General features: G+C 36.5%; 4 protein-coding genes across 4 annotated transcripts; all 4 read left to right on the top strand.

Annotated features, from left to right (window-relative positions):
- Positions 1 to 28,499: 28,499 nt before the first annotated feature.
- On the top strand, positions 28,500 to 30,543 carry LOC116179443. Its single transcript, XM_031499234.1, has 6 exons — positions 28,500 to 28,532; positions 28,706 to 29,000; positions 29,051 to 29,589; positions 29,634 to 30,025; positions 30,073 to 30,309; positions 30,354 to 30,543. The coding sequence occupies exons 1-6, from the start codon at positions 28,500 to 28,502 to the stop codon at positions 30,541 to 30,543; spliced, it is 1,686 nt and encodes a 561-aa protein (XP_031355094.1).
- Positions 30,544 to 33,755: 3,212 nt separating this feature from the next.
- On the top strand, positions 33,756 to 34,958 carry LOC116178970. The gene is made up of 2 exons (XM_031498639.1): positions 33,756 to 33,816; positions 33,864 to 34,958. Exon 2 carries the CDS (start codon positions 33,881 to 33,883, stop codon positions 34,901 to 34,903), a length of 1,023 nt encoding a protein of 340 aa, XP_031354499.1. The 5' UTR covers positions 33,756 to 33,816; positions 33,864 to 33,880; the 3' UTR covers positions 34,904 to 34,958.
- A 7,728-nt stretch (positions 34,959 to 42,686) lies between these two features.
- Positions 42,687 to 46,299, top strand: LOC116178309 (early endosome antigen 1-like). Its single transcript, XM_031497774.1, has 2 exons — positions 42,687 to 42,894; positions 42,945 to 46,299. The coding sequence occupies exon 2, from the start codon at positions 42,950 to 42,952 to the stop codon at positions 46,211 to 46,213; it is 3,264 nt and encodes a 1,087-aa protein (XP_031353634.1). The 5' UTR covers positions 42,687 to 42,894; positions 42,945 to 42,949; the 3' UTR covers positions 46,214 to 46,299.
- Positions 46,299 to 53,693, top strand: LOC116178310. The gene is made up of 6 exons (XM_031497775.1): positions 46,299 to 46,843; positions 46,890 to 46,934; positions 46,980 to 47,039; positions 47,085 to 47,306; positions 53,178 to 53,339; positions 53,387 to 53,693. Exons 1-6 carry the CDS (start codon positions 46,454 to 46,456, stop codon positions 53,660 to 53,662), a joined length of 1,155 nt encoding a protein of 384 aa, XP_031353635.1. The 5' UTR covers positions 46,299 to 46,453; the 3' UTR covers positions 53,663 to 53,693.
- Positions 53,694 to 72,089: the final 18,396 nt, after the last annotated feature.

Here is a 72,089-nt window from a genome sequence, read left to right as displayed (position 1 = left end):
TTGCAATAGCCGAGGCTGGACATCTAGCGGGAGATCGAAATTACGTCCTAAGTATTTGAAGCAGGCGAGGCGAGGCGGCGCAGTCGGCGAAACCGAAGCTATATTCCAAATTTTTACAGTGACGATAACAGTTACATCACAACGGAAAATACATTAAGAAAGACATACGAATACACGGTTTAGCGATAAGTGCAAATTTGAGGCGAGAGGGACATTCTTAACGATGAAAAGTCACCGAGTATCTCCTTTGCGTTTTGAGAAATGAGGCAATGTGCCTTTGAGGGGCTTTTGGAGGACCACGAGAGAGTTTAGGAGACCTTAGTAAACTATTACAAGGATACAAGTCCGAGAAAATGAGTCATTCCCTGACGTTTCCCTACACAGTCAGATTTTTCGACTTCTTCAAACTGGGGCGAGAACCAAATGGGCCACAGACTGTCTGACACGAAAAAAACTGTTACTGCAATAGTGGAGCAGCCTTGGGCAGCGGATCCCAATCCCGTTTTACTTCGCCCAATCTGCGCGACAAAAAATTCCTAACTAAAATGAAGACTTTAAATAAATAATTATCTCATCTGTCGCACATGCATACATTATCCCCCTTTTTTAGCGGGCTGAGGGAACATAAATTAAAAAACAATCTTATCAAAACTCGTTAGAATGTCATGTACATATTAAAATAGGGAGATTAATTTCGGTAATTACAATTTCCATGTGGAAATTCCTCTAACAAACGTCGCTTGTTCCGCCGTATAATTAGGACACATTACAAACGAGAGAATTGTTTAGCATTTAAATTAGATTCATCTTAATATAACAGAAAATTGGAATCTATAATGGAAGATAAAAGACGGTACGCGAGGGGGGGGGGGAACCGCCGCACACATTTCTCGCGTTTAAGGCGAAGAGGCACTTGGAGGCTCTCATCTCGGCCTCGTTGACTTAGAAAAATTGCGCCCGAGAATTTTTCGCTTTGACGCGAATTTTTAAGACAAAGGGAACTTACCTTGTGATGACGTAATCGATGCGAGAAGAATCACCAGACTGACCGGCCCGAATTGGGGCGACATCTTTTGTAACGGAGAGCACTTATGAGTTTGAATCTGGAACAAAAGGACACTTAAGTGGCTTGCACTTTTAAAATTATCCTCGAACGAAGACGACGACGGTGGCGAAATTTATCGCGCTGTTTTCGGTTCGCGTTCAGACTTTTCCTGAAAGGTATTGCCTTGCTCATACGATTTACCTCAACAGGGATTATATAAATCGCATTTTCTACCTTTAAACTCACTTTCCATACATTCGGGGCGCCGCCGTTTGGCTTTTTCCTGTCTTCTCTCAACCCCTAAATCTCGACACGCGTATACTAGACGCTAAATTGTACGTTTTCGGGGGATGATACATTCGCAAACATAAATTGTCTTTAACGAGATTGATGGGTTTAAGCATAGTGAAAGTGACGGGGCGACGTTCGGTTTATGAGAAACGGATCTATCAATTTGGGAGGAAGAATAAGCCACCCCCTCCCATACAAGCCCTTATTTTAAGACAAAACAAGTTCAATTTCATTTTAACATTCATATCACATATAGCAGCTGAAATTCGAAAGACGAATTTTGACTATGACAAGACAAACATAACCTCAAAATTACACGACTGGTATGGTTCATAATCAAACGATTTCAATTTTACCTCGAAATCTGAATCCTGAATAAAAAATGTTTCAAATTTCTCTATGACGTACGTATACAAAACGAATTTTGCTTTTGCTATTGTAAAGTCATTCGAATTACTGATTTTTAATTACGGTTTTAGTTTACGATTGCCTCAGTGTCACACGTTAGAATAGCTTATGCAATATTTTATGTGCCGCGCTATTCACTACCCCTTATATTTGTTTTTGTTGTGTTGTTGCCTGTTACAGATTAGACTGAACGCGCCTTTTTGAGCTCACAAGGTTGCAACCTGAAATTCAAAGGTAAATCTTTATTTTTCGTCGACTCCTTGATATAACGTTTGATTATATACTGGTAAAAAGGTTCTTTTACTTTTCTAGCATGTTTGAAAAAGGCCTTTCATAGAAATTTTGAATAATTTGGGAAGCATTTCCAGAATATTTCAAATGTTCCAAATTGCTACATATATTCCGTAAAATTCCCTACGCATTTCCTCACTTTTGCAATATGTCAGTTTCAAAATATCATTTCTACAATATTTTTAAAATTACAAAATTCTGTAAGTATTCCTAAAAATTTTCAAATTTCTGAAATCTTGAAATTTTGAATCATTTGGGGTATGTTTAAAAAATGTCTTAAAACATTTTCAAAATGTACTATACATTTCTGAAATATTTCCAAAATTTCTTACACGTGTCCAAGGCTTGAGACACATTTCAAGCATTTCCCTCACATATCCATCACTTCTGCAATATTTTTCAATTTTTTGAAACATTTCCAAAATATCGTTCCTACAAAATTCCTAAAATTGTCTACACGTTTCCGAAACATTTAAAAAAATGTTTGAGCATTCCTAACACATTTTACAAATTTTTTCCCATCTTTTCCAAAACATCTGAATTAAACATTTTCAAAAATTTTTGATACATTTCCAAGATTGTGTATACATTTTTGAAATGTTTCCAAAATTGTCCGCATATTTCTCTAAATGTGTCTGAAACAAAAAGTCTTTAAGAATTCCTGAAACATTTTCAAATTTTCTACATGCTTCAGTGGAAATATATGTATACATTTCGTAATCATTTAATTGACATCGCCAAAATGTCTTAAACATTTTCAAAATTTTTTTTAAATCAAACGTGAAATGTGTATATAAATATTCTGATTACATGTTTTGAAAAAAAATACAAATTGCCTACACGTTTTGAAACGTACCAAAATTTTCCTTTCCACTGATTTCCATTTCTGAAAAATTTTCGAAGAAACCAAATTGATCAAAATCAAAGAAATCAAAACAAAAGGTAGAACGGATCGAAAATCGGCAAAGCTTAAATCAATAAAACCGCGTGCCACATGGCGATGGTCAAGGGCATTCATTTTTAAGGTTATCCATCGGTTAACGACCCCATTTTTGCTGTGCCACATTTTACTCCCAAGGTCATTGAGACCTTAACTATAGTTATTTTGTAATATATTTTATTTTCAAGGTCAACAGTGATTAATGGCCGCTTTTTTGTTGTGTCTTATATTATTTTCAAGGTTATCAGTGATCAACGACTACATTTTGTGGTGTCATATTTCATTTTCAAGGTTATCAAAGCTCAATACTCTCCATTTTTGCGATCTCACAGGTTAACGATGTGGCGATCTTTGAAATTAAGTCCGTGGAAAGTTCAATGGTTGCTTGCCGTTCAAAGTCCAAAGGTCGGTCGCCGTTCAAAGTCCAAAGGTTTCTGGCCGTACAGAGTCCAAAGGTTGGTCGCCGCGTGTAGTCCAAAGGTTGCTCGCCGTTCAAAATCCAAAGGTTGCTCGACGGTCAAGCGCCATTTTTTAATAGCCAGTTGCCACAGTTTCATGCAACTAGGCTTTCTAAAGCTAGAGAGATAATTCTGAAACATTTCCCCCACATTTCCATCACTTCTGTAATAGTTCTTAATTTGTGAAACATTTTTTACACTTTTCTGAAACATTTCCAAAATTCTTCAAGAATTCCTAAAGCATTTCTATAGTTTCCTACCGATTGTAAATAGTTTTTTGCAGCGGTTCCAAAATGTCTTAACCGTTTTCAAAATTGCTGTATATGTTTGACACCTTTCCAAAATTTTTCATATCCCTTCTGAAATATTTCTTAATTTTTTTGAACGTTTCCAAAATTTAAAAATGCTATCATTTCAGGTGCATCTTAAAATTTCTATAATATGGTAAAGATTTCCAATATTTCCGAAGCATTTCTGATATTCTGAAGCATTTTCAAAATTCTTTAAAAATTTTCCAGTATTTCTGAATCAACATTTTTACAGTTACAAATAATTTGAAACACATTTCCCAAGTGTCTTTCCTAAATTTCTTACATATTGTTGAAGCATTACAACATTTATTTACACACTTTCATAAGTGAAACATTTTCTGAAACCATTTCGCTCACATTTAAGTACATCAATATTTTTTAATGTTTCTAAACATTTCCACAAAATTCCTAAAATTTTCCGCACATTTTTGAAACACTTCCAATATTCATTGAAAATTTCTGATTTTTTCGAGACGCAACTCTGAAACATTTCCCTCATATCTCCATCACCATGCAATTTTTGTTAATTTTTTAACATTTCCAAAATATTTCTACAAAATTCCTACACGTTTCTGAAACATTTCCAAAATTCATTAAGAATCCTGAAACATTTTCAAATTTTCCTTTACTTTTCCTACATTTATTACAAATTTTGAATAATTTTGAGTTTCTCCGAAAAGACATTTCAAAAACATACTTCACATTTTTGAAAAGATTTCCAAAATACTTGAACTTTTTGAAACAATTTCACCTACACTTTTCCAACATTTATGCAAATTTATACTAAAATTTATACAATTTTTGGGAAGAGTATCCAAAATGTCTTAGACGTTTCCGAAATTTCTATAATATCGCACAAATTTCCAATGTTTTTTTATGAAACAATTCCAATATTTCCGAAGCATTTCTGATATTCTGAAACATTTTCAAAATTCTTTAAAGATTCCAGAGATATTTTCCAGTATTTCAACATTTTTATAGTTACTTACAAATAATTTGGAAAATATTTCCCAACTGTCTTTCCGAAATTTCTAATGCATTTCAAAAATTTCTTACACACTTTCATAACTGAAACATTTTCTGAAACAATTTCGCTCACATTTACATCAATATTTTTTAATTTTTCTAAACATTTCCACAACATTCCTAAAATTTTTCACACATTTCTGAAACACTTCCAATATTCATTGAAAGTTTTTGATTTTTTTTGCAACATTTCTGAAACATATCTATAACTTACAAACTTTTAATAATTTGAGATTCGTTTCCAAAATATTTTAAACATTTCTAAAACTCGAGACGCGATTCTGAAACATTTCCCTCACCATGCAATATTTGTTAATTTTTTAAACATTTCCAAAATATTTCTACAACATTCCTACACGTTTCTGAAACATTTCCAAAATTCATTAAGAATTCCTGAAACTTTTTCAAATTTTCTTTTACTTTTCATTACATTTTTTACATATTTTAAATAATTAGTTTCTCCAAAAAGACATTTCCAAAATATATTTCACATTTTTGAAAATATTTCCAAAATACCTACTTAAAAAACAATTTCACCTACACTTTTCCAACATTTATGCAAGTTTATAAGTAATAAAATTTATACAACTTTTGGCAAGCGTATCCAAAATGTCCTAGACATTTCCGAAATTTCTATAATATCGGACAAATTTTTAAAGTTTTTTTATGAAGTGATTCCAATATTTCCGAAAGATTTCTGAAACATTTTCTGACGTATTTTTAAAATTCTCTACAGAAAGATTTTCAAATCTTCTCTCACGATTTTTAAATGTTTTCAAGATTATCCACATTTTTTATATATTTCCAAAATTTCTTACACATTTTCTAAACCTTCCTAAAAAAAAGTTTCTTTAATACTTTGCATTTTTTCCAAACTTCTCCAAAATATAGTTTTTCTAAATTTTCGTTTATTAATAATTTGAGCAGCATTTCCAAAATGTCTTAGCCATTTTCAAAATTACTATAGGTGCAATTTGATACATTTCCAAAATTTGAGACACATTTCTGAAGCAATATTTTTTAATTTTCCAATGATTATGAAACGATTCCAATAAGTATTTTCGAAGCATTTTTGAAACATTATCAAATTTTCCAGCACTTTTCCAACATTTCTAAAATATCTTACAAAATTTCTAAACAAACATTTCTAAAATTCCAAACATTTTTAGCAAAATTTATGATTGATTCCGGTTCCGGTTGTTTTTACAAAAATTTCCAAACTTTCCACTGATTTACAGAATTTTTGAAAAATGTTCGCATTTTTTCAGTATTCTGAAACATTTGCAAAATTCTTTAAATGGCCCAGAGATATTTTTCAGTATTTCTGAATCATCATTTTTACAGTTACTTACAAATAATTTGGAAGACATTTCCCAAGTGTCTTTCCTAAATTTCTTACACATTTCTGAAGCATTTCAATAATTTCTTACACACTTTCATAACTGAAACATTTTCTGAAACCATTTCGCTCACATTTACATCAATATCTTTTAATTTTTCTAAACATTTTCAGGAAATCCCTATTTTCCACACATTTTTGAAACACTTCCAATATTTATTGAAAATTTCTGATTTTTTTGTCCACATTTCTGAAATATACTTCTTATAAACTTTTAATAATTTGAAAAGCGTTTCCAAAATATTTTAAACATTTCTAAAACTGTAGACGCGATTCTGAAACATTTTCCTCACATTTCCATCACCATGCAATGTTTGTTAATTCTTTTAAACATTTCCAAACTATTGCTACACAATTCCTACACGTTTCTAAAGCATTTCCAAAATTTATTAAGAATTCCTGAAACTTTTTCAAATTTTCTTTTACTTTTCATTACATTTTTTACATATTTTAAATAATTAGTTTCTCCAAAAAGACATTTCCAAAATATACTTCACATTTTTGAAAAGATTTCCAAAATACCTACTTAAAAAACAATTTCACCTACACTTTTCCAACATTTATGCAAATTTATAATAAAATTTATACAACTTTTGGGAAGCGTATCCAAAATACATTTCCGAAATTTCTATAATATCGCACAAATTTTCAACGATTTTTTATGAAGCGTTTTCAATATTTCCGAAGGCTTTCTGAAACATTTTCTGAAGTATTTTTAAAGTTCTTGAAGTGTTACAGAAAGATTTTCAAATGTTCGCTCAAGATTTTTAAACATTTCCAAGATTTCCCACATTTTTGATATACATATTTCCAAAATTTCTTACACATTTTCTAAACACTCCTAAAACGTTTAAAAAATTTCTTTACCATTTTGAATTTTTTCCAAACTTCTCCAATATATGGTTTTTCTATGTTTATTAATAAGTGGAGCAACGTTCGAAAATGTCTTGGTCATTTTCAAGATTATTATACAATTTGATACATTTCCAAACTTTGAGACACATTTCTGAAGCAATATTTCTATATTCTCCAATGTTTATGAAACGGTTCCTATAAGTATTTTCGAAGCATTTTTGAAACATTTTCAAATTTTCCAACATTTCTAAAATATCTTACAAAATTTCTAAACAAACATTTCCAAAATTCCAAAACAATTTTTAGCAAAATTTCTGCAATTTTTGAAACATTTCCACATTATCCACATGCTTCAGTTGAAATAGTTGTATGTATCCATTTTCGAATCATTTTTCTCAAAATTGACACATCCCCTACACGATTCCACTGTTCTTAAAATTAAACTTCAAATGTCTATATGATTCCGGTTACATGTTTTTAAAAAAATGTCCTAACTTTCCACTGATTTCCATTTCTACAAAATTTTTGAAAAATGTTCGCATTTTTTTTAGTATTCTGAAAGATTTTTAAACATTTCCAATATTTTTGATATATTTCCAAAATTTCTTACACATTTTATAAACATTTTGAATTTTTAATTCGTTTCATCCTCGGTTTCATGCCAACTGTTTAGGGGGGAAGGAGGGGCTCGTTTTGGTTACACATATCGGTAATGACGTCACGTTGCTGGAATGTTCTTTGCCAACTTTATGGACCTAGCGTCAGAGTGCTCAAAAGACTCGCAACAGTCTCAATGCCTTCAGTAATCTCAATTTCATTAAGTTCATTTAACTACCGGGTGACCCAATAAGACTGACCCTCGGCCATATCTCGAGAACCGTTCGTCATATGACTTCGGGGTGAAAAAAATTATTGGGTAAATCGGTCATGAAGAAACGCTGGAAATTGTTTTCAAGTTCTAAAATTGACCAACAGAGGGCGTAACTGCCATCTTAAATTTTAAAATTGCATTTTCTTTAAATTTCGCATAATAAACTAAACATTCTTTTTTCACATTTTTAAAGAGAACCAGTTTATCTATCATTTTCGTAAAAACAAAAACTCGGTTATTTCAAAAACAAAGATGGCGTGGGGCGTTCAATTGTTTTCGCAATAACCTGCTTTAACTTCTTGACCGTTTGACCGATTGTAAGAAATTTGGTATCGTTAAAAAGAGCATACCTTAGGCAACCAGAATCAACCAAAAATATAGTTAATTTAGTCCTTCTCCGCCAGGGGGCTAGTTTTGACACTATGACCCAAAATCCTAAAAAAATAAGAAAAATCAAATGGAATGATATGACTTTTTCTTTATGAAAAACTAGCCAAATAATATCCAAAGAAGCCAGTGAAAACCGTTTTTCAAAATCTCGTTCCCACCCTCAAATATTTGGAAAATGAGAATATTTTCCAGCGATTCTTCTTAACCGATTTACACAATAACTTTGTTATACGACGAACGGTTCCCGAGATATGGCCGAGGAACAGTCTTATTGGGTCACTCGGTACAATTCTCAAAAATCTCGTGTTACCTACTAGAAAAATCCAAGTTTGCATGACGACGTTTTCAAGAGGGAGTAAAAATTCCAACGTTAAGAAGATCGTGGGTAGATTCCTGCACTTTTTATTGCGAACTCTGAAAGTCTAGACCGGACACAACATCTCCCGAACATCCTCAAATCGAGTTCTCTTCAATTATAGTTCATAACGGGCTTCTTTTATTTTTCTCATTTGTTTCCGAAACGTACTCGAATTTTTTGACCCGTTCGCCTCGCGGGTCTCTTTTATTTGCGAGATTATTTTTGCACGAAAAAAAACCTTCTCTCGCTCATTTATAAAAGACAGATTTTGTTATTCAAATTACGAAGAGGATTATATGTGCTAAAACAAAAGCCGGGCAATCTAAATAAATTACTTTCTCGATTACGTCGGGATACTCCTTTTTTTTGTCGTCGGGGGGGAAAATGCGAAAATATCGAAATGTCACTCACTTCTTGGAGACTCGCATTCGATCGGAATTGAGAGGTGTCGCTTTGCGTTTTGATTTAGGTCGCGAGTTAATTTAAACAAATCCGCGAGAGGGTGCGGTGTGTGCGAATGAAAATTGGTTTATGTAAAAATAAAGTGGCCAAGAAAGGAACAAAGGAAAATCCGCCGTTCGAAACAACCGCTTTAACCCCTCTAAAATCCCGTAACGGTTATCAGAAGTTATCTTACCAACATACAAGCCCCGAATAATACCGGCGGAGTGTCTTTGGGGAGATTTGCGAAAAGTCATAGTCCGAACTGACCGAAAGATAAAAAAAAGGGGGGGCTTTCGTGACCGAAATCTAGCAATATTAGCCCGGCGGAAGGGAAACCCGCCCCGTTACAATATATCTACTACCCTTTCATTCCTCAACGATATGGGCGAGAGTGGCCGGTTTTCAATTCGCGTGCTTTTCGCCTGATCTCTATTTCGAAAGGGACGCGCCCGCCGATAGACTCGAAATCTGTATGTATTGGATTGTGCATGGAAAAGCTTGTGATGTTTGCTTTGGCCGACGAGTCCCCGGCACAGGTCGAAAAGGGTATATTGGAAAATTGATTGAGGCCTTCTGAATATTGCGGATGTTTTTGTTTACAAGTGAAATATGGTCTAATTTGAAATTCTATACGGAAATTCGAGGAAAATACGTCACATTCGCTCGTACCTTAAGATTTATATCTATTTTCGAATATATTTATTATATTCTCGTTGACGTTTATACAAGTAATTCCGATGACAGAAACGACCTTAATCCCGCATTTGTTTTCGCTCGAAGAGCACGCGTTATTTGATAATGAAAAAAGAATCACATCGGAAATCTAATCGATAAGGCATCCGGTATCCACATCAAAATTTCAGGAATTAACATAAGCCGCTTATTAAAGACAAACAATGTACGATCAACATTGTTTTAGATTGAAATTTAATTAATTTCCAATTATCCGAAACTTATCTCTGGCGTTATGTTATACAGCTAATTTAATTTTTTCTTTGGCGGCGAACGTGGGGCTGCTCACCTTTGGCGCCGAACGTGGGGCTGCTCACCTTTGGCGCCCGGATAGGGAACAAGCCTCAAGAATGATTGTTTAAAAATTTTTCAAAAGTGATGCTCGAAAGTTTCAAAAAATTGCAAGAAAATCAAAGAAGGCGGGAGTAACTATGACTCTCTTTGGAGATTTCGAGCTGTAACGTAAGGTAATTGAATCAGAGAACTAACGTGAAAGTCTCCTATCGAAGTGGTGCACGCGATTTGATTGGCACGAGTCATAGTTTCGAGCAGCTACCTCCACGTGGGTCCCGCTGGTAACCTTCCTCCCTGTGTGGAAGGGCCAAGTGCTGCGAAAGGACGTAGGTCCTAGGCAACAGGAAAGAGAAAGCTGTCCGAGGCGTTTCGATGAAATTTCAAATTTCAAGAAGAAAGTTTCACATAAATTTGCAAGGAATTTTCCAGGAATAATTCAAACAGAGATTAAGAGGATTTCAAAAGAGTCCAATTGTCTTAGTGTCTCAAAGAAAATTCAAGAAACTCTCCAAAAGAAAGCTTTAAGAAAATTAGCGTGCAGCTTCGAGAAAGTTTTAAAAAATTGTAAGAAACTTGAAGAAAATTTGAAGAATGTTTAGATAATATTAAAAGATACTCGGAAGTTAGTTTTCGTAAATTTGGAGAAATGTTTGAGCAAGCTTTCGATGAAGTTTTATAGAGGTGCCAAAGAAACTACAAGGAAGATTTAAGAAATTTTTGAAGAACTCACAAGATGCTTTAAGGGAAGGAGAAATTTTGAAAATATTTTATTATTATCAGGAAGCTTTAAGGAAATGTCCAAGTGGCATCACAGAAGATTCAAGAAGGCCAAAGTTACAAGGGCAAGTTTCATAAAATGTTCAAGAATTTATTGTTCGAGACAACGTTAAAAAAGTTTCAGGGATAACTTAAGAAAGTTTCAAGGCAGCGTAAAAAAAGTTGCCAGGAAATCTAAACGTTTCAAAGAAACTTCAAAAAATTTCACGAAAACCTGAAAGAAATGTCAAGGACACCTCGACGAAATTTCAAGATTAAAGAAAAAGCAAAGAAACCTTAAAGAAAGTTTACAGTAAGCCCGCAAAAGGTTTCGAGGAACATTTATTTCGCACAGTTTAGTTTGCAAGAATAATTTAAGGAAACTCTCAGGGTAGTTTCAAAAGTTTCAGAGAATCTTCAATGAAAATTTAAGGAAGCTTCAAAAAATTTCCCAGAAATCTTTAAAAATAGATTAAGAACATTTCAAAATAATTCTAAGGACACAAAAAACTTTTCAGAAAGAGGCAAGTACACTTAAAGAGCGTCTCAAAGAAAGAACAAAAACATTTTAGATGGTTGGAGATTGTTCAAAAAAGGGATTTCAAGATTTCAAATGGGTTTGTCAAAGAAGTATCACAAAGTTGCACGGAGTTTCAAAGAAAATTCATGGAAATCTCAAAGAAGAAAATTTACAAGGAGCTTCAAGAAAGTTTTAACGAAATTTTGAGGAAAATTCGAAGAATGTTTCCATAAAAATGTCTTAAGAAAGCTTCTAGGACGCTGGACAAAAGTTTTAAAAAAGTTTTCGTACATTTTCAAGAAAGATTCAAAAAGATCTGTGGAAGTTTCGAAACATTTGCGAGTGTTCGAGTACAGTTGAAGACTTCAAGAAAATTTTAAGAAAATTTCGAAGAGGCTCGAAGAGACTTTCAAAAAAGGTTTAAGGTTCAAGAAAGCTTCGTGTAAGAACTGCAAAAAAAATTCAAAAAAGTTTCAACAAAAGTAAACGCAGAAGAAGAAAGAAGAAACGTGAAAGAAGTTTCCAGACAGTTCTAAGAAAATCTCAAAGAAATTATGAGAAAGTTTCAAAAAATTTTCGGAAAAACTTCCTTCCAATTAAAATTTTTAAAGATTAAAGAAAGTATGACAACATTCAAGAAAATTGACAGGCAGTTACAGATAAGTTTGAAAGAAATATCGAAAGTTTCACGGAAGGGGCCATAAAAACTTTTAATCAAATTTTAAAGAAATGCAGTTCTTAGGATTCAAAACTTTTAGGAAGTCTCGCGAAATTTCCAAAAAAGCATTACCATAAAGTGTTAAAGAAATGTGCATCACGAAAACTCAGGGTAGTCTAGGTAGAAAAAGTATGACGAGAATCTATGAAGATTTGAAGGGCGTTTTAGATGGACATTTTCTGAAAGCTTCAGGGATATTTCAGAGTGGTAATATTTTCAAAAACTTTTCAAAAAAGCAGCCAGATAGTGCCAACAAGATTCAAATTCAAAGAAACTTGAAAGGAAGTGTAAGGACGTTTCGAAAAAATGCAGAGAAAGTTTCTATGAAAATTCCGGACGGTCGATACAAATGGCAAAGACGAGGAAGCTTCAAAGAGAAAATTTTTGAAGAAAGCTTCAAGAAATTTAGTGATGAAACTGCGGGCAACCTTGAAAGATGTTTTAGGGAGGTTTCGATGAATGTTCAACAAATTACAACAAAGTTTCATCAAACTATCAGACAAGTTTAAAGGAAACTTCCTAATAGCTTTAGAGACGCTTCAGGGAAGCTCTAGACAAAATTTGTGATAAACTTCGAGTAAATTTGAAGAATCTTTCAATAAAAATCGAAAGATAGTTTTAAAAAAGCTTCGAAGAAGCTGAAAAGATTTTTCAAAAAAATTTTTGGTAAATTTTCAAGAAAGATACGAGGGCTAAAAAAAATTTAAGGCAGTTTTGAAACATTTGCGAAAGTTCTCGAGTACTCGAGTTGAAGGTAATTTCAATAATTAGACTTTCAAAAAAGTGTTAAATAAGGTTCAAGCAGGGGTTCAAGAAAGTATAAATAAGTTTCAAAAAAGTTTCAATGGAAATTTGGAGAAATTTTTGAGCAAGCTTCTGAAGAAGTTTGATAGAGGTGCCAAAGAAACTAAAAGGAATCTTTAAGGAATTTTCACAAGACGCTTAAGGGGAGGAAAATTTTGAAACAAATTTCCAGGAATTTTTACGAAAGTCTAATGACGTTTCAAAAAGGTTATAAAGATTAAAGGGAATACCTATCACAAAATTCAGAAAAGAGTTTCCCGAAAGTTTCAAAAAAGGCATTATCAGAAAGTTTTAAGGAAATGTCCAAATGGCATCACAGAAGATTCAGGGAGATAAAAGTCCCAAGGGCAAGTTTCAAAAAATGTTCAAGAATTATTGGTCGAGACAACGTTAAAAAACTTTCATTCTAAAGTTTGAAAGTTTCAGGGATAACTTGAGAAAAGGAAATTTAAAGGTTTCAAAGAAACTTCAAAAAATCTGTCGAAACCCTGAAAGGAATGTCCAGTTTAAAGAAGGAGCAAGGAAGTATCAAGAAAATTTCAAGAGTGTGTTGAAGAATTTTCGAAGAGACCCGTAAGCAGTTCCCGATGAATTTTCAAAAAAATAAATTGAAAGTTGCAAATGAAGCATCATCTATTTATCAAAGAATCTTCCAGATCGGCACTGAAAATTCGCAAGAAAATTTTAACGAAATTTTCAATAATTTTTAATAAAAATCGAGTGAATTTTCAGGTATGATTCTATAAATATCGAAAAACAGAAACTTCGAGGAAGCTGGACAAAATTCGTAAATTTTCAAGAAAAATTCAAGGTTGTTTAAAAAAATCTGTGGAAAATTTCTAGGAAGTTTCTAAACATTTCCGAAAGTTGAAGGTAATTTCAAGAAAATTTTAAGGAAATTTCGAGCATACCCAAAGGCTATATTAACGAAGATTTTCTCACTTTCAAAAAAGTTTTAAATAAGGCTCAAGAAAGCTGCATGATAAAAATGTAAATTTTTTCAATGAAAGTATAAAGAAGAATTTTTGGAGCACGCTTTCAAGGAAATAGCAAAGAGCTGTCAAAGAAACTACAAAGAAGTTTAAAAGAACGTGCAAATTTAGGATAAGCTCAGAAAAAATATCGAGGAACATTTACGAATTTTGCCGAGTTTAGTTTTCAAGAAGGTTCGAGAATGATTTAAAGAAAGATTCAGAGAAGTTTCAAAAAAGCTTCAGCGAAAATTCAAAGAAATTCCAAACAAATTCCAGAAATCACTTAAAAATAAAGGAAGAGGATTTCAAAAGTGTCGTAAGAAGGTAACAAGGAACTATTGAGAAAGATTCGAGGAGACATAAGGGCGTATCAAAGAAGTAGTTAAACATTTTAGATCACTGGGTATTTCAAAAAAGTATCAAGAAGATTTCAAGGGTGTTTTGAAGAATTTTCGTGATTAATTGTAAGGAAGTTTCAAAAAAGATTCAAGAACTATTGATAAGAAATTTAGGGGCCGTTTTATGGAAGTACCAAAAACACTACACGGAAGCTTTGAGATATTTTTGAAGAAGCCGTAAAGAAACTTCAAAAGAATTTTTAAATAAGTTCGAAGAAAGGTTCGAAGAATTTTCGGAAAAGCATCTTTCGAGGACAGTACATATAATGTTAAGCAATGGCTGAGGAAGTAGACGTTTGGAGAAATTATGAAAAAAGCTTAAAAACATTCCAAGAACTTTTACGGAAGTTTCAAAAACTTCCAAAGAAGTCCAACGAAATTTCAAAAAGGTTTTAGTTGCAGAAAGATTTTACAGATTAAAGTATTACAAAATTCAGGCAAGTTCCCAAGAAGATTCAGGCAATTTTGAACGAAATTTCGAAAGAGTTTCCCGAAAGTTTCAAGCTTGAAAAAAGTTTCCAATCAAATTTTCCAGAAATGCCGTTTTATGGACGATTCAAAAGTTTCGCGAAATTTGCAAAGAAGGCATTATCAGAAAGTTTTAAATATGTGTCCAAGTGGCGGGAGATTAAGGGAGGTCAAAGTTCCAAAGGGAAAACCATTTTCAAAAATTATTGTTTCGAAACAACGCAAAAGAAATTTCAGAAATTTTCTAAAGCGAAAGTTTCAGGGATGACAGGTACGAAAGTTTCAAGGGAGTTTAAAAAAATTGCCAGGAAAGATATCAAAAAAACTTAAAAAAATTTCACGAAAACCCGAAAGAAATGTCAAGGACGCTTCGACGAAATTTCAAGTTTAAGAAGAAGCAAAAAAGCCTTAAAGAAAGTTTACAGTAAGCCCGGAAAGGGTTTCGAAAAACATTTACCAACTTCGCACAGTTTAATTTGCAAGAATAATTTAAGGAAAGTCTCATGGTAGTTTCAAAAGTTTCAGAGAATCTTCAATAAAAATTTAAAAAAGCTTTAAAAAAATTCCCAGAAATCATTAAAAATTGAAGAGAATTTCAAAAAAAGGACACAAGAAACTTTTCAGAAAGATTCGAGGAAACTTAGGGCGTCTCAAAGAAAGCGTAAAAATATTTTAGATAGGTAGTTGGAAAAAAAGGGATTTCAAGATTTCAAATCGGTTTGTCAAAAAAGCATCAAAAATGTGCACGGACTTTCAAAGAGAGTTCAAGGAAATATCAAAAAAGCTTCAAGAAAATTTACAAGATGTTTCAAAAATGTTTAACGAAATTTTGAAGAAAATTCGAGTAAATTTGAAGAAGGTGTCTACAAAAATCTAATGATAGCATTAAGGAAGCTTCCGAGGACGCTGGAAAAAAGTTTCAAAGAAGTTTTCGTAAATTTTCAAGAAAAATTCAAGATTGTTTCAAAAATATCTGTGGCAAATTTTAATAAAGTTTCGGACCCATATGCGAAACGTAATTTCCAGAAAAGTTTAAAGAAATCGAAAGATATGTAACCGATCAAACCTTGAAAAAAGTTTTTTAAATAAGGTTCAAGAAAGCTTAGCGAAGCATTGCAAGAAAGATTCAAAAAAGTTTAAAATTTTAGAACGAGCTTCCGAGAAAGTTTTATGGAAGTGTCAAAGAAATTGCAAAGAAGCTTTAAGGAATTTTTGAAGAACCTTAAAGAAACTTAAAAGAAGTTTCAAGAAAGTGCTAAGAAAATCTCAAGAAAGTTTCCAAGAATTTTCGGGAAAACTTCCTTCAATGGCGCTTAACGTTTAAATTTATGGTTTTTAAAGATTAAAGAAAGTATTAACAAATTCAAGAAAGTTGACAGGAACTTTTAGTTAATTTTGAAATAAATTTCGAAAATTTCGAAGAGACCATAAGAACGTGAACAAAATTTTAATCAAAGTTTAAAGAAATGCAGTTTTAGGGATGCAAAGCTTTTAGGAAGTCTCGCGAAATTTCCAAAAAAAATCATGACCATAAAGGAAATGCTCAGGGAGGTCTCAAGGGAGGAAAAGTATGACCAACATCTATGAAGATTTGAAGGGCGTTTTAGGTGAACATTTCAGGAAAGTTTCATGGTAATGTTTTCAAAAACTTTTCAAAAAAGCAGCAACGAAATAGTGCCAAGAAGACTCAAAAAAGCTAAAAAAATTCAAAGAAATTCGAGAAAGTTTCAATGAAAATTGCAGCCAGTCGATACAAACTGCAAAGACGAGGAAGCTTCAAAGAGAAAATGTTTGAAGGAAGCTTCAAGAATGTTCATCAGACAAGTTTAAAGGGAACTTCCTCGGAAACTTACAATTAGTTTTAAAGATGCTTCAGGGAAGCTCCAGAAAAGTTTCAAGGAAACAAAAAAGAAGCTTCAACGAAGAGATACTCAAGGACAAAAAGGTAGATGATGATAATGGCTGTAAAAAAAGAGGATCTTCAAATTTCTGTTTTACTGGGAAGTGTTGTGCATGGCTGGGGGAGGGGGGGGGGTATTTCATACCCTCCAAACGCCTGGAATTGCTCCCTATATACAACTTCCAGCCCTACGAACTCCCATTACATTGTTAAAAATCAAACAAAATCCGTTAAGGTGCGCCCGTTACAGTACCCCCTCTTTGTTTTCGAACCAATTAATTCTAATTATTTTGATAACTAATTAGTTTTAAAGGATATGCTCTCGTTAATTAGTTTGTTTTCAAAAATAATTAGGTTTAATCAGTTCGAAAACGTGAAAGGGGTACTTTAAATCCTTCTACCTAACAAATAGTGATGATTATTCTCGATACTTCGGGCCAACCGTTGGGCGACAATTGTCACTGAAGTTACACAAACAGGACTCCGACTCTCGAACATCTCATTTTAGTTACATTCTACTCCAAGTATTTTGAGCTTATCAGTTTTGAGATTAGCTTAAAAATTTGGAAATATAACATTTCTATTGAAATCTTGTACCTTGGGAATTCCTTTTGGAATAATTTACCGTATAAACAGTCGGGAATCGTGATAATTAAAGACATGTAAACGTTAAATTGAGAGGACTAAGTTAAATTGTCACTTAAAACTTTGAACGCAAATTAAAAAGTAGTTTTATAATTCCGGAAGTGTTCTCGGAACACGAGGTGCAAATTTTATTGTCGTTTGGAAATTTTATACGGGGATATGAGTTCGGGGGAGTCTAATGTAATTTCTATAACTGCTAGGGATCGGGCTGGCGTAGCTAAAATTCTAAACATTTAAAGTTTATCGGAAGAGGCAATAAAGAAAAAGTTTCGCGATTACGTTAAAATCGTTGGGATTAAATGATCCAAGGCGAGGGTGACGGCGGCGTCAAGGGGCCCCGACCGAGTTATAATAACAAATCAATTTTCCGATCCGTATATCCAGAGACATACGGTATAGTTTAAGCTCCGGTGCTCGATTAAACTCGAATCGATACGCGGACTTTATCGAACGAAACAGTAACGCGGTGCAGATGACGAGTGTAATTTTATTGTACGCCAGATTTGCGTACGTGCGGGAAGCCGTCGGCGATCCTTCATTTTTTTTTCCTCCTCGACAATAAAAGTTTTACTTTTCCCCGAAGCTTGGAGTGCGTCCAAAACATTTCGGGCTCGGGCGGGTTCCGCTTTAAAATTGCGAACGGCCACTGGTTTACGCAATAAATTTTTTTTCTTGCGCTCGCAGAATTTATGATGATAAAGTAAACTAATTCCCAAGCAACCTCATATTAGTAATGGTGATTAATCCCTCGTGCTGCATTAGGGGAACATTAATTATTTAGCGCTGTCCTTTTAAGACTGCCTTGTAAGAAACTAAATTATACGATATTTTTTTATTCAACATTTCTGTTTATTAGGCACCCAACTCGAGCAAGGATTGATTAGGTTTCTTCCTTTATTAAATATGAGGAGGACTTACTCTTACTTTTAATTTCACTCGTTCGTCTAAATTAAATTCCATTTGTCGTCGATGATAAATGGCGCCCAAACGTGGGGGGTTACATGCGTACTTGGCGCCCGAGCGTGGGACTGCGGTTTTTTTGCAAAGATTGTTAAACCGATAAAATGAAAGTTTAAATTGCCTTAATTTATGAAAAAGGAGCAAAAGTCGCCGTCCTCGCGACTATTGAAACTGCGATTTTTCTCATTAACACCCCCTAGTCGAGATTAAAAATTATGTTTCCTAATAAAACGGACCGAACGTGAATTTTCATCCTCGATCTCATGCAAATTTTGCACGTTCGCGTGCGTTAGTAAAATGTGCAATATATGATATGCGAGGGGAACGCATGAGTGCTTACATGTAGTCGGTTATGTAAGGAACGATATGGTGATTCGCATATCCACCCTCACATTTGTGTACACAGGCACGTGCCATCGTGGATGCGTCATTACACAGCAAATAAATCTACTGGATCTACATCTAACCAACTTAGCGTATTATCCCGTCGGTCCTGTTTTTCGCGTCGGGTCGAAGAGGGGAGAGAGAGAAAGTTGCCCGCTTAAATTAGGAATAACGCCATCGATCGACGCCGGCGACCTCGTATTAATTAAAAGATACGTTTTTTTTTCGACAAATCAATTTCGACCATGGAAATTGTCGTGTAGAGAAAAAAGAAGGCGAAGCATAAATATTGGAAAACTGGGGGAAAACCTCTAATTTTCCCCGGAAAAGTTGTAATTGTATATTCTTACACACGCCTCTACTTATTCATTTATTATTCACAACCTGAAATTATGTAAATTACCAAAGCGATCTTTGCCTTCAACTGATTTTTCTTTTTCGGGCACCTCCCCGTCAAAAGTTCAAAAGTGTCCCTTCGGTTAAAAGTTCGAAACTTGTGCAAATTCGAGATTTGAAACGTTGGCGTTTTGTCACACTCTGCTTAATTATGCCGTAATTAGGTTTGGCGAATTGTGGTAACTTGTATCAAACTTGTCAAAAACCTAACACAACAAGTCCGTAAAGTTAGCGACGACCATTTTCATCTTCGGCGGTGTGCGTATAACCAAAGCGGACCCCCCTAAAAAATGTTAGCTGCAAACGTTGATACGAAAAAAATAAGTGGATCACAGGCGATTGAAAACATTTTGTTTAAATAACCGTCTTGTATTTTGTTTTGTTTTATTGTAAAGTTAGACTACGTTTAAGAAAGATTAGGAACATCTGCAAATAAGTGCGTTAGGTATTTTTAAAGGTTTATCTCTTTTAAATCCGGTCTTGCGATAAGCAGTCTACTATCGCTCTGTAAAAACAGGGTTCTTTTGGTGAAGTTTCTTGGTTAGCTTTTCGGTGAAAGATAGTCTTGATTATTAAAAAGTTTTGGTAGAAGACAGTTTAGAGGGTAACGTTTCGTTCCCTCTCCCAACTTTCCTGAAACATTTTCGATACATTTCCAAAATATGCTTTCTGAAATAAGTAATTCCTAATTTCAAAAATTTGCAATTTTCCGATATTTTCGAAGCATTTTTTTTTCAAAATTCTGTAAATATTCCAGTCACATTTTCAAATTTTCTTTCCTCTACTGGACCGGTTTGGGGATACTCGCGGACTCGCGAATGTCACACTGACAGCGTACGAGCGTATTAGGTCAGTGAACACCCTGTATATCTTAATACATTTCGCCAAATTGCAGTGTGACACAATATACAGAGGGTTCGCACCAATGCCAACTTTTAGAATTAACTACCAGGAAACCACCCAGTATATCTCATTGTCATTTCAACTGAAGAGCCATTTGGAAATGGCACCTCGAACTTGACCAGCCTGTATATCTCAATGTATTTTTATTCCAAACTTCATTGCGTGAACTTTCCACTAAATTGAAGCACTGTTGATGTATGACACAGTTGAGTATACAGGGTGTTCTTGTGCAATTTTTGTAGACATTGCGACATGTTGGAATCACGAATACATTTTAATCCAAATTTCATTTCACTAACGTTTTATTGAAGGTATTTTATTATGATGTAGTATACAGGGTGTTTGGTACAATGTTCATTTGGAAGTAAGATCGTCTTATAATGCCCTTTGTGTATTTTTTTCCGCATTTGATTTCAACTGAAAGAAATTGATGTATACAGGGAGTTATTGTACAATCTCCGTGTGGAAATACTGTATCTTTTGTTTCACCAATTTGAGTTATATTTAGTTATTATACAGGGTGTACTAAAATTTCAATTTCAAAATTAAAATCCCCACTCTGAATCAACCGACGATGTTTTACAAGCCCCCCTCCGCCAAAATTATAAAAATGGACCCACTTTCAATTGGCTTAGTTATTAATCTCAATTTTGGATCTATTGAGGATTTTTTAAAGCCCCTCTCCCTCCTGCTGCCGAATTTGTAAATATCAATGTTTGATTTCTCGATAAAAACAATGATCTAACTTCAATGAGAATTTTTAAGCACCCTCGTACCCCCCCCCCCCCCACCTCAATGTTTCCAACACAAATTTTTCAAATTTTGATATTTTTTCTAGTCAAATAGTTGATCCTCTGGATCTACTGAGTATTTTTTGACCCCCCCCCTCCCCCCGTTGACAAATTTCTAAATATCAAATTTTGATCTTGATTCACCTTTACTGACTAGGCAACAACAGCCCCACTCGAGACCTACTGAGAATTTTGAATCTCCCCCCCTCCCTGCTTCCAGTTGCCAAATTGATAACTCAATGTAAATCTCCATTTCCCGCTCCCCCCTTGAGTTGTCAAACGTGTAACTCTATCAATTTTTTGATCATTTTAGTAAAAAATTTGATCTACCTTCAATCTTTTCACATTTGAATCTTTTTAGTATCCACTGAGAAAAATTTTAATGTACCCCCCCCCCCCCCCCATTCCCCTTAATGTTATCAAAGCTATAAATATCAAATTGGTGAAAAGTTCATCTACGTTTAATGAGTAGGTATCAGTTATCTTCACTGGTTTTAGTGGGACCCCCACCCCCTCCTCTTGCAGTTGACAAATTACAAATCAAACTTATCTTTTTAATAAATAATTTCATCCAGCTCAGTTATTAAAATTCTCTTATACATTCGCTCTTAATTTTTGTTATTTTGAGTTAAAAAAATTGATCCACATTCAACAAATTCAGTTAAAATTACTCTGGAGCTACCTATTGCCCCCCCCCCCAAATTGCCAATAAATCAATCTGTCAAATTTTAATCTTTGAGTACAACATGTGATAAGCGAGTTTACTTAATCCCTACTGCATACAAATCCCTCAATAATTACTCCCCCCCTCCCTCCTTGTCAATTTTATAACTATCAATTTCTGGTCTTTTTAGTAAAACGTTTGATCGTTTCAATGAGTTTAGTTATTAAAATCTCCATTAGAGTTATTGCGAATTTCATGAGCCCCCCCCCCCCTCCTATTGCAGATTATCAAATTTGGACTTTTTTAATACAAAATTTGATTACCTTCATTGCAGCTACTTATCCCGCCTGAATTACTGTACACTTTTTGCCCCCTCGCTTTCGGGTTGCCATATTTAAAATTTGATGAATTTTGTGAAACTCAAATTTCAAAATTTTTTTTAAATGAAATTTTAAAAAATTTACTTATGAATTTGGTTAAAATTTCTTTCTCTGACCTCCAGGGGGGATTTTTTGAAGCTCCCAGTTTTCAAATCTCGGTTTTATAAATGTTGATCTTTTTAGTAAAAAAAATTGATCCACCTTAAATGAATGCAGTTTCCCCCACTCTGGTTCTACGGACGATTTTTTTAATCGACCCCCTCCCCCCAATTGACAAATAAATCTCAATCCATGTTCACTATGAAATTTGATCCATCTTCAATGGGTGTAGTTATCCCCACTCTGCCTCCCCCTCCCCGTTGTGAAAAAATATGGAATTGACATTTGGTCCAGGTGCAAGGAGTTTAGGTAAAATCCCAACTCTGGATTTTTTGAATTCTTCCAGTTGCGAAATTGATAAATTTCTTTCACTCGTAACCCCCCAGAAAGATTCCCAGTAACGTGTGGCTCGATAATTTTTTGTTACGCCTAGCACTCATAATAGTCTGTACAAAAAGGTATCTTCATCATAATATACTGGGGGTAACGTTTTATGTAACCCCCCCCACGTTGCTAAATTTGAAGTTTTGATTTTTTCAGTAAAAAATGTGAGCCAAGTTTGATTAAAATTCTAACTGCGAAGCACCGATGATTCCCCCCCCCCCCACCCGGTCCAATTTCAATGTGTTTAGTTAGCTCAATTTTAGATGTATAGATGATTTTTACCTCCTCCCCCCCTCCTTCCGGTGGGAAAAATGATAAATATCAAATTTTGTTCTTTTTGGTGAAATTTTCATGTACTTTTAGTGAGTTCAGATATCTTTACCGGTTTAAGTGAGCATTTTAAGCCCCCCCCCCCCTCCAGCTGACATAACTTTACCAATTCTAACAAATTTTGATATTTTTAGTAACCAAACATTTATCCCTTGTTAACGAGTTAAGTTATAAACCCCCACTCTGGATGTACTCAGTATTTTTACCCCCCCCGCCTTCCCGTTGCGTGAAACATGATAAAATATCAAATTTTGATCTTGATTCACCTTTAATGACTTTGGCCAACAACAGTCCCACTCTAGACTTACTGAGAATTTTGAATCTCCCCGCCCCCCCCCCCCTTCCAGTTGCCAAATTGATAAATGTATCAATTTTTTACATTTTTCGTGAAAAATTGATATACCGTCAGTCAATGAGTTTAGTTACCAAAATCTTAAGTGGTTTTAGAGGTTTTTAACCCCCCCCCCCCCCCCCCCCTCCACTGTAATCCAATTTTGATCTTGTCACTTGACTTCCATGAGTTCACTATGGAATTTGATTCCATTCCCATTCTGAATTTAACGAGGATTTTTGAGGCCCCCTCCCCCATGATGTCAAATTTGTAATTCAATGTAAATCTCCATTCACGATCTATTGAGAATATCCCGCTCCCTCATTGAGTTGTGTAAATCTATCAATTTTTGATCATTTCAGTAGAAAGTTTGCTCTACCTTCAATCTCCACTGGATTTAGTGAGGGTAAGACCCCCCCCCCCACACCGCCTCAATGGCAATACAAGTTATCAAATTTGGATCTTTTTAATATCCACTTTTAATGAGTCTACTTATTAAAAGGCCCACTCTGGATCTACTAAGAAATCTTTTAATGTAACCCCCCCCCCCCTTTCCAGTTGACAAATTTATAAATATCAAATTGGTGAAAATTTCATCTACGGTTAATGAGTAGGTATTAGTTAGTATCGAGTAAATTTGAAGAATGTTTCCACAAAAATCGAATGATAGTCTTAAGGAAGCCAAAGACGCTGGAGAAAAGTTTCAAAGAAGTTTTCGTAAATTTTCAAGAAAAATTCAAGATTGTTTCAAAAACATCTGAAAAATTTTAATAAAGTTTCGATCCATATGCGAAAGTTCGCGTATGGTTGAAGGTAATTTCAAGAAAATTTTCAAGAAATCGAATCCGATCAAACCTTTAAAAAAGTAAAATAAGGTTCAAGAAAGTGCAAAAAAATTCAAAAAAGTTTAAAATGTTTTCAATAAAAGTATCAAGAAGCTACGAAAAAGTTTCAATCGAAATTTGGAGAAATTTTAGAATGAGCTTCCGAGAAAGTTTTATGGAATTTTTAAGAGCCTCAAAGAAACTTAAAGGAAGTTTCAAGAAAGTTTCCAAGAATTTTTGGGGAAACTTCCTTCAATGGCACTTAAATTTAAAATTTTTAAAGATTAAAAGAAAGTATAAAAAAATTCAAGAAAGTTAGGAAGTTTGAGATGATTTTGAAATAAATTTCGAAAATTTCGAAGAGGCCATAAAAACTTCAACAAAATTTTAATCAAACTTTAGAGAAATGCAGTTCTAGTGATGCAAAACTTTTAGGAAGTCTCGCGTAATTTCCAAAAAAAACATGACCATAAAGTGTTAGAAATGCCCATCACGAAGACTCAGGGAGAGGTCTCAAGAGAGGAAAAGTATGACCAACATCTATGAAGATTTGAGGGGCGGTTTAGGTGGACATTTCAGGAAAGTTTCAGGGACATTTCAGAAGGTAACGTTTTCAAAAACTTTTCAAAGAAGCAGCAGGATAGTGCCAAGAAGGCCCAAAAAAGCTAATTCAAAGAATTCGAAAGAACGTCGAGAAAGTTTCAATGAAAATTCCAGCCAGTCGATGCAAACTGCAAAGACGAGGAAGCTTCAAAGAGACAATTTTTGAAGGAAACTTCAAGAAAGGAGGTTTCGATGAATGTTCAGCAGACTAGTTTAAAGGGAACTTCCTCGGAAACTTCCAAATAGTTCCAGAAAAGTTTCAAGGAAACCAAAATGAAGCTTTTAAAAGCTCGGCTGTTCCGAACGCTGGATGCTAAGTGCAGCTCCATGAAAACTCTCACTGACCAAAAAAACGCCGAGCTTTCTGGTTGACGAGCTCCATCAGAATCTCTCTAACCCCGCGGCTCTTATCAGAATCTTTCTGCACCACGACTCTCTCTACATCATGATTCTCACCAGAGTGCAAAAACTTATCCCCTTTCTACACTAAGCTAACTTAAAACATAATGGACAGCAATGGCGGAGGTGTTCAAGTAATTCCCATTGGTTCGTTAACGTTAGGACTGCCTTCCAAAAAAGTTGATGAAGCGGAATTTTTCTTTACTTCGTCTCGAGGAAGCTTTGACTTACCGCTTAAGATATGAAACATTAGTAGTGCCCCTTTTTATGACGGAACTCGACACCGTTTGTCGTCAATCGCACGTCGACGGTTATAAAGCTCTGAACTCCAATCGACAAAATAACCTTGACTGCATTTAACCTTGAGAAATTTATTCTTCCGCATATTTTCATGAAATAAAACGTAAAATGCACGTAAAAAAAATTTACGTCAAAATAACCTCCCCGATACAAGGGGGTCTGGAAATTATGAAGTCTTCTTTTGCCCAGAGATAGGAGTTAAAAATAAGAGAGGAGAACATTTCTCTATCCTTTTAATCATTTCTGAGATATTTTTCAATTTTTGTAAACCTTTCCGAAATATCGATTTTTTCTCAAATTTTCTAGTGTAATTGGTAACGGGAACCTCCGGGGGGTCTACGGAGTATGGGAATCCCCCCCCGCCCCTCCAGCACAAATACTCCCCAGTAAAAAATTCTGATCCGTTTTCTCTACAATCATTATCATCATTTGACCTGTAGGGTCCGTTAACTTGGCCCCCCCACTGAGAGATTTGATAGTCGTATTATTTTAAAATGAATGCGCTCATATGCGCCACCGATAATAACTCTTGCGCCATTATCGTTTTTTAGAAATCCGAAAAAACATTGGGGGGGCCAAGTGAACGTAGCCCCCCCCAGTACGTATTTTGTCCCTTGTAACTAGGTCACCTGATACATTTGGTTATGCGCTCAATTGCGCCACTTGAATTAAAGCTAGCGCCATTACGGTTAAGCCGTGACAAATTTTCAAAAAGTGGGGGGGGGCAACTTAACGTTTTTAAAAGTTACTTTTTTTTAACATCTTTTCATACGAAATTGTACTCTCAGGTATGCGCTGAAATGCGCCGTAAAAAGATATCTTTGCGCCATTATTGTTTTTTGGCTATCCTTAAATATATTTGGGGGGTCCAAGTGAACGGAATCCCCCATAACGCATTTTGCTACCGGTATTTGTGCCACTTGATACATCTGGTTATGAGCTCAATTGCGCCACTTGAATTAAAGCTAGCGCCATTCCGGTTAAGCCATAAAAATTTTTTAAAAAGTGGAGGGTCTAACTTAGCGTTTTCAAAAGTTATTCCCGGAAGTGCGTCCATTTTGAAAATATTTTACATCGATTCGGCCTTAGGAGTAACTCCTAAATACAAATTTTTAAAAACCTACCTATTTTACTTTCTCAGAATCGTTTAACTAAAGCTCCCAAAAAAACACCTTGTATATAGTGTTTCTGAAACACTATAATGGCGCCAAGATTTTTGTTTACGGCGCATTTTAGCGCATGATGAAAGGTACGATGTAGTAGAAAAAACATGTTAAAAAACGTAACTTTTGAAAACGTTAAGTTAGCCCCCCCCCACTTTTTAAAAATTTTTTATGGCTTAACCGTAATGGCGCTAGCTTTAATTCAAGTGGCGCAATTGAGCTCATAACCAGATGTATCAAGTGGCACAAATACCGGTAGCAAAATGCGTTATGGGGGATTCCGTTCACTTGGCCCCCCCCCCCCAATATATTTAAGGATATCCAAAAAACAATAATGGCGCAAAGATATCTTTTTACGGCGCATTTCAGCGCATACCTGAGAGTACAATTTCGTATGAAAAGATGTTAAAAAAAGTAACTTTTAAAAACGTTAAGTTGGCCCCCCCACTTTTTGAAAATTTGTCACGGCTTAACCGTAATGGCGCTAGCTTTAATTCAAGTGGCGCAATTGAGCGCATAACCAAATGTATCAGGTGACCTAGTTACAAGGGACAAAATACGTACGGGGGGGGGCTACGTTCACTTGGCCCCCCCCAAATGTTTTTTCGGATTTCTAAAAAACGATAATGGCGCAAGAGTTATTATCGGTGGCGCATATGAGCGCATTCATTTCAAAATAATACGACTATCAAATCTCTCAGTGGGGGTGGGGGGGGGGGGCAAGTTAACGGACCCTCGTTTCACTAATGAATCGAAATACCTCGCGACAAAACTTGTCGAAGAAATTCGTAGTTCCATAATTTGATACATGGTAAGATATTCGGTTTAATTCGAATAAAAATACTGCGATTCGGTTCATTTTCCGGTTTGAAAATTAAAAATCAGACTTAAAGGCTCAACACGAAGGTCTTCTCATTCTCGATTTCGGAGTAGAATTGAAAATGATATCGGTTAAGCCGCAGATTTAACATTTTAAGTTTGCAATTATTGAAATCGGTAAGTTGCATTTGTACTTTCTCGCCCAAAAACTACGAGGAGCTTAGCAAATCCCCCCTCCCTCGCCCCAGCAGATGAAGATTACCTATTTCCTATGTTCCACCAAACTGTCGTAAGAATCCTGATGACTGAACGTTTTGGAAACGTTGCCATAGCACCGGGGGATCTGGGGGGGTATGAAATATCCCCCAGCAGATGAAGAATTGATGATTTCTCTGAAGATTACTACGACAGTTCTAAGTGTAATATTCAAGCAGTTATCGCCCTGCTTTGCTGAAGAGTACATACTGGGGGGTATTCCATACCGTTATATTCCACCCACACCCCAGACCCCCTCGGTGCTGTATTCCCCAAAACTGTCGTGAAAGTCCTGATGACTAAACGTTTTGGTAACGTTGACACGTCACCGGGGGGACTGGGGGGTATGAAGCATTTGTCATTTTCTGAAGACCCCCCGGTGGTATGCCTACGTTTGGTCATTTAGTCATCAGAACTCTCACGACCGTCTTGGGGAAGACAGTAGTATCGGGAGTATGGAATAACCCTAACCCAAAACGCTATCGTCTTGTTTTTTAGGGGAGTATACTGGGGGATATGGAATATCCCCAAACTTCCCTGTGCTACTGTGTTCCCCAACACTTTCACGAGGGTCCTGAGCACGGGGAGGATACCCCTTGACACCTTCACCTGAAGACTCTGTGAGAGTTCTAAGTGCAATCTGGAAAACGCTATCGTCCTGCTTTTTGGAGAGTGTACTGGGGAGCATTCTATACCCCCAGACCCCTCGCTGCTACTTTCTTCCCCAAAACTATCACGAGGGTCCCGAGGACTGAACGTTTTTTTGAGAATACAAGTAATAAGTTTCGACACACTTTTCGGAGGACTATCTAGCTGCTAAGGGTAATAGGGAAAGAGTTCGGGGGTGCTACTTTCTGTCCTAAAAAGTCTTGAAGACTGCGCGGGGGAGAACGTAGCAGCGGAGGGTCTGCAGGGCACGGAATACTCTTCGGTTCCTACTTCAAACGACTACCGTGAGAGGGGAGTATTAAATTGTCGAAGTGTGGGACCAAACGAACCACTTCGGGCACCCAGTTCATTTGGAGAAAAACTACCCTCCGCCGTTAAGCCTCCACATTTTTGAAACTTAAGATTTTGAGACACTTCAGAAAAATTGCATAGGCTCAACATCGGGTTTGCCATTAATGACTCATCTAGTATAAAAACAGTCACGTCAATCACTCAGGTAACCGCCCACTGCAAAACTTACGTCTTTTTCTTTACTTGGGCTAGATAGATATGAAAGTAAAAACTCAGGCGACCAGTTTTGCAGTAGGCGGCTACCTGTGATGATTGACGTGACTGTTTTTATACTAGAAGAGCAATAGTAGACCAAATTTCACTCCCAAGTCATAAATTGGGTCAAGTTGTAATCCATTATATTGAGCCAAACGTGAACTGTCTTAAATCTTAACTATGCAGTGTAATAGTTTCAAAAGTAATAGGCCCCTTTCTTACAGCTTACATTCGATAGTTTTACGTTGGGTCGCTTCGTGTCCTTTACTTCCGATGGTTGTCCGGACGGTGCCTTACAAATAACCGAATTAAATCGGCCACACGTCGGGGGATCCTGGTGTGGCACGTCTTGGTGTCCCGAAATCTACTACAGCGAAACTAAAAGCGTAACGATAACGGTTAGTCTACTCAGGCTGGCCAAGGATCAGAACGGTTACAACTTCGACTTTCGGATGGAGTACAAGCTATTGCGAAAACAATCGGCCACCGTTAGGTACGGTGGGGGTAAGTTTTTGATTGGCCCCTCTGATGCCTGAATATCGACGTGATTTTAGGCCAGCTCATAGTGGACGTGAACACCACGGTACCGTCAGTGGTGGAGCCTGAATCCGAGTACTACCTAGGCGATTTGATCGCGGGGACGTACTGCTCGAGAATCTATAGCGATTGTGATAGGAAGCGTTGTCGGCTACAGTCGCCTAATTTTCCCGGGCTGTATCCGCGTAACGTGACTTGCTACTACGCGGTGCGCCAACACGAAATACCCGAAGGCAAGCACGCGCTTATAACAGTCCGGCAGTCGAAAGGACAGCTAATCTCGATTCGTAGCCAGTCGGCGTTACACGGAACGGCAAGCACTAGAGAGCTGAAGGTGTGGAACGCGTGTGATGATGTCCAGGATTACGTGACCGTGTATGACGGTTACACGACGCGTGATCCTATCATACTCAAGTTTTGTGGAGGAGGCGAAGCCGTTCCGGAGGCGGTGTCGAGCGGACACGAGTTACTAATTGAATTTTCCACTTCTCCATTTGGAACGTTTTCGCATCCCATCCCCGTTCAGTCACTCCATGGTTTTCAGCTGGATGTGGAGGTACGTAGCCGATGATCATTGCAACGTTTCACGGACCCTTCCAGGTAAAATTCGTCGATCAGCTTTCCCCAATGTTCATAAAGCACAAAAGGAACTGCGAGTTTTGGATCAGGGGTACAGATAAAGGTATCTTGGATAATCCACTGCACTCACTCCCTGCCAACACCACGTGCTTGTACCACCTCCAAGGGATCGACACGTCCGTATCGCCTTCGCCGATTCCCTTCCGGCCGATATCCAGGTACCCTGAGGGAATTTGGAGACCGACCAGGCTACTGTTTCCACCGCCTCGGTACAGGGTATGGCTATCGGTTACCAAATTCCACGTGGCGGGTTCGAAGGACTTGCAAAAACAAGACCAGGAAATGTGCAGAAGTAGCTTGAAAGTTTGGGATGGACAAGTATGGACCGGAACTAATTGCAACGACTTATTCTGGTAAGCCGACACTTCCACTCTATTACAAACTTTACGTATTTCAACAGCAGCAAGGATAAGTTGAAAAACGTCCCGAAAACGAGCATGTCAGGGCCCTTAGGGCTCGGAAAAAACGTGACCCTTCTAGCGAGATATTGTCGAGAACATATAGCGAGAACGTGCGATCATTCCATGTTAGCAAATACCACCCGGTTTCCACGTCCGTGTTCATTAAGCGAGAGTTTCCTATCCTCCGGAGATAGTCTCACGTTAGAATTACAAGTGTCCGACTCGACGGCGTTGAGGTATAGGAAACTTAACGCGATCATTTCTGATTCTTTCCTTGCAGGCCGGTACAATTTCGCGCCTTGTACGAGTTCGTCGATTTGCATCAAGACGGCGAGCCTTACGGAATTGGAGCGTGTTCGAGGAAATTTACTACTCCCCTACAAAATACGCAGCAGAAGTTTCAGGCGCCACGCGATATATTCCTTTACGGGCGAGGCGGAGCGAAAAATTTAAGGTATGTGTTTACGTAGAATTTGTGCGCTAACTCCCACGATTTGTGCGTCAATACTAAGGAAAATACAAATTTTGACTTTAACGAGCGCTTTTCAGAGGATTAAAGGCTTTTGAAAGGAATAGGGAGCTTTCCAAACGCTTTTCAGCGCCTCTCAAAGCAATCTGTCATTCCATTACTTCGAAAATGGGGGGAAAAGACTTTATAATACTACAATCTAAAAAGGGCATTAAAGGCCGAGCCACACAGGGTGCGGTCTGCGATATTTGTATGCTATGTTAAGGCTCTGCCACACAGAAAACAGTTTGCGATACTTGTATTCTAGTAAACGCGGTCCGAAACTTCTCTTTTGGACAGGTACAATGCATTTTTCGAGGCATTTACGTAACAGATCTCGCAGACCGCGCTTTGTGTGGCAGGACCTTAAAATCACAGGAAATGGGTCTAAAACTGACTCTGTAAGGGAACATAGAATGCTCCCCAAAAAAAAAACCAAAAAATCTCCGGAAGCGCTAAACGGTTTCCACAACATTTTAAGTGGTTACAAAGTTTCAAGGGTTTTCTAATGCAATCGTAAGCTGTTTGAGTCTACTGTACACTTTTCAAGACCGTTTTATCCATTTTTTGCTTCAGTTTTTAGGCCATTCTGGGCCCATTCCAGAACGTATCTCTGAACATTTGCAGACAGTGGCGTACTTTCGCATGGACACGGGGGGCAGCATTTTTTGAAAACTAGGTCATATTACATATTATTAAAGAGTACACTTTTAGCGCATTTTTCAACATAGATGGATTGTAGCCACTTTCTCTGTCCGCCCGTCCGTCCGAGTCCTTAACTACTCCTACAGTTTTCAAGATAATTAATCGGTTCTCTGGCACCTGAGCGAACAGAAATCTTGGAGATTACGTGCATATGTGCACTCTGTTCAATGTCAACTTTTTTATTTACGAAAATGGTTTTTTGATATTTTAACCACAAATACTTCTAGTAAAGGAAACATATCCTATGCAGTAAAAATCAAGTATATAGTTATTACTGTGTGCCCCACGTTGGGCGCCAAATGAAAATGCTGCGGACTATGGCACCCATAAAACACCTGTCCAGCTAACTTTAAATTTTTGCTTGTCTGGCATTCACTATAAAAAAATCCTTGACTTCCAACTTTAATAATTGGGAAGAATTCCTCGAAGAATTCCAACGAAGTAGCTAAACAAAAATTAATTTAACGGGTCCGTTAACTTGGCCCCCCCACTGAGAGATTTCATAGTCGTATTATTTTGAAATGAATGCGCTCGTTATGCGCTCATATGCGCCACCGATAATAACTCTTGCGCCATTATCGTTTTTTAGAAATCCGAAAAAACATTTGGGGGGGGGCCAAGTGAACGTAGCCCCCCCAGTACGTATTTTGTCCCTTGTAACTAGGTCACCTGATACATTTGGTTATGCGCTCAATTGCGCCACTTGAATTAAAGCTAGCGCCATTACGGTTAAGCCGTGACAAATTTTCAAAAAGTGGGGGGGCCAACTTAACGTTTTTAAAAGTTACTTTTTTTAACCTTTTCATACGAAATTTTTGAAAATATTTTACGCTCGAAATGGCCTTCGGAAAGAACTCTTTGCGCAAATTTTTAAAAACCTAACTATTTTACTTTCCCAGAATCGTTTAACTAAAGCTTCCCAAAAAAACACCCTGTATAGTGTTTCTGAAACACTATAATGGCGCCAAGATTTTTGCGGCGCATTTTAGCGATGATGAAAGGTACGATGTAGTAGAAAAAACATGTTAAAAAACGTAACTTTTGAAAACGTTAAGTTAGCCCCCCCCCCACTTTTTAAAATTTTTTATGGCTTAACCGTAATGGCGCTAGCTTTAATTCAAGTGGCGCAATTGAGCTCATAACCAGATGTATCAAGTGGCACAAATACCGGTAGCAAAATGCGTTATGGGGGATTCCGTTCACTTGGCCCCCCCCAAATATATTTAAGGATATCCAAAAAACAATAATGGCGCAAAGATATCTTTTTACGGCGCATTTCAGCGCATACCTGAGAGTACAATTTCGTATGAAAAGATGTTAAAAAAAAGTAACTTTTAAAAACGTTAAGTTGGCCCCCCCACTTTTTGAAAATTTGTCACGGCTTAACCGTAATGGCGCTAGCTTTAATTCAAGTGGCGCAATTGAGCGCATAACCAAATGTATCAGGTGACCTAGTTACAAGGGACAAAATACGTACTGGGGGGGGGGGGGCTACGTTCACTTGCCCCCCCCCCCCAAATGTTTTTTCGGATTTCTAAAAAACGATAATGGCGCAAGAGTTATTAACGGTGGCGCATATGAGCGCATAACGAGCGCATTCATTTCAAAATAATACGACTATCAAATCTCTCAGTGGGCGGGCCAAGTTAACGGACCCGATGAATAGGGAGTTGGCAATCAAATTTTTCGCTTAGGAGACTTAAATACACTTTTTGATCAAATTGAGGTTCGCGTCCCTTGTGCCCTGTTAGTTCAGATCAGAATGATTTTACCAGTTTGACTCCGGGGAGATATCCTGACGCTGGAACCTTAATCTGCACCCCCCGATTCTGATTTGTCCCATATTAATATGTCACGTTTGTCGCGATGTCAGCTAATCCAGGAAATGTGGCAATCATTTTGCTCTCGTTGGAAAAATGAATATCTGCATAATCTTTATCAAAAAATTCACAAATTTCGCAATCCATGCAACGATCGGGGACATTGGAAATGATAATGATCCCGGGTAAATAATGATTATTTGTGTTTTACATATGGCGTTATACGGTTATCGTTTCCAGAGTCTCAGATCTATTGCGAAATCAGTGAATTTGTTGTTATTTTATTTATTTTATTAGTTAACCGACCGGACCCCAACCACACACTTCATATTGATTTATTTAATTTTGTATTGCGATAGGGAGTAAAGCTTCTGCAGATACTTTTCTGTTTATTTACCCCAAACGACCAAGCCTTTGTACGCTACAAATAATTAGTTGCTTACACAAAAATACGAAATTGGAATAATCAAAATAGTCATTACCTACACTCCCTATAGGTTTCGAGCGCTGTTGCCTTTCAGAATGATGCATAGGTATTTTCAACAAAATGGAATAACCCTCGTAACTAAATTCGATCTATATTTAACATTTATCTACATTATACACTTTGTGTGTTTAACGTTAAGATAAAAGTTGTTATCTCAAATATGATTTACCGTCTAGCCGCCATATTTAATCTATTAGATATTTACGGTTCGCACAAAAAACAGGTGAGTCCCTTTAAATAAATTGAACCATTGTTCAATTTTAACTTCAGGACCTAATCGCCGTAATATGGGCGGTAAAAATTCAAAGTCGCAGCTTCAACGTAACAAATCCATCTCGAAAATCGGCCGGAGCAGCCAAAGGGGACTGTTTCAGAAGTCCAAGTTGAAGTTGAACCAAATTCAGAGAAGATTAGACGACGACAATCGCGACCAAATCCAAGGTGAGCTGAATGCGGTCGAGGAAGAACTGGGCAGCATTTCCGAGGTGGTCAAGGATAAGCATCGGGAGAAGTACGAGGAAATCCTGCAACAGGTACGGGAGACGAGACGGAAATTTGACGAGAAGTTCAAGGTGCCGGTTAAAGAGGTGCAGGTATGTGAAGCTCTTCCGGAGGTGGTCCAAGTGCACGTTCCAGATCCGGAAGTAGTGGAAGTACCCCAAACCGAAGTGGTTGCACCTCCTGAAAGTCCGAAAATTACATCTGGCGTACCGATGTTGCCGGCGGAAGTGGTAGAAATGCGTCAAACTGAATCAGTTACTAGCGCAACTCCCCCTGGAAGTCCGAAAATTAAGTTTGGTGTACAGGTGATGCCCGTGGCGCCTCCTCGAATATCGCAGGAAATGTTGAAAAATACGTTGCCAACCAGTCCGATTGCCAAAGAAGAATTTGCGGAGATTAGAGCCAGCTATGTAAATTCGACAAGGTCTAAAACCATCTTCCGCTCAGCATCGATCGTCGAAGAAAACGGAGTGGTAAGAAACGTGCAAGAGATCAGTGTGGAACAGACCACCAGCTCGAACACGATCGATAATGTCCGCCATTTGGTTGACGAACTGGAGAATTCAATGAGATATTTTCACGGCACGAAAGGGGACTTTGAGTATGATCAGATACATGACAGGCTTGTACAGAATTTGGTTAAACTGGACAATTTCGACACTGATGATAATCCCGTTCTTAAGCAAGAAAAGAAGATTTTAATCCAAAGAATCCAAGAGTTACTGGGTATTTTAGATCGCCTGGGGAGACCTTTACCAAATCAGCCCATGGCAAACGAGGATAATATGATCCTCAGTACCGCCACTTAGTGATTGACGCTTTTTTTTTGTACGTTTTCTATTGAAATGCATGCTTTTCTTCTTTGATCGACTAATTATTTATATCACTGTTTGTGTGACTGTGTGTAGTAGGCAATAAACCCAAAAACGATGTAGTATGTCGAAATTAGGTTAGATAACAACATGTAACTAATGCCGTCTTTGCTAAATCGCGACTTTAAATCTAGATAACAACCCTTTCAGTGACACATTCGTAATCCGACCCATTTAGATTAGAAAACCTCAATAAATCAGCGAGAAAAGCTTTTGTAATTCGACAAGCGTAAAAAGTTTTCAATTTCGAATCGAGATTGAGAAGCGACAGTAGGTTAAAAGTATTTTCGCTTCTTCTCCGCCCTCAAGTTTATTTCGTCAATTAAATTAACATGCGCGAATGTTACTTGAAACAAAGTTTAATCCCCTTCTCTTCGGAAACAAAATTCTATCCGTTGATTTGAACTGATTCAGCGACGGAAGTGTCTCGTCTACATTTTGTTGCTTGCAAGTTTTAGGCGAAATTTAGAATAAACCCTTTTTTAACTAACAACCGTGCAAATTACACATTTTAAATGTCGACTGCGTGTTATTCTAATATTATTAGGGTGGCGGAAGTGGGTCACAATTTTCCATCGCATTTGCATTCGTTACTTCTTCCTAAGGAACACACTACCTCAATTTACAAATAAGAACGCATACTTAACCACCTTTTAACGTACAAAATGATGACGGCACCCTTCGTGAACTGTGAATTTGGTTCTTTGCCAAATTTTGGAAGTCGCACTACCGACCACTGCGCATGTCCACCAATTCTATTAAAAATCCCATAATCCAAATTGTTTTCTGAGTTGTTAACTCGAATGCCTTTTACTCTCCATGAAATTCCACAATTTGCAAATTTAGAAATCTGCCCAGAGCACAATTTCCTATCTTAAACATTGGATTCTCAATAAGGAATTCCGATTAATCACCCTCAAATTTCTATATCAATTGAAAGTTACCAGTGTGGCTGATCCGCGAAGCCTATCTTTTTTTTGATGCTACATGCATTGCAGTACTTCCTAGGAGAAGAGAATATGATCATTTGCTCAATGTTCATTTTTTTAATGGTGGCGTTAAGTGGTGTGCTTATACACTGTGTCCAAAACAATAATGTCTATCATGGTGATCACGAAAACTATAGATTATAGAAGATACCATGATGGTAAGATTACAGAAAAGTTGCCCAATTAAAAGGTTCTTATGATGCTATACGGTTACTTCCGAAGAGATGTCACAAAATCCAAAATTTGCGGATTTTGTTTTTATTTTTTTCAGATGTTATTTGAACAGATACAAAAAATACAAACACAAATTTTCCATTTTTCAGAAAACTTGTCCGATAGGTATCCTCGCATGATTATGGCGTTGTGCGCGAGTGCACCATTCTGTTGAAACCAACCGTTTCTAACTTTTGTTTTTTTTTTGTGCACCGTACATCGTTGTATTCGTAATTAAACATGCTACTCAATACAGCGTGTTATTTTTTACGGGCCATATAAAAAAATAAATTTAATGATTTCTCCGAAACGAAGCGTTCTAATAAAAATCTCTTTCATTGTAGAGTTCTTATAGTGGCAATGAAAGTGTTTTATTAATTTTTTTGAGCTACTTAGATCAGACAAAAATAAAAACAAAGTTTTTCTGGCATATCTTCGGAGATAATCGGAACTTTTTGGTTTTATATAAAACATGATAATTACTCTTCAAATGTGCAACGTTTCTTTAATTTGACCACCTTATGGTTTCCGAGATCCCCGTGATAGACACCCTTATCTTGGACACGGTGTATATCAAATATTGATTCATTTAATAATGTCTTCTTTCGAATTTCGGTTTAGCTCTAGTTAATGATCTTAACTTTTCGTTTTTAAATGCGACACTCTGTATATTTTATTTACATCGGACGCAGAATAAAAAACTCCATAAGAAACGTTATAGCGTTCCGGGATTTTTTACTTGCCCTTTACGTGGGTAGAGAAAGTGCAAAACATGCCCTAAATGTATTTTCTTGCAAAATAAGCAGTGGTAGAGGGTGTGTCTATTTTTGTATACAATGAAAGGGTTTAAAGGTAACTGAATTCGTATGCAAAATAAAATGTCGCTTTTCATTATTGGGGTATAAGTGAAATAATATTTTATTTATCGTTCCTACCTTAATCATCGTTTATTATTCAAAACACTTTGATTTTGACATCCCTTGATTTAGGCGTTCAACAACAATCCGTACTCGTACCAAAACAATCTTGTTTAGTCGTTCGCAAAGTTTTTTTTTAGCTTACGCTGTTTAACCTGCCTTGGCATTTAAATTTGTTCAAGTTTATAATTTTGTCCTCGACGAATTAAATTATCATATGTACCGCTGTGTATGAATAGCGGCGACAGCCACGCCCGAGGTGAATCTGTTGCGTATTTGGAAATATTCACACCAAAACTTCGACGACGGTCAAACTAAATTATGTTGTGATTGCAAGAACACTAAAGAAAGTTAAACCGGTTTCGGTATAAACGAATTAATATAGGCAATTGCAAAGTTAAGATCATTTAATAATAGCGAGGAACTCTCCGAAACAGCGCGCATATTTATGGAAGTTGAAGACTTGTTTAGTGCTACTTAATCTGGGCGAAACTGTTTATCCAATTATCAACATATTTTGGGGTGGTTTTCGAGCTTCCGTAAATAACGCGACTGCACATACCACGGAACGCTGACCTTGTCCTAGGGGAATTTTTTCTCTACGAGCGATTTTCTGGAGATTGGCGCTACTTCCCTAGCTAATACTGACGAGATAAAAGGTATTGTGATATTTGTGGGTTTTGCTGTAATTCAAGAACCTGTAAAATATTATAAAATTTTAATTTGTCACATTAAGTTTTCTATATTGTATATGTTTTGATGAGGTTTAACTGAGAGGGGGGGGGGGGTATTTCTTTTTAAATTACTATTCAAATACGGACATTACCCCAAATTATGGTAAGGGGATCAGAATCCTGGTGTATGTAGATCATCAAAAGGAGGAATCTTCATTTAGATATTTTTATTCAAAATAGGTACTTAACCATTTAGGAAATTCTGAGTTTTGTGATCGACCAGATTCAGTAGTAACTTTGAAATCAGATGCCCTGGATCAAAGAGCATTTAAAGATCAGTTCCATCCATGTGAGAGTCGATTAAGCTAGCTGGTGCAACTCGTATTATGATACATTTTAAAGTAAACAGTTCAAGTTTGGTAATTCACTGTTACAGCTTTCCCTTGGTGATTCAGACCTTTTTATAGCTTTGGAAACATTTAATTTTGGCAACATTTGCGAGGTATTGACTACTCCAGCCATTTATACGTTTTTTTTTAATGCAGCGGAGACAAAGTAAGCTGTGTGTGACAAATGACCAAAAAAAGCTTTCTACTTCGTAGTAAAAGAAGCAAAAATTGTATGCAAATGCTTTAATTAACGTGTTATAATCAATCAGACGCATTTATGCGGCGAGTCACGCAACTGATGACATTAAAGTATACCATACGCGTTTTTTATTGGACAGGGAATATCGCCCCTAATAAAGAATTGTACCTATTGGCATTGCGCTTTTCTGCAAGCATACGAAATTAAGATTCAAAAGGAAAAAAATCCTGTGTAATCTTCTAACAATGGTACCCATAGAATCTGTTTCATCTGGGTTCTTTAGATATAAACAGTGTATTACTCAATATTGCATCAGTTTTTAGCGCTATTGTTCGACCTTTTTCGCTAATTGGTTCGTTATGGTGTCGATGCGTGCCCCAAGGAAGGAGTTTTTACTAAAAAAAGTAAAAAATAAATTTGGACTATGCTAGTAAAGCCAATATCCTAAATCCTAACATGATAACAATACAGTCACACAAGCAAAACAGTGGGAAAGATTATTCCCTTATGTTGTTAATGAAGTCTTTAAAACACTAGAAGGCTTGCCAGCGACTCAAAATACTTTAGGAAAAGTCTTATATTTCTATGGTTATAGGTATGTACATATTTCAGGACCAATATTCTTATAAGGGAAACTTCCATACTATCGTCCTGGGTATTGTAAAATAAGTATGATGAATGTTGCGAACAAGAGATCACCGTTATTTTCAGGATTTCTTAATGAACACTTCTATAGGGTAGGTAGAGGAAAACTCCCTTTTTCTCAAAGCAATTTCCTACAACCAAATTGTTACTTATTTTACAATTGTAAATTGCATTTCACGAAACAAACGCCGATCAGAGTAAAATAGACAATAACTTAACAAGTGAAATTGAACTGGATTTTGAAAATGTTGCAAAACAATTATATTATAGATACTAACGTTTTGTGGGGATAACTTCTCCGACATCCTCAATAGCTTTTTAATCTTTTGTTTTTGGAAATACTAGGTTATATAAACAGCAATCAATTTATTAATGCCACGACGAGAATATACCACGCATCTTATTTGCAACCCAGAATTCAGCGTGGCACAATTCAGCATTACATTTTATTGACAACTGCAGTCTGTGATACCTAAAATTAATCTGTAAAGCGAGTGCCATTTGCATTTGTATCGACTAATTATTCTAATTACTCAGGCTAATCGATTCTCACGTTTCTCTCTGACAAACATGCTCAACATCAACAACATAATTATGAAACTGTTCATTTAGTTCTATTGTCGGATCAAAGTTTCTTGGTTTGTTTCCTTCTTTACCCTTTGGTTTCAGAAAAAATCCAAAAGTCCAACGGCTCAAACTGTAAATCAAAATCACCAATTGATTTATCTTCCATTGACACTGCTGTCTTCGTGATTTATTTCTAAAATCTGCATTAAGTTTTTTTGAATAGTAAACCGTTGTACCACGACGGTTCAGTACAATCTTTGAATATAACATTTTTATATTCAAAGGTACAATTAAATATCTTGATTGGACAATTTTTGAATTTTAAGCAAATTTCTTCAATCAATCAACTGAACCGACGTTTACCTATCGGAATACGAGGACAGAATGAAACGGACGGCTTCGCCTAAGGCTACGTTCACACAGGACGCTATCGCGCGATGAGCTATGAAATACTTTTCGATGCGAATTAATCGCAAGCAAATATCCTTGCCTTTTCTAACAAGTTGCGATGCGATGCAATCAATCGCAGGCCATCTAGGGCTATATTTACGACAGTAGTCTCATGTTTTGTGTACGAAACTTCGAAGGTACATACGTACTAGCAGAAAGTTCTCTATTAAAATAAAATGTATGGTAGTATCCAAATTAACTACTTAAACAAAAACGTTGTTTGCTGAATCTAACGTGCGGTTGGTAAAAACAAGTCGCGTACTTAAATAGGCGAAAAAAAACTGACTCTGAAAGAGAGGGCAGCACACTTAACATGAGATCAACTGATCGCCTTCGTCGATTACAGAATCTGTTTCACTTTTCTTTCTCAATAGACTAGTCACTTTATGTTTTCCCCCATTTAACTCTTAAAATTCTGCTAATGGACTTCTGAAATACCTAGCTAAAAAGTTGTAACGTTTGGTAAAGAGCATATTAGCTTAAAGTAAGTAAGTTAAGAAAAAGAAAATTTTATGGTGACAATTTTTGAGTAGTCTCTTGTATTTAAATCAGATGCAATATACAAGTTATATAGGGTGGATCATTTTCGCGTAGTAAAAGGTGAACTTTTAATAAACGCCCAGGTAGTACAGTTTTGGGATCAGGTATCTTCACTAATTTCTTCATACTCTAGTGCTATGGGCGCAAAATTGAATCATGGGAGTCATATATTGTATTGGGATATCCGTGGCTGAATTTAAAAACGCATTTCATTTAGTTATTTCGAAACATCCAGAGGAAGTACCAGAAGAAGAGAGGAACAATAAATAAATAAATACAGTTCCGATTCTTCGCTATATCATGTTGTTTCCTCTTCTCGTGCGGTTTGCAGATTTTGTGTCTTAGCAATACGAAGAGGGGGCCTCCAATTAACTTTTCTTCTGTTTGATGTGTGTAAGTTTCTCGTATGATAATCGACTGCTGACCTTTTTACATGTACTTTTTCGTCTGAAACTAATGGTACCCGATGCTGGAGTAGAGATTCCAATTTATGTATCTTCTGATGTGTTTTTTTGTACTAAATCGATTTTTCTGTTTACCATTTGTACTTATTGTGCCACATTGATCTCGTTTTATTAATTTGTTTAGCTGCATTTGTCTCAATACCTGATTTGATATATGTATTTTTCTCTTGCATTATGCTGCCGTGAATGATTTACTTCTTGTAATTGCCTATGTTATGCCAGGTTCATTTGTATAATGAAGGTTTTTTCCTGGCTGTGTGCCATTTCTCGTATCTTTTCTTCGTACAAAGCGCCTCGTTTTGATTCAATTTCCCTCACAAATATGTCTCACGTCTCAACACAAAGGAACCGCCGCAGTATAACACAACATAGGAGCTCCAATCGTACCACCTGGCTTTGTTACCGAGATTTGAATGTGGTGCGAAATGTACGGCATTTCAACATTTATTTATTTATTTATTTTTATGTATTACCCCTCTCTTGTTCTGGGCCCTCAAAAGGATTGTGTCCAATTACAGAGTGACCCGCATAATGCTTTTTTTAGAGGTGCCTCTGCAGAAGGTCTTAAGTTGTTTTATACTACTCCGGTATTTCTCTTACGAATTAGGAAAACTACAGGAAAACCTAATTCGGAGTAGCCGCCAGAATTTTAGATAAAAATTGCCTTTTTTTTGCATGTCCACCTTACTATTATGTAAATTACATATGACTTATTAAAGATTAGAATATAAAATCCAGGAAAACCAAGATATTTTGAAAACTATCAGAGATAGGTATAGGCGAGGGTATAGGACATTATTATCAAAAATTGAAGGTTTTGGAGGAGCTGAATGATGACAGAAAATATACAGGGTGTTCTATTTAAAAAAAGTGAGACTTTTAATATGAAATTTTGCAACTTTGGGCCTACCAAAAAAACACCCTGTAAGCTATATTTTTAATGTTTCATATGGTAGATGTATTTATTTGACTTTTACTTAACCCAGGATAAGATATAAAACCTGGAATCAAAATTTAAGTAATAATTTTGACAATATATGCTGAAGCTTGCAAATGCCCAATTTTTTCTTAAAACTTGAATTATCTTGAAAACTACTAGCTTTTCGGATAATAACCATATAATAAAAAAGGCGTACACGTAGAATTCACAAATGCATTCAAATACAGGGGGTTCTATTTTAAAAAAATGTACCATTTTGGCGCCCTACTTTGTGGGCGCACCCTGTATAATTCCAAATATTTTTTAAATGCAGAGAATATTCAACCATATCATAATACAAAAGCACTCTATCGAAAAATCTTATCTTCTAGGCATGCAGACGCCACCACAAGTGGAAAAATTTTTATAATTTTGGATACCATGAAAAGCTTCCTTAAAAAAAGTCGTTTTGAAGGTATATTCAGGGTTTCAGACAAAATGTCTACCCTGTATATGTAAAGGGATCTGAACCCAATTACCACGTGTTTTGAAAAAATTAGTAAATTTAAGTCTTTTTCTAAAAATGGAGAAAGTAGTTCAGTTTCTTTTAGTTAAATCCCAAATGGAAATAGCAAAGGTATTGGTAGTTATAGGTATAAATTAGCAACATTTCTGAGGATACAGCAAAATAATCTACTCATAGTAGTCCAATCCAAAGAGAATTTTACCAAGTAGTTTACTGACACAAAAATGTGCCCGATTAATAAAACCAGTCACCTACAACAACGTGATACTACAATCTTATCTTTATTAAATACACCTAATACGAGATTATCGTTTAAACGCGTTACTCATAACAATATTGGCAACGAAATTTTTGTAAAGTGTGTAGTACCTGTAGGGTTTTGTAAAAAAACTGTGGCAAACAGTCATGATTTGAAGTGTCTTAAAGAATTTGGAAGGTAAATGCTAGATGTGTATTCGTGCTAGCTAAGGTATGTGAAATTTTTAGGTCAAATGGGAGCGGCACAATCACAAGAAGCTCAACTGCGGCGAAATTCCTCCTCTAGGAAATCGCCAAAACGTGATGACTTACAGACCAAATTTGACGCGATAGAGAATGTGAAAACAGAAATCGATCTCTTCGGTGGTAACCGACAAAGCGAGCGGTATTCGCAAATTCAGGAAACTCTGGCGAGTATCTCGAAGGACTTTCAAGAGAAGAAACTCGCATCGTCAAAACCAAAAACACGGAACAGATGCGACGACGGTTTAGGCGACATACAACACTGTTTAAAGCGCTTAGAGACTCGAGTGGATTTCAACGAACACTCGCTGGACTCCGCCGCTGTTGAATCGCATTCTTTCATTCAATCCTTCGCTCCGCATCAACAGGCCTCTCCAATGAGGGATGAAATTGATATTGCCAAAAGCATCAGCCGAATCGGACAGGAGGCGGCAAAACTAGAACACGATATTGAGCTTAATATTGAGTGGAGTGATCAAAAATTGTTCGAACAAAAAATTCAGTTTCTATACAAGGAACTGGATTCAATCTTCGTCGACAATCGGACACCTTTGGGCGAACAAAAGGCGAAAATTGCAGATAGACTGGCAAAGTGCAGCAACCAATTGAAGAGAGCCCAATCAGATATGCGTAAAAGTAGAACTGAAGAAGCGCTGCATATTTCAGATAAACCGAGAGAGACGCTGAGTCGAATTGAAGAAGACACTCAAAAGTTGGAACGCGACATAAAGCTCTGTATTGAATTGGACGACTACAATCAACTTAAGCTACTGAAAAGGAAAATTCAACTTCTCTATACTGATTTAGAAATGATTGTTGTCGAAAATCATACTCCCCTAAGCGAGCAAAAGGCGGCGATTGGCAAACGACTGATTAAGTATAATAATCAAATTAGAAAAAACAAGCGGGGAAATTTACAACAGTTGGAGAACATCGATAAGAAAGTGGAACGGTTGGGCGCCGAGGCGCTCTTGTTTGAAGGAATTGGAGGCGATATTAAGTGCAAGAGTATACAACAGGAGTTGGAGAACTACTGGACTATGGTATATCCTTTTGAATGCGTTAATGACGAAGAAAAAAATAAGAAGGCGCATATTGTGGCAAAAATTAAAAATACCATGGACGAGTTGGCCAAGCGAGTCGAAGCAAACCGACGAGAATTTGAAGCTCTTGGTAAGTTAACCGAGCAATCTACCAAGATCAACGAATTACAAGGAAAAACCACCAATTTCGTAGGCAGAGCGAATGATCCAGCCTTTGGGAAAATAGACAAGGAGCTCAGATTCCTTTGGACTGTACTTTCAGAAATTGAAGACGTAAGCGAGAAGGTTCGAGGAAAAAAAGGAGCCGCTATTACTCAGATCCAAACCGCTTTAAATACGCTAAATGAAAGGGCCCTCTGCCACGAAGAGGCGAGGATTCCAGAAGAGACGGAGGAATCTATACTTTTGAACAAAGTGAAATCTTTCGAGAACCAGTGGAATGGGCTGAATCATAATTTACAGGTGCACAAAATCAGTTCGGATGTTTCCAAGTTAATTGTGGATGTTCTGAAGAGGGTCTCGAATGGCACCGCACAAAAAGTGAACGCTTTAGATGTCATCGAAAAGCGTCGAAGTACCGGTAGCCTTGTAACCGTAAAAATTTTGGACACGGTTGGTGAGGTTAAAAGGCTTCCACCTCCTGTCGAAACCGAAATAAAAGCGCAACCTGCCGTCAAAGCGATCGGTGAAATGCAACGCATTGGACTGCAAGCCAAAGCTATACTGCAGGAGATACGAGAATCTAAATGCACGAAACACGACAAAGAATACGAACGACTTCGCAGCATGTTGGAGGAATGCAGAAGTTCGCTCGAAAAGATCGATTACAATAAGAAGAGCGATACCATCGAAAGTAACAAGAGGCGCGCCCTGAAAACTATAATGGAATCCATCCGTGTGCTCGAAGAGAAACCTTCGAAAAACTCCAAGGCTTGCGAGGTAATGGATATTCACGCAGAAATACAATATTTCCGCCAACAGATCAAAACCTTCACCGGAGTCACGAAAGACTTAAACTATAGCAAAATCAAGCAGGGCCTCTCGGACTGCCTGGTCAAACTGCAACTGATCGACGACGATCTTGCAATTAAACAAGACAATATACGACAAATACAGTTCTACCACCAAGAGCTCGAAACAAAACTGGCGGAGAACCAGGCGAAAGTTAAAATAAACAAGGAAATTGCGGATGCGAAGCGTCAGATCGCGCAGGAAACCAAGAACGTAATCGAGGACGTGCAAAAATTGAAGTCGCAAGTTGAAAGATTCAGCGGCGTCTATGACGGACTGCAATTCCAGCAAATCCAAGAGAACCTCAACAAGTGCAGCCGGAAGTTGGACGGCATCGATATTGTCGGCGACGAGAAGCTCGAAAATGCCAGAACGCAAACCAAACAAAAGATACAGAAATATCTGCAGGTTCTCGAGGAACGGTCTTCGAAACCGGAGATCGTGCCGGAAAGTTCGCCGCATCGTAAAATTAACGTGCTTAGGGATCGATTGGTCGACATCAAGGTGAAGACGGAGGAGTTCGATGGAAAGTACAAAGATGCGGGTTACGCGAAAATTGAAGAGGAGCTGGCGAGATGCTTGCAGGAGTTGAAAGTCATCGACGATAGGGGTCATAGGTCGATTGTGCTTAGTAAGGAGCAGTACGAAGAGTACATCGTCAAGCTTCTTCAGTACTTTGAAGATAAGACGAAGACGAGTGAGGCTGACGAGGAAATCGCTGACCCGTCCGAGGAGTTGGCGGCGATCGGACACGAGGTGGCAGATTTGAAAGGAAGGATTGATGCGGGGACTTCTGACTTAGCAAAGCTGCAAGAGAAAGGTGATTTACTGCGCGAGCAGTTGGCGAACGTTAATGCGGGTGACGCGAGCCATAAAAAGCAGCTCTTGGAAGATTTAGAAGGTTGTAAGCTTTTGCTGATGAGAAAAAGGCGAAACCAAGAGAAGTTTGATCACGCTTGGAAGAAGATTGTGGAGGTGGCGGACGAAGTGGAACGATTCGTCGGTGTTAAGAACGATAAAAACTATTGCCGGCTCGATGAGGTGCTGATTCAGCTAATGATGGAGTTGGACAAAATCGACTGCTCGGGAAATTCTGATATGAAGGTCGCTAAGCAGCAGGCGATGCAGATGATACAGAAGAGCATGGCAACTTTGGATCGGAAAGCGTCCAGTAGTTCTTTCAGTGCAACAGTGGTTTGACTTCCATTTCATTGCTACTTGCTATTTACGTGTTTGTATTATTTTGTCATTGTCAATTTGGTACGATTAAAAATTATTTAAATATTCCTGTTGTCCAGAAATGACAAGCTCCTGTCTATAATACTTCGCTAATAGATGGCAGTTGGAATTTACTAGCTAGAACTGTATCTAATCTTTATTGATAAGTTTTACAATCGCATTCTTAGACAATGTGGTAATTGAAGCCAGTCCCAGTTAAACATGGGTGCTAAATTATGCAAGCGCGGATCTTATGACTTCGAAAAGCATCTTAAAAGCTCTAATAAATTGGAAAGAAGAGCTATTTCGTTTATATCTTTAACGGCTAGTGAAATTTATGGAGACATCGTTCAAGATTATTATAGTGTGCCCCAACTACACGGCGAACTAAAGGAGGTACACCCAGCTCCACCAGTCACTAAACGAATAAAACTGTTTCGACATGGTCGCGTGACGTCGGAATCGACGAGTATCAAAGAATCTGGTCCACAATTTCGCACAGTTCAGGATCCTAGACCTTCATGCCACACCATCTCCTCGGACAACGATATATTTTATGATGCAGTGGAGTACTACGATACGATCTCGTTCACAACTGAATTTGACAATGCTGTAAGTCGTCACCTAGTTAAAGTTAATTTCGATGGACTTATTTTAGGCACTAGCAACCCTAGTCGAAAATACGAGCGATCCAGTCAAACACGTAAGTCTGATAATCACAAATTCAAGTTTCACCCTTATGTTTTAGAGAAACTCTTCCCAGAGTATAGTTGAGAGGGAACTGGAGAGCTCTTTAGAAGAAGACCGAGTAATTTACAAACCAAGTTTCCAAAGTATTGTATTCTCATTTTAGCTGCATTGTGAAGACAGTATTCCCAAGAAAATTTTTCATTCAACCCCCGACATTCTGATCCATTCGCTTGAAGCAGTGGAGCAACATAACTATGAAGAAATTAGGATCATTCAAACCAGTGTTACCGTGAGGAGAAGTGATAGTGAAGAAATAGTACATGTGGCAGAGAAAGTGAAGAATGGCACATCGAATAATGCCAGTGAAGACGAGCTATTGACCAGGGTAATGATTTATGCGCATTCGTATCTGATGTATCAGAAGCCCTTTGTCACAAAGACGCCCTTTGTCACAAAACCATATAATCCTTCGTTAAACCGGGACTAGAAAACTGGTGACCCCCAAAATATGTGTAGACTTAAATATCAGTAAATTGAAGGGATCCTCTTTCCAGTTCTGATCAATTTTTCCAAAACATGTTCACTCCATTCTCCAAGACGAATAAAAATTGATTTCTGGGATTTAAAGACTGCCCGAATTCTACAATATGTAACCCTAATATCCAAATCAAGTAAGGGTTTGGAAACCAAAAATACATAAGATCAACCATATTATGCATATTTTATGTTGCCGTATAGGACATTAATTGCTCTTTTCAAGTATCTTAAAAAACCATGGGCGTATTTGAAAAACAAAAGTTACATCTATTTCCGGTTGATCCGGACGCGATACCGGAAGTTCAAATATGCAATCGGATATTGAGGTGCCCTTTTTATTTCAAACGTCCTGTATATTGTGACAAATAGACAATCATAGTCAGAAGGTCTTAAATAGCGATAGCGTAGATATAGTGCATAATAAAAAGCTTTCATAATCCAATGGAAATTGCAAAAAAGCGCTGGGAGCATCTAACAAGGAAAAATATTGGCTCCACTCAACGCAGAAAATAAAGTATTGCTGTGTGCAATGGCATGCGGTCACTATGCCGCTCACAAAGCACTTCTCCAGCTAGCTTAAATCAAATCAAAATTAGAACTTAAAATTTTACAGTCTCTCCTCGTACACATCGGGCATTTGTTATAAGGAAAAATCCCAATATTTACTTAAAATTTCGCAATTTAAGAGACTGGGTGGCTTCGATTAACTCGAAAATTCCAAAGAATTTATTTCGCAAATTTGTATCAACAGCTGAAATAAATCTTGGACACGAATAGAAAAATTTGACGAAAACTCTGTCTGATTCGCACTTTGGGTTCGAATAAACACACAATTAATTGATTGACGCATGAGGGAATTAAAGCAAAATCCCTGAAAGATAGAAAGCCTTAGAAGACCTATTTGGACATATTACCCCCACGCAAGCGGACGACCGTTAAAATAAGGAATCTTATATTACTTACAGTTTTTCCTTAATAATCGGTTTTAAAAGGTTTGCGATACTAGACGCACTTAACGCACACACAAATGCTGTCAGTTTATGAACTTCATTTTGCTTTATACGAACTAGATAAGAAACAAAACTAGCTTGATGAATAAGATGAAAAATTTTCGGTAGCTGTTCGTACGGTAGAAACCTATAACCTTTAATAACAAAAGGTCTGACTGTAGTACAACTGCTTGCTTTTTCAACTGGACGAAACTATTTTCCGAAATTGGGCAACACCCGTTAAACTTCTCACACAACCACATTTATTATAAAAATCACTCTAAAACTAAACAAATAAGGCCGACTACCCCAAAAGTTAGCGTAAAATGTTTTACCGGCTCCTCGACCGTGGCAAAACCAGCCTCGTTTTTCAGTTGATTCCTATATTTAAAAGACCACTACTTCCTCTACACCATAATCTCCTTTTTTATGAATTTTCCAATACACCGGCAATCACAATTAGACTTGAATCACGCCAGCCTAGACAGAATGCGCCAAACGTCCCCACTTATAAAACGCACAATTCTTCGTAACACCTGCATCTCTTAACAGTGATAAAACACATGCGTTGATTAATTTCGCTTGATAAAAAAAGCTTCTTATCGCAAACGACCAGATGTAACCATACTTCTAACTTCTTAACAATTTACAAATAAAATAAAATTTAAACAAAAATTACGCAACTACACAAATTACTAAAAGAAAAACAAACAATGGAATACAAATTCAAGTAAAATAAACCAACTCCGTGCTTATTCGTAACTAACCCACCAGATTTATACTTGAAAATTGAAATTATATCACTTACAGGATTCCCCAAACTTATTGAAGGTGCTGACGTGACGTAGTTTACACAACGGTATCTTGCGTAGGAATCTGTTTTGACAGAGATTTCAATATCGATGATCCATACATACTCTTATATCACCATTTGACTTCGGGGGCTGTGACTATGGGATGTACCCAGTCAGTAGCTAGAGTAACAAATTTCAAGGTTCTAGCGCATTTTTTAAAAATTGGTGTTATCCTTCATGGTACCTACTCTAATGAAAGGTCTCAACGAAAAGAATTAATTTCTACCAACCATAGCCCTCTTCCTGAATCCATTATCGTGATCGGATATGATTCCTTATATCTCAAGAACAGATTGTCGGAGGGAGGCTCTCCCAAACGACAATTGCGACATCGGGAAGGCCCGTGTGGCGCAGTTAAAGTTTAAGCTTGACTGCTCTACTATGGTGGGTTGGGTTGGTAGAGCAGCCCTTGGCTGATACCCCGCTGACTCAAAAATAAAGACCAAATGACAAAATCAAAATAAATCCATCGGTAATGTCAAAACTTTAAGAGCGAATATCTGCAGAACGAAGTTTCGGAGGAGGGTACGCTCAAAGGGCGGCATGATGCTCTAGACGAGACACATCTACTGATGATGTAAAAACTTAATTGTGAATATCTCGCAAATGTTGGGGGAAAATGCAATATTTCGGAAAATTTCTCTTAGGGATTAATTCTTCTTGCATTATATTGCGTAGATATATTTAAAAAATATTATTATCATCTGCCACCTTTTTTTAAATGAAAATTATTAGTTTTCAACTGCTCCAGGGCCCATTCAACGAAAACACGTCGTTGGCTATGGCCGCCGACCTTCAGTTATTAGTTATATTTACAGGGGCTGAAAATGAATTTTAATCTCTACGGCACTGGTAGTATCATTATTGTATATGAAATTACGTGTAATAAAATAATTACTACCACGGCTAGCTCAGCAATTAATAACCTTTAATGATTCTTAACTTGCGGAAGGTTGGCTCTTTTCTCAAATAAATCATGTAAACTAACTTGTTTGGTACAAATAAAATCGTTCCAATTCCACTTTTCTTTATTTTTCGTAATTTAAAATATTATCTCCAACACCTGGCACATTTTCCTAGTAAAAAAACAAATTTAAATACCTCTGTATGCTAAATAAAATTTAATCCACACAAATGGTGTTAAAGAATTTCAAGGTCAACTCCACAATTAATGGGCAAACAAATCACTAAAATGTTTGGTTTGGGTTAGCTTATCACTCATAAAAAATACGTACATTTCCCACTTCCGTGGGTCGACCTCTTCAGGAATGCTAAATTTTCAACGAATTTCAAACGAATTCTTTATTTTCCATCACATATATTATTTTAACACATGAGCAAGAAACAGATGGTATAACAATTTGAAGTTGTTGGTGAAATTGGTTCAGAAACTTCGTGAATTCAACTGTACCGCTTTCGGTTCGAACAATGAATCTCCACGCGATCTCACATGATTCACCTCAAAAGCTAGGAGAGGAGTTTTGTGTTACGTTATTTAAAAATTTTCGCGTTTAGGTAACGCAGTTTTGCCTCGAAAGTTTAGCTAATAGTGTCGCTCTCCCACCAGATTTTTACTTATGTACTCAGCGGCTCCTACACCTGAAACGGTTCCAACGCAAAACCGATTTTGGTTATGTTTTTTGTGCATGTGAAGGTACCTATAGTAGAAACGCCGTCCTTCATACTTTACGACAGTTTTGAAAACTTGCAACGCTGTAGCGTTTCGATTCTTATCTGTAAATCGTTTTTATCTTTCATTATTATGTATACGTATAAATTTTTCTATACCGGCAAATTTGCAAATTTTTAAACAAAAGCGTTCCAAGCCAGGAGCGACCACTTGTTACACTCTTTTTTTAAATTCGCACGAGAGGGATAACTTATTGTCAAAAATGTGTATATTTTAACATATTCAAAATCCCCATTAATCACGGCCCGAGAAATCAGTCAAAATCCAAGATGGTGGACGAATTTTGTATTTTTCAGTAAAAAATTTAGAACTTGGTCATTTCAATGAAATGTGGCAAAAATGTTTAAAACACAAAGATCAAAGTACACCTACAAAAAATAACCACTGACTTTATTTTTTTTTCAAAGTGACGGCGATTTAAATATTTAGCTATTTAGTTTTAAAATATTAATATGACAGCCATTTTGAAAATAATGGAGTAGATTGTTTTTTATACCTTTCTTTCGTATATAAATAAGATTATGATAGGTATAGATTACTCAAATTAGGTCCCTTGCATCAGAGAAAACCTTATTACACATTAGACTTAGAAGAACCAAAAAAACATTCTTTCGGTAATTACATTTCATGGCACCACAGACGGTTATGTAGTTACATCTTACTGTGCGTTTTCGGCACAAATATTCTCGTAGGCTATTGTCACAGTATATCCTTCTTTTATACTGTGCTATGGTACTTGACAGCTAATTTCGTTAGGGGAAGGTTCTAGCGTGAACGAAACATTTTGCCTTTGATATTTATCAATAGGTAATATTTCTATACCTAAGGTTTAGTGTATCATCTGGATTTCCACCAAAAATACATACCATTAACGTCTTTTCAAATTGTGCAAGTTCACGAAAGTCAGTAGTTATTTTTTTATATTTTTATCCGCATCTGCTAGGCCAGCAAGTTTAACCCTCCACGTGTTTTCTCGCGGAACAGGTTTTTTTAAGCCATTTTTACGGTATGCCACCCTGTTATGTTTAGTTATTTATTGGGTAGCTTAAAAGGCGTTAAATAAACAAAAGGTTACTATGATTGGCAGGGCCGGATCTACATAGTTTTCGCCTATGGGCCCCTCGACCCCCAAACCAATTAAAAAAAATTATTTTTTACTAATTACAGAAAAGTACAATTTTCTTTCTCCTAATTTGCTCAGATTAATTTAATTAGTAATAAAAACATTTGTTATATTAATTTGAGATTTATAAACTGTTATTGAAACAAAGTATAATATCTGTAACCACTGAATAGTATTTCAGAGAATTCAGAGAAGCTATTATTAGTTATAGTTATATTAGAGCTAACTCTAAAGTGCAAATTAAGTAAGAGTTTGGAAACCAGAGTAATACATAATAGAAATAAAGTGACGTTAATAAATATTTCTTTGTATGCCAATAATTCGTAACCATATTCGATTCTAAGGGATTGTCTAACCGGCATGCAACAATTTAGCAACACATTGAAAAATGACACGTCATGGTGGGATTTTTGCCAAAAACCCGCCCCGATTGTAGTACTCTAAGATCCGGTTACAATCCTTTTTTTGTTTCCTAAAAGTCAAAATCCACTAGCAAGGATCGTAAGCAACTGGATTTTGAGCAACTTCCGATGGAAAGTTGTATATTCCTTTAAAAGCGACTCTCTCATATTAAACTGTTACGTTATTTCAATTGTGCACTTTTTCCCGGGAAACATCGGACTACCCGCTACTCTCATATAACACTGCAATAATTACATAATTACAACACGTCCCGTTCCCCGGTCTAGTCGTTCTGGAATAAGATATGTTTTTAGTTTTCTAAAGATTACTTCACTTGCTGCTATTGGACTGTTTTCTGTATTTTTAAATGCACCAAAAGGTTCCCTGACGATTCCAGAAATGTTTTGCCTATTTTAAAGTCGTTACTGTGGTAGTATTGCAGTCCATTGAAAAAGAAAGGACCAAAGTGGATTAGTAAATCCTACGTCACTTTTTCATTCATTTCGATCTTGGTATTTCTTCATAATTTCCTCCCCATCAATTATCTACCTTCTACGGCAAAAGTTTAGAATAAATTCGAGCAACAATACCCAAAAAAATATAGTACTAATTCCTTATTTAAAAATGCGAGCAATTATAACATCCCAGTTTTCTGCGATAGGTTGTTCCTGAAGTCGAGAAGGCAAAAGACTTAGAAGGAGTAACCGAATATAAATCCGAACCACTGAATGATCTTCAATCTCGTTTTACTGAATATGTAACATCCAAACCAGATATTTGTGACCACTCAAGTTTCACAACAGAATCCCAGATGGAGAATTTGGTAAGCCTATGCAAAAGATTCTACGCCAATTTAAGATTCCCTTTCAGACTACCAAAATTGAGGAAAGATCTGAATGGATTGATGAAAACAATATCGTATTACGATTGAAAATGATAGCGCAAGAAGTAGCTCGCTTAAAAACTGAGATCGATGGAGAAATCGACTACGTTAACTACTACCAAAACTTAATGAAAGTCATGATGGACGTCAATGCGATTAAAAACGAAGAATTTGACGAAGAAGTGTTTTCGCTACAGAACGAGACACTGGCCGAAATTCGCGCCTGCTTGGAGGCTTTAAAGTTAAAAAAAGAGCATAGGTAGCCTCCCCAGTTGAACAACATGTAGTATTAGTTTAATTGCTGAAAATAGTGAACTATATTCTTATCTACCGTAAACAATCCTTATCAGACGATAAAACGGTTTTATTTGTGATAACCTCCGTTGTAAAAAAACATTCGTTTTCTTATAATACCGCGAGATTCGCTCTGTTTGTTAAATCAAGTTGAATCATTTTAGTGCAGAAAATGGGAGGGCTATTCTCGACATCGTACGACGTTCAAAAGGTAGGGCAAAACGTAAAGGGTGCAAGCAAGAAGAGACCGCCGAGCAGTGTTAGTCACGAGATTAAAACAACGGAATCCGGGAATAACGTGTTTGCCAAGAGTGACATTGAGATAATCGGCCCCATAAACGAACTTGATGACGGCGGAAAGAAGGAAGACGCTAAAACGGTACGTATTGATGAAACTAAAACGGAAGTCTTCGAGCATGCCGAGGTACGCGAAGATCCGCCGCCGCCGCAAATTAGTCCCGAGGAACGGAAGAAACAGGAAGATCTGATGATGGCCATGGTTAGAGGGGAAATTCATCCTAGGGATAGTGTAAGCGAGGACGCGAATGTTATCGTTAAAACGATCGGGTCAATTACCGCCCTTGAAGCTCAAGCGGAATTGGCAAATTGCTCGCCATCGGTAGACGAGGAAAATGTAAGCACTCCCGAAGAAGTAACGGAGAAGTCTAGTGTGACTGAGGATCAGGACGTGATACGACAAGTGGTACAGGTACAAGTTAATAACGTGAGCGAAGAGTTAACAACAGCGTCAAGTACACAATTAGATGAGGAATCAACAGTGACCAACAAGTGTATAGACCCAAAACCGAGTTTGATAGTTGCCGAGGAATTAAAATGTGAAAAGGAGGTGGTATCACAGATCACAGATTTAAATGTAGATGAAAAGCAGCCAGGGGATGAAAACAAGGTTAATGTGGCAGCTAATGTAGTTGTACATGTAAGGGATGAGGCGGATCCAGATAATGAATCCCTTGAACCGCTAACTCAATCAACAGAAGCCGTCGTCGTCTCAGAAATCAAACCAGAAGTGGATAAAGCGGCTGGTTCACCGACAGAAAACAAGGTCAATGTAGCAGCGAACCTAAATGTACACGAAAGGGAGGAGGTGGATCCAAGTAATGAACCCCTTGAACCGCTAATTCAATCAACAGAAGCCATCGTCGTCTCAGAAATCAAACCAGAAGTGGATAAAGCGGTTGGTTCACCGACAGAAAACAAGGTCAATGTAGCAGCGAACCTAAATGTACACGAAAGGGAGGAGGTGGATCCAAGTAATGAACCCCTTGAACCGCTAATTCAATCAACAGAAGCCATCGTCGTCTCAGAAATCAAACCAGAAGTGGATAAAGAGGTTGGTTCGCCGACGGAAAACAAGGTCAATGTGGCAGGGGACATAATCCTTAATGTAAGGGAGGAGGTGCATCCCCTTAAACCACTACCTCAATCAACAGATCTCATCGTCGCATTGCAATCGAAACCAGAAGCGGATAAAGAGGTAAACGAAGAAGCCGGTTTAGGTATAAAAGTAGATGAGTTACCAGAAAGTGCATCTACTGTAACGGGGGACGTGTCAGTTGCTGCAGAGATACAAAGCGTAGAAGAGAAGGCGAAAAAACTGAAAGAGAAAATAATCAACTTCTCGGGCACCTCAAAGAATAAGGAGTACGATGAGCTATACCAGGCGCTAGTAACTAACATTCTCAAATTGGACGACCTCTCCTGTAGCAGCGCCGAATTGGACAACGAAAGACGAAGGGTTATAAAGATACTTCAGCAGTGTATGCAGAACTTGGAGCGTAAAATAGACTCGGTTAAGAATGTTGAAAGTGATTCAGAGTGACAGATGCTCTATTTTAAGATCGTTAGTAAATAAAGATTTTTTTGTGTAATCTTGTAGATTACTCTTATCTGCTTTTTCGTGTACCTACATACTTGTTTCGTGGTGGGTCGAATGTAACTGAATTCCTCTGAAAAGGGATAATGTAAAGCAAATAATTGTCGACGAGTGATGTTTGAGCAGAGATCAAAAGGGTAATTTTATTCCGGAGCGGTCGTGAATCAAACTCAGATAATGCAATATTTTTATCTCATTTGCTATTTTTCTTTTGTTCCATATTACGAAACTGTACAATCATTTTTTGTTTAAGTATGCATTAAAGTGGACTGAATTAATCATCATGGACCAGTATCAATAAAAGATATTTCCGAATTGAACCTCTACAAAATTACTGTTCCCAATTTATCGTTATACCTTGCGCGTTTTTGTCCTGAAGCCATTGTTACACCCAGTTGCAATCTGTTTCAGGCAATTATGATCATACAAGGGATATAATGGTGGATATCCAACGGCGGTATCCATGTTATTAAAGATTAACTCTCTAACGATGGCGATCAATTATTTCTGTCAGCATGACGATATTTTAGGTATTGTAAATTATACGATATTGGTTTTACTAGTTATTAAATATACTGACGGTAGCAGTAGTTCCCAAACGCCAAGTTGGGTGGGGTGAATCTTTGTTGATAGTTAGACGTCACTTAAAACTGAAAAATGTTAAAAATGACCGAGAAAATATTTTTTTATACAATCATTTGCAAAAGCAACCAGATCAGACACCTATTTTATTTGCATGTACATAATTTCGTACCAAAATTGGTCATACATTGTACAGGGTGGTCCAAATTGGACACTTTCATATAGAAACACCCTTTATTTTAAGAGATAGAAAAAAATGTACCCATGTGTCAGGATTTTTAAAGAGAAAATCACTGGCACAAACAAAATTAGAGGGCGTTTTTCGAACTTAATCGATTTCTTTAATGCGCCCTAACTTTCTCACTATTAAACATAGATTTGGAAAAAATTTTTCTTAGGGCACGTAGGACATGTAAAATCCATCGCGACTAACAGTTTTTATACATGGTGTTTGGTTTTTCTGACCATGTACATGTACGTGCAAAATTTGTCTAAAGTGGACAGTTTTTTTTAGTTTTTTTAGAAAAATTTTACAAGTACAATTTTTTATCCGTTTTTTATGCTCTTTCCATTGATGCATAGTAAAGTTATGGTTTTCATTGAAAATTTCGAGTTTTTAACCAAACACTGATTGTCAATTTTGAAGACATATTATTTTCTTATCACATTTGGCAATCAAACCAATAACATTTAATAGCGTGGACTTGGAGCTGTTCATTCGTGAAAAAAACATTTTTTTAAGTTGTCAGACAACAGTGATGTGGCTAATTTACTGAACCTCTGAAACTGTGAAAAAATTTCAAAAATGCCAAATAACTTCGAAACCATGTCAGTTAGACATAGCATCATATTGACAAAGTCATACTGATTTTTTATGAGAAATTCCAAAATGCCATCAGAGAACATGGTGCTATTTGAAATCAGAAAGTTCCGGTACCGTTCTCATATAACCGGAACAGCGGTTATCTTGAAGATATTTTTAAATGATTACTTTTGATCGATTATTCAAAAAAGGTAATGGGGTCCCGAATCGAAATTACATACCGTTCCTGAAATATTTCTAATTGCCCGCTTAAAAACACCACCCTGTATATTTTGGAGTTTTTGAAAAGAGCGAATATTTCCTAACTGTATTACTTGTTCTATTTATATTAACTGTTATTTGCAATTTTGATTAAAATATTTTTACTGCAAACATCTAGGTTTCAATGCCGAACAAAAGATGGCAGGATTGTTGAAATGACAATTTGGTTATTTGAAAATTTTATTCGTTCCAAATATTGTTAATTTCAACAAATAACACACAAAAAACAAAGGACGTGATAAGTCATATGAATAAAAGAATAAGTCATATAAAATATAAATAAATAATGCAGATAACCAAGAAATTGTCATTGTAAACAACTCTGCCATCTTTTGTTTGCCATGTAAACCTGGATGTCTGCAATAAAAGTATTTTAATGTATAAAATGCAATATTAGAAATAAGATTTATTATAAATTTAATAAGTGATACATCAAAATTTAGGAAATTTTACACTATTTCCAAAAACTCCAAAGTATATAGGGTGGCCCATATGAAAAAGTGTAGTTTATTGTCGTATAAGAAAAACTAACCTCTATAAAAACGGCGTATTCCGATGGATTCTAGGTAAGAAAGTACTCTCAGAAAAATAATAAGGAAGTTATTGAAGAAGTCGGCTAGACACCTAGGTTCATATTTTTCTATGGCTTAAAATAAAGGGCGTTTACATAACTAAGTATCCAATTTGGGCCACCCTGTACATGTCGCAGTCACTGTGGAAAATGCTTCAATTTGTTAAATATTTTTATCCTTTTTGCTATCAAAAAATAAAAATGTTAAAATTCATTAGGGGTAGAGAAAATACCAAAAAAATTGAAATTGTTTTATTTGTAAAAGTAAATAATTTAACAATAAAAAAACATTCAGAAATCACTGTAAAAGAAACTGTGGGTATCTTTCGATTTGTTTAACTACAAAAAATTCCCTTTAATTTACTTCTTCGGGTGCTTTAATTTTCTCAGTGATTTCTATTTGTTCATATCACTCATCTGCATTGCGCTAACAAAGGCACGATCAAGTTCAATATCCTTAATTATTAATCGAAAAATTAGAAACCGTTTGCGAGTTATCGTGTACACAGACGGACGGACGGACACAAAATCATCCACGAGCTGGGTCGATCGTTAATAATCACAAAGTCATTAATTGAGAATTGAGTTTCACTTTTTGATGGCCGATTATTCATTTTTGCCTCAGAGCAATAGTTAACGAGATATTCGAAGTCAAATGCGAAACATTTTCTCTTCGTTTTTGTTTGTAACAATATGTTCGGGAAGTTTCCCGGCCAGGGGGACTATGATTTTCGGATTCAGCGGATTTTTCTACATAGAGTAGGTACTTGGTTTTGTTGAGCGCAGTGACAGCCCAATCCGTAATTTGATTGGCTAGTAATATGTTTCAGGACATTCTCTACACGATAGTGATATTAGATTTTCAATTGAGAAGTTTTTTGTTATAAATTATGAAAACTTAAGTCAAATGTAACAAAAAATACGAAAGAATCTTTAAAATACCTCCACAAATGAAAATTTTAGGGGATTTTAAAATTGCGCTTGGACAAATAATTTCGTTTCATGAGCGTATGCCTGTGATGCCCGCTTAATACGTATACGGTTTGTGATTGGTGCGCCGAATTCGGATTAGTTCAAAACGGAACATTTTTTCTGTTTAACACAACAGACACCACGCATCCTGAGAGCACACGGCATGTTAGATTTCATTTCCAAATATTGAACCGGGTAGGACTTGTAGTTATAGTTACAGGCAGATTACTTGTAACTTGTAGACTTGTTACAATTGTAACCGGAAGTTACAATATCCGATCGGATAGATCGTGATGACGCACACAACATTATATTTGACCATTTTTTCGAATCTCGCAAAATAAAAGAGATATTGTGGTGACTCTCTTATCTCGAACACACTGTATATGAAAAATCGTAAGTATAAAATAACTTAAAATAATATTTATGGAAAGGCAAAACGATAACCAATGCGTCAACAATGTGACAGCGAATGTTATCCAATACAAAACTCAACGGAAAACATATGGGGGTCTATTGACCCATAGTCGGGTAGGTAAAAAATAAAAATTTTCTAATTTTTTCAGAATACATTGAAACTTTTTCATTTAATTAATCTAGTTCCCAGATAAGATAAAGTCATAAAACCGCAAATCTCTGTTGCCAAAAATAAGGACGGTATATAAATTAAAATCTTAAATATGGTCAATTGACCCCCCATTTTTGCCTGGAAATAAACAGTTTCAGGACAGGAAATTATCTGATTTCTTGCGTCGTCTCTACTGAGCATTTAAAATATAATTAGGTACTATCACAATAAAGAAAGAAACCAAAAAGTATGAGGTTGTAGTTACTTCCTCGCCTACTAATCCCTTAGTTTCAACAAATCACAAATGGTACACAAAAAAGGATGTGCATGAAATTATTGCTTATTGATCAAGTAAGCTTTATAATTACAAAGAGAGTAAGGGTATAATTGGAACTTGACCCAAATTTATTTCCAAACTGACACTCCCGAAAAGATACAATGGAAGTCGAACACGAAAAAATTTATTCTCGCCACGTACACATATTTACCTACAACGAAAATTCTGACCTTGTGTCTATCGTTCCAAATAGAACAAACATTCGAAAGTTTCAATCTAATTTATTATCCCAATTTTCTACTGTTCCAGTTTTCAATCCAATTTGTCTAGGGTTGGGTGTGTTTAAAGTTATTGTCTCCATTTCAGCGCATTTCTCTTTTATACTTTATGACAAGATCTTTGAGCCCATCTTATATTTCCCTTCGATTGAAACAGGTGCTATTGTGATATTTCACGTTGTTTTACACGCCTTTGTTTTTTTTTTGGAGGTAAAAGGAAACTTTGAAGGAGAATAACAACGTTAATTCGAGGTGAAATAAATTCTTGCCGAAATCAGTAAATATACTGCTTCCAACGGTAATAAATGAGCAATTAAATTGGCGTCCGTTAACAAAACAATACTATGAGGCTTGACCCCTATTTAGTTTCTGCCAATCTCCTACTTCGGGCATGAGTTTTTTCTAATTAAAATAATTAATTACTTCCCGGCTACCATTAGATGAAATGATATTATACCGGGTCTTCCGCGAGGAAAGAGACAAAATTGTCCTGCGTGTTCCTTAGGAGAATTCGAGTTGAAAATGTTCTATGAACGCAAATGCCTCGTTAACGAGATATGATTTTTTTCATTTATTTTATAAGTATTATTTTTGTTCTTTATTTGTAAGTGAGCGGGATTGCATCCAAGGCTGCTCAACCAACCCTGGTCCTTCAGGGATAAAATCATCAAAATCTGAAAAGAAAACGAAAATTCCTCGGTTTTTAGTATATTTGACTATGTTGCGTTCGCCGCTCGACGTCGAAAACTTGAATTAAACATCGGGTTAACAACATAAGCTATCCCACAAAAAATCAGAACTACCGGATTTGACGCATGGTCTGATGTATATAGTTACTGGACTACACATTCTATAAGAAAATTTTTTTTCCGGGTCGATCTGAGACAATTTTTTTTTCGGAGCTCAAAAAAGGCAGTGTATAACCTTCCTTTTTTACCAAAAATCGACTGCACCAAAACTTCTCGGGAAAACACTTTTTCTTATTAATTTTGGTGCGTAGAATCCAAAACAATTCGTACTTTTTCGATCAGACTTCTCAATCAAAATTTATGGACTAGAAACCAATTTCGAAAGAAAATTCAAAGGGCTGTAACTTTTGAACTAGTAGCCCAATCTTGGAACTGTTGGAAATTATGGATTCTACAGGCCACATTCTATAAGAAAATTTTTTTTCCGGGTCGATCTGAGACAATTTTTTTTTCGGGGCTCAAAAAAAAGGCAGTGTATAACCTTCCTTTTTTACCAAAAATCGACTGCACCAAAATTTCTCGGGAAAACACTTTTTCTTATTAATTTTGGTGCGTAGAATCCAAAACAATTCGTACTTTTTCGATCAGACTTCTCAATCAAAAGTTATAGACTAGAAACCAATTTCGAAAGAAAATTCAAAGGGCTGTAACTTTTGAACTAGTAGCCCAATCTTGGAACTGTTTGAAATTATGGATTCTACAGGCCACATTCTATAAGAAAATTTTTTTTCCGGGTCGATCTGAGACAATTTTTTTTTCGGGGCTCAAAAAAAAGGCAGTGTATAACCTTCCTTTTTTACCAAAAATCGACTACACCAAAATTTCTCGGAAAAACACTTTTTCTTATTAATTTTGATGCGTAGAATCCAAAACAATTCGTACTTTTTCGATCAGACTTCTCAATCAAAAGTTATAGACTAGAAACCAATTTCGAAAGAAAATTCAAAGGGCTGTAACTTTCGAACTAGTAGCCCAATCTTGGAACTGTTTAAAATTATGATTCGACAGACCACATTGTATAAGAAAATTTTTTTCCGGGTCGATCAGAGACAATTTTTTTTCGGGGCTCAAAAAAAGGCAGTGTATAACCTTCCTTTTTTACCAAAAATCGACTGCACCAAAATTTCTCGGGAAAACACTTTTTCTGATTAATTTTGGTGCGTAGAATCCAAAACAATTCGTACTTTTTCGATCAGACTTCTCAATCAAAAGTTATAGACTAGAAACCAATTTCGAAAGAAAATTCAAAGGGCTGTAACTTTTGAACGGAAAGCTCGTAGCATAAATCCAGCAAGGAAAGTCTGGACGGTACGTAAGGCAAATATATTTCTATATTCGGGACCATGGTTAATTCTGAATTAAGACAAATTCTATGGGGATCAAGTTCTGGTCCATACCTTCAAAATTTCTAGAACGTTCAGAATGTTAATGTTTAAGTTTGGAATTGTCCTTCCAAACATTCAGAAGCGTTTGGGTTTTCATTACTTAAAAATATTACTAATTTCAGAATCTGGAGGATACCCGAGGTTTTAAAAAAGGCCTGAATGCCAATAATCAAAATTATCAACATTTTGAGTAGTTTTACAAGATTCACAATCTTGAAACTTTAGAATCTTCGGAATTTTGCGAAACTTCAGAATCCTCAAGGTCTCCACAATCCTCGCATCCTTCACAACTATTCAGAATATTCTGGGTAGCGGGTAGATACTTCTTAGCGATCCCGGCAAGGGCAGATCTACTTCAGGGAAGCGACCCTGCCCACGCGAGCTGTGACCCTCTTCCCAGCTCATACCGCGGAAGGGGGCATGTCCCAAACCAAATGCTCCGTCTATCCATAACATCCCCACACCCAATTCGAATCCAACTCGCTAAACCGCAATGGGGCAAGCGGGGCGTTTAATGCCAAAAACGCCTCAAATTAAATAGAAGTCTCAAAAGAAGAAACGTACCCCAGGTGGGTAGAACAAAAAGATCAAATTCCCATATTGACACGATGTCAATCAACAGCCTCAATAGTCTGAGAGAGATAACAAAATGGCAAAGGAGAGAACAAAAATGATGACGCTTTGACCTTGAAAATGAAACATCTAATATCAAATGGGAGAACATTAGATGCTCCGAGGTGAGAAGAGCAGGAGAAGGACTTTCAGTACTGCAATCAGGAAATGAAATGCCTTTTTTGCATGGCCACTTCGTTATTATGTAAATTGCATATAACTTATTTAAGATTAGAATATAAAAACCAGGAAAACCAAGATATTTCGAAAAATATCAGAGATAGGTATAAGATGACCGAAAAATATACAGGGTGTTCCATTTAAAAAAAGTGACATTTTTTAATATGAAGTTTTGTAACTTTGGATCTACAAAAAGCACCATGTAAGCTATTTTTTTAATGATTCATAGTAGATGTATTTATTTGACTTTTACTTAACCCAGGATAAAAGATATAAATCCTGGAATAAAAATTTAGGTAATAATTTTGGCAATATACTGACGCTTGCAAATGCCCAATTTTTCTTACAAATGGAATTATCTTTAAAACTACTAGTTTTTCGGATATGATGAAAATTTGTAGGATTCGTGCAATTTTCAGCATCTACAAAATTTTAAGAATATTCTAAATATCAACAAATCTTCAGAAATGAAACATTAAGAAATCTCCAAAGTCTCCAAAAGCAATGTTTCCCTACAAAATCGAAGTACTCGTTGAATGCATTTCTAAACTGCATATCATCTATGAAAATGTGGGGCGTTTTTCACTATCCATTTTATCATAAACTCTATTCTCTTCGACAATACTAATCAAATATCACGGTAAAAAATACAGCAATAAGCTTTTACTCAATTCAACAGCAGTGCCAGAAAAACTAACCTTCTTTATTGCCTATCCATTAGTAAAATGTGAAGTTAACAATTTTCGAAAATACTTCCGTCTTCCATTACAAGGGTTGTTCGTTGAAACAATCTAATTGGCAGTATTTACAGTGTTACTTTTCCGGCCTTTTATCTTTTCTGTGTTTTTTTTTATTATTTTGGAGTTGGCAATAAAAAGTTTCAGGACAGGAAATTACCTTAATTGGTAAACTTATTGCTTGCGCGAGTATTCGGCGCTAAACTTTGAAATACCGTTAACGGACTGTACTGAGCACTGAAATCTTTCCCAAGAATATAATTACTAACACAATAAGTGAAGAAATTAAAAAGTCTGTGTCCCTTAGTTTCAACAAAGAGTACACAAAGAAGGTTGTGCACGAATTATTGCTTATCGATCAGTTAAGCTTTATAATTACAAAGAGAGTACGGGTATAATTGGAACTTGACCCAAATTTATTTCCAAACTGACACTCTCGAAAGATACAATGGGAGTCGAACGAAAATTTATGCTCGCCACGTATACATATTTACAACGAAACGCCTGACCTTGTTCTTTCCAACTAGAACAAACATTCGAAAGTTTCAATCGAATTTATTATCCCAATTTTCAACTACTTCAATTTTCAATCCAATTTGTCTAGGGTTGGATGTGTTTAAAGATATTGTCTCCTTTTCGGCGCATTTCAGTTTTATACCTTATGACAAGATCTTTTTGGAACCCTCTTATATTTTCCTTCGCTTGAAGCAGGTGACATTGTGATATTTCACGTTGTTTCACAGGCCTTTGTTGTTTTTTTTTTTTGAACTGACAAGAAACTCCGAAGGAGAATAACAACATTAATTCAGGGTGTAATAAATTCATAAAGTGAAAATAAAGTGAGCGCGATTCATATGTGCATAATATATAATAAAGACAGAAAATCGATACATTAGTCAACACTCTCCAGCCAATTTCGTCTTTCCAATATTTTTTCCTGAAGCACCTATTCCCGACAGTCGACTTTTGATTATACTTTCAAGTTATTAAGTATTAGGCCCCTTTATCCTGACCTGAGAACTGAAAAATTTAACTTATCCGCACGGTATCATCTCTTAAGACCCAGCACTTCCCTTTATTGTCTTTACTTCTCATGCATCGTTTGGACGTTTATTGAGTGAAGTACCTAATCGATGTAGTATAATTTTTGATATGATGGAAGTTCGATTTGCTAGAGGTACACACCATTTAAAAAATTTCACTATAAAAATGGTCGCATTAGTCACACGAACCAAAAGAGTACCCACCACATCTTTCTGCTGAAACCAGTGATTACTGCCTCCAAATTCCTCTCCCCCGTATATTCTTTCAATTATTATGAACCCTTTTCACTTAAAGATCTTACACGTTATATTATACATTAGGGTCGATTTTCACATTAGATACATTAGTGAAAAGTAAAGCTTGGAGAAAAAATCTGTTACTCAACGTTCCAACCAATTATTTCCATTAGGTTATTTATTTTGGAGATGAACAAAACTAAAAGAAAGTTACGAAAATACCTTCGGGAGCACTTCTGAAAATTACGAGAACGTCTCACGTTAGGATACCCTCAAGTGTCATTACAACCACTCACGCTTCACAAAATTTCTGTTTTCGGATACACGCGAAAGAATTAAATTAAAAAAGTAACGTAACGCCCTTACGTCACTTGAATTATGACGGTGAGATAATTGTGACGTCGCGTTATTTATCTGGAAGTTCCGTATCATATACCTAATTGTAAAGTAGGCATGAGCAAGATTAAGCGATGTTTAATTTTTCATTTTAAAAGCTTTTAAATTATACGTTTAATCTTCTAGGAAAAGCGGGGATAGAAGTACGAAAGGCAAACTTTTTATAAAATAATCAGCGCGTGAAAGTGTATAATGAAATTGTATTTAATGCATCTAATTAATTACGTTGACGCTTTCTTCCTGCTCTGTCCCTTATAATTTGAAAATGTCGCTGTAAATTAGATTTGCCTAGAAAATTTAATGATGTTTACGCTTATAGGGTTGAATCGCGAAGGTTCAGTGTGACGTGAAGTTAAAGCTAGTTTACGCAATTATGCGTTTTACGCACAATGGGCCCCTTAAAAAGCTTCATTTTACTGTCACTTTACATTTTGGTTCTTAGGTTCGGCTGATTTTATTCTTTGTCGAAGGGACACCTCTCGTATAATTGTTGGGTCAGTGCCTTATATACAAAGAGAACAATTGCGTGAGGTGTATTAGCTCAAGGGCAGTTTTCAGTAGTCCAAAACACGAACAGAAGGAGGAACGGATGGACCGCGAGATTTTGTCGTACAGAAACCATTAGGTACTTCAGTTATCGGTCATCAAAATCAGTAGCACTTTACAGTAAAAAAAACAGACGGAAACATTTTGTAAGGATCTTTTACAAAACCGCAGATCAATAGTAGTCTGGAATAAAATGCAATTCTGTTAAAGGAAAAATGTTAATTGCCATTTCGAACTAAAATAAGGTTAAGTAAATGTATAGCAGTATTTTTCTGCACATACTAGAAGGTGATAATGATAACTACCCGCGTTTTGCCGTATTCGATTTATAAACACATTTGGGGTGGATTTCTATGTGACGCAAGGGGTTGCAAGAAATTATTTTTGCATCTGTTTATTGGATATGTATAGCAGTATTTTTCTGCACAAATTAGAAAGTGATAACTACCCGCGTTTTGCTGTATTCGATTTATAAACACTTTGAGGGTGGATTTCTATGTGACGCAAGGGGTTGCAAGAAATTATTTTCTAATCTGTTTATTGGATATGTATAGCAGTATTTTTCTGCACAAATTAGAAAGTGATAACTACCCGCGTTTTGCCGTATTCGATTTATAAACACTTTGGGGGTGGTTTTCTATGTGACGCAAGGGGTTGCAAGAAATTATTTTTCCATCTGTTTATTGGATATATAGTAGTATTTTTTTGCACAAACTAGAAAGTGATAACTACCCGCGTTTTGCCGTATTCGATTTATAAACACTTTGGGGGTGGATTTCTATGTGACGCAAGGGGTTGCAAGAAATTATTTTTCCATCTGTTTATTGGATATATAGTAGTATTTTTCTGCACAAACTAGAAGGTGATAACTACTCGCGTTTTGCTGTATTCGATTTATAAACATTTTGGGGGTGGATTTCTATGTGACGCAAGGGGTTGCAAGAAATTATTTTTGCATCTGTTTATTGGATATGTATAGCAGTATTTTTCTGCACAAACTAGAAAGTGATAACTACCCCCGTTTTGCTGTATTCGATTTATAAACACATTGGGGGTGGATTTCTATGTGACGCAAGGGGTTGCAAGAAATTATTTTGCATCTGTTTATTCGATTTTTTCCTGCACTAACACTAGAAGGCGATAATACTCGGCGTTTTGTATTCGATTTATAAACATTTTGGGGGGGATTTCTATGTGACGCAAGGGGTTGCAGAAATTATTTTTCCATCTGTTTATTGGATATGTATAGCAGTATTTTTCTGCACAAACTAGAAGGCGTTAACTACTCGCGTTTTGCCGTATTCATTTATAAACATTTGGGGGTGGATTTCTATGTGACGCAAGGGGTTGCAAGAAATTATTTTTGCATCTGTTTATTGGATATATAGCAGTATTTTTCTGCACAAACTAGAAGGCGATAACTACTCGCGTTTTGCCGTATTCGATTTATAAACATTTTGGGGGTGGATTTCTATGTGACGCAAGGGGTTGCAAGAAATTATTTTTGCATCTGTTTATTGGATATGTATAGCAGTATTTTTCTGCACAAACTAGAAGGCGATAACTACTCGCGTTTTGCCGTATGCGATTTATAAACATTTTGGGGGTGGATTTCTATGTGGCGCAAGGGGTTGCAAGCAAGTACTTTTGCATCTGTTCATTGGATATGTATAGCAGTATTTTTCTGCACAAACTAGAAGATGATAACTACCCGCGTTTTGCCGTATTCGATTTATAAACACGTTGGGGTTGGATTTCTATGTGACGCAAAGGGTTGCAAGAAACTATTTTTGCATTTGTTTATTGCATATGTACAGCAGTATTTTTCTGCACAAACTAGAAGATGATAACTACCCGCGTTTTGCCGTATTCGATTTACAAACACTTTGAGGGTGGATTTCTATGTGACGCAAGGGGTTGCAAGAAATTATTTTTGCATTTGTTTATTGCATATGTATAGCAGTATTTTTCTGCACAAACTAGAAGGTGATAACTACCCGAGTTTTGCCGTATTCGATTTATAAACACATTGGGGGTGGATTTCTATGTGACGTAAGGGGTTGCAACAAATTATTTTTGCATTTGTTTATTGCATGTGTATAGCAGTATTTTTTTTGCACAAACTAGAAGGCGATAACTACCCGCGTTTTGCCGTATTCGATTTATAAACACTTTGGGGGTGGATTTCTATGTGACGCAAGGGGTTGCAAGAAATTATTTTTCCATCTCTTTATTGGATATATATGAGAATGAGAGTATAGGCGGACCGACAAACAGACATAATCAAGATTCGGATTCCTGATGCTTCAAAAGGTGTATTTTGGTCGAAAAAGTGGGAATCCATTTTTTACCCCAATGCAATACTTCCCTCACTAACGTGTTGGTGGTGAAAAGTTAGGGGTACACTTTTATGCAGACTTGTAGGGTTGCTAGTGGAAAAGCAAACCCCCAAAAGGGCATTTATAGTGTTCTGTAAGCATATAATTACAAAGAAACCAATATTTGGCAACGCAGAATCAACATCCCCCATTAAAAATTGCGTACGTTCAAAACAGCGACGGTAGATACTCTAAAAACGCACGGCACTGATTTTATTGTAGCATCCAACGCGATTAAATTTGGAAACTTTCATTTTATGTGATAAGGAACCGGACCTTTACGGCCGATTACCGTCTCGAATTACTGATAATAATGAACGGGTTGTTCATTATTATCAGTTTCGCTTCAAACGCGAAGTGCAGTGTTCGTCCGCTCCCCAATTGTGAAATCATCCGGAACATGATACGGCTGTGGGGTGAGTTTCCCTTTATTATTATTAAATCAAGCCTTAATATACAAAAAAACTACAGTAATTAAAGGTAGAAAAAGGATTGCGCCTACAGATCTTCCAAAAAATAGTGTAGGTACCCTTTTTTGTTGGCTATGGTTTTGGACAACGGTTTCACAAAAATGATGATTAAATACTAATCAATGATTAAAAATATTAGAATGTTGGCCACTTTTGATGTTTTCCATTCTAATAATTGTAATCATTATTGATTAACGTTAGTCATAGTTTGTGAAACCGGGCGTATGACTATTTTATTCCCAAAGTACCGATATTTTGCGGGTAGTTTGGCTTCCTCCGGAGTGAGGTACAGATGATGATCGTACAATTAAGCTAAAAAACCATCGTAAATGTACCCTTGCTGTATACCTTCCTTTCATCAGTATTTTTGAGTTTAATTTGCAGTTGTATTGTCGCCACATGTTCCAAGATTACGCATCAACTTTGAATAAAAATATTCTAAGGTATTAGTCATTAATGGCATTTGATTTCTTTTATAGAAAATGTGCATATTACATGTTAAGTATCCCTAGGGCTTTGTATAACTGGAGCAGACGTGGTAGACCTCCCCTACATGGGGGTTCAAAAACTATTATGATTAGGTACTCAAAAAGTATTTGGGGGCCATTTTTTTAGCACTTAGAACTGCCATTTTCTTGACAATAATCTCGTAAACCCAGTTTTGGACGTTTGTTCACTTATTAACACGGGCAAAATCGTTTAATTTTGACCATGATGAAAGGTATATGACCTTTTGTTCTGTTTTTCTTTCGTTGTTAGCGATGAATTAGACATCGCTCACGCGATTTTACAGATATTTCAGAAGTGGCCTTCGAAATATTGTTTCAATGTAACGTGTAGTTCCAAAATCGTGATTATTTTAAAATTTATCGAAATAGACTGAACGGAAACAATTTGAATTTATCTTATGATTCCCGTTGACATAGAAAAGCTGATTCCACTTGTGTAACGTATACAGGGTGGTGACTTGCGTAACGCATCATAGGGATTTCAATGTAAAATTCATGACATGCGATTATCTGGCTCTCCCAAATTATTTTAGAGCAAAAATGTATTAAAGTTTAGTGTAGAAAAAAATTTTTACGTCAATCAACCGTATTAGTTTTCAATTGTTTGATAATAAAGACGGAAAATTGGAAAAATAAAACCCCTATCTTTTTCAATAATCTGTGATGCCATGGAATGTCTGCTATAAAACCAATCCAATTCTATCAAAAATTATTATATTTAGAACAGCGAATTCAACATAAAGAAAGACCAAATTACTAAAAACGGTTTCCTAATATAACAATTACATTAAAAAGAAAAATATTTAGTTTAACGTGTAGTTAACTGGGTTTCTCAATGGCATTAACAATAGGATTAAGTACTAGGGGGTCGCGGTCATCAGACGCAGAAAATAGGGGGTCGCGATTACAAAAAGGTTGAGAATCACTCTGTTAATCAGCTAACAAGATCGAAAAAAGTCTTCTTGGTGCGTTAATTACAGGTATTCGGTCAAACACGTCAGCTCATCGTCATAATGGGATTCTACCAAGAATGCAGTTTTGATCTTTAACCAGAAAAATATCAACAAATTTAAAAATAAATAAATAAATCTACATCGCGCAAAATTTGCTTTTCAATTTCTTGTAGTATACATATACAGAGTGGCCCAACGAGAAGTATACAGAGGGCTTTTAGGGTACCTATTAAATTTCGAAAGTTCGAAAAATCCTCGAACACGTCAATTTTGTATTCGAGGGGGACAACTTTTGGAATACAAATCACGAACCCAATTCTTCGCCCCTCTACCAATTTTAATACAAGGTGACTTAGATCGCATTTGTAAACCATTTCAAATGCGTATATCTCCGAAACGAATCAATAGAATTTAAAAATCAATGCAGATTAGTAATCACGATTAAATTGGCTTTCAAATAATGTGACACTTGCCATAGGATTCCATTTAAAATTTTAGGGGTTAAGCTCCCTACGTAGAGGGGTGAAGACTTGGGTTCGTGATTTGTATTCCAAAAGTTGTCCCCCTCGAATACAAAATTGACGTGTTCGAGGATTTTTCGAAATTTCTAAATTTAATACCCTAAAAGCCCTTTGTATACTTCTCGTTGGGCCACTCTGTATAGTAGTCTGATAAAATGAAGATATTCAGACCGAATAGTTTATCTACTTTTGTAGATGATACAGCTATTCCTTGAGGTCTCCAGATGAACATACTAAAAGTCCCTGAGAGGGAAGAGCAAGCCGGCGTCGAAGGAGGGGGTGGTAGCTATCTTTTTTCAGTCTCCTGCTTGTATCTCGAAAACTATACCTTTTTAATTCTTGCTACATTATTCATTAGTTATCTATATGAAATTTTTTACAAATTATGTCTTTTCAGGGGTAGTTGGTTCTCAAGACATTCCTGAACTTGCTGGAATACCCTATGGGTGTGATATTTCGCCGATCCATTGGGAGGAGGGAGGGAAGAAAGATCAGGTTTGTGTTTGGCACAATATTGCAAAAAACTGTCTACTGAGTAGAGGGCGCACGGTACACTACAAGAAATATCTTTTCCCTCGCTTCTGCTATGGTGTCCGAAGCTGATTTTGGGTCTTAAAAGACAGTTGCTATATCCTTTAATAATGGATTTTTTTTATACGTATGTCAAATGTGACATTTCGCTGATCATATTCAGCAGAGCAGAGAAACGGAAAAGAGGCAGAAAAATTTTACTTCTCTGCCTCCTTTCCACTTCTCCGCTTCTTTTGATCTCTATATCTGACTGGCCTTTTATATAACGGATGGCGCATTGGGTATTGAAGATTTCTGAGATGCCACTGTCCGAATATGAGTAAAATGGACGGGGGTAATCAACCGCCTAAAATATTCCGTATGTAATGCAGTTTAGTAGCCATGTTAACTGGCCAGTGAATCAACGCAGCTTTTGCGTTAGAAAAGTTAGAAAGTCTATATATGGGATTTGATAAAATTCAGAGATCTCTTTCTAATATGACCAATTATGTGAAAATCGGTTAACCTAACCGTAAGTTACAATCAACTTTAAAATATTTTAGAAAACAAATCCATTTTTCTACGTAACAATAAATTGTACGCTCTCTAGCGACAAACTTAGAAACTTGAAAATAATTTTCAGCGATTTCTCTTGGCATCTTTTATTAATAAAACTTTTTTTTCTTAGATATGGCGTGTGACCTTTATTAATAGGGCACCCTGTACAGATTGAAAAGAGAACAGTCCTTTCTGAAGTCTGTCGTTTCCTTACCACACAAAATTAAATCGGTTTCCTCTGTGAAATGGATACTTCTCAAATTACCCGCACTTGAATGGACTGTGGTTCTAATTTGCATAACCACCGGACGTCCCGAGAAGATGAAAAACGCAATGGAAAATTGTTCGAGTATTGAATCGCTGATGGTTTTTATTGCCTACTATTA

Source organism: Photinus pyralis, unplaced genomic scaffold (assembly GCF_008802855.1).
Source record: "Photinus pyralis isolate 1611_PpyrPB1 unplaced genomic scaffold, Ppyr1.3 Ppyr1.4_LG8, whole genome shotgun sequence".
Classification (NCBI taxonomy): domain Eukaryota; kingdom Metazoa; phylum Arthropoda; class Insecta; order Coleoptera; family Lampyridae; genus Photinus; species Photinus pyralis.
This window is presented reverse-complemented; position numbering and strand designations above follow the sequence as displayed.

What these genes read in the sequence shown, in the direction of transcription:
- LOC116178310 (XM_031497775.1), top strand. Translation starts at nt 46,454, where the DNA reads ATGGGTGCTAAATTATGCAAGCGCGGATCTTATGACTTCGAAAAGCAT. An exon ending in GCTCTTTAGAAGAAGACCGA is followed by an intron (nt 47,040 to 47,084) that starts GTAATTTACAAA and finishes TTCTCATTTTAG; the next exon opens with CTGCATTGTGAAGACAGTAT. An exon ending in AATCCCAGATGGAGAATTTG is followed by an intron (nt 53,340 to 53,386) that starts GTAAGCCTATGC and finishes ATTCCCTTTCAG; the next exon opens with ACTACCAAAATTGAGGAAAG.
- LOC116179443 (XM_031499234.1), top strand. Translation starts at nt 28,500, where the DNA reads ATGAAAGTAAAAACTCAGGCGACCAGTTTTGCA. An exon ending in GTTTTCAGCTGGATGTGGAG is followed by an intron (nt 29,590 to 29,633) that starts GTACGTAGCCGA and finishes GGACCCTTCCAG; the next exon opens with GTAAAATTCGTCGATCAGCT. An exon ending in TCCGACTCGACGGCGTTGAG is followed by an intron (nt 30,310 to 30,353) that starts GTATAGGAAACT and finishes CTTTCCTTGCAG; the next exon opens with GCCGGTACAATTTCGCGCCT.
- LOC116178309 (XM_031497774.1), top strand. Translation starts at nt 42,950, where the DNA reads ATGGGAGCGGCACAATCACAAGAAGCTCAACTGCGGCGAAATTCCTCC.
- LOC116178970 (XM_031498639.1), top strand. Translation starts at nt 33,881, where the DNA reads ATGGGCGGTAAAAATTCAAAGTCGCAGCTTCAACGTAACAAATCCATC.